The sequence below is a fragment of the Capsicum annuum genome, chromosome 1 (assembly GCF_002878395.1).
Source record: "Capsicum annuum cultivar UCD-10X-F1 chromosome 1, UCD10Xv1.1, whole genome shotgun sequence".
Classification (NCBI taxonomy): domain Eukaryota; kingdom Viridiplantae; phylum Streptophyta; class Magnoliopsida; order Solanales; family Solanaceae; genus Capsicum; species Capsicum annuum.
In genome coordinates, this window is record NC_061111.1 from 7425437 (window position 1) to 7497525 (window position 72089).

Sequence of the window (72089 nt, forward strand, 5' to 3'; positions counted from 1 at the left end):
AGCAGTATAGGGAAAGAAAGAGGGATTTGCACATGGTGTTCATCGATCTGGAGAAGGCGTACGACAAAGTCCCCAGGGAGGTCCTTTGGAGATGCTTACAGGTGAGAGGAGTTTCTTATAGCTTAAGCTTAAAGGTAAATTCTACAGAGTGGCAGTCCGTCCGGCCATGCTGTATGGTGAAGAGTGTTGGCCAGTCAAGAACTCTCATATTCAAAAATTGAAGGATGCGGAAATGAGAATGTTGTGTTGGATGTGTGGCCTTACTAGAGGGGATAAAGTTAGGAATGAGGTTATTCGAGAGAAGGTGAGAGTGGCCTCGGTGGAGGACAAGATGCTAGAAGGAAGATTGAAATGGTTTGGGCATGTGATGAGGAGGGGCACAAATGCCCTAGTTCGAAGGTGTGAGAGGCTACCTTTGGATGGCTTCAGGAGGAGTAGAGGTAGGACAAAGAAATATTGAAAGGAGGTGATTAGGCATGACATGGAGCTGCTTTAGATTACTGAGGACATGACCCTAGATAGGAAGGTGTGGAAGGCGCGGATTAGGGTAGACGGCTAGTGTGAGTGTGTAGGTTGTGGCTAGGCGTTAGGAGAGTTTGGATGTGGTGGGTGTATTAGGTTTGTGAGTGCATGTTACTATAACACGGGTATCCATTTTCTGTTCCCCTATTCCGTATTGTTCATATTCCTCTTATTTCCTATTTCTCTGATACTTAGGGTTATTATTTCTTATCTCTTATCTCTGTTATGCTATACATCATGTTTCATGTCTCATTATGACCTTGGAATATTCTTTTCTATCTTGAGCCGAGGTTCTATCGGAAACAACTTCTCTACTTCCTCAGAGGTAGTGGTATGGACTGCGTATATTTTACCCTCCTCAGACCTCACTTTGTGGGAATATACTGGGTGTGTTGTTGTTGTTGTTGTGGTGGTGGTGGTATAGATTATAGATTATAAATTATAGATTATAGATATAGTTTATAGATAAATAGCCCAAATTTTATAACTTTTCAAAAAGTGGCCAGTCGAATATACTATTTCCGCTTTATAGTCTTTTCCTAATTTGGGTTATTTTGGCCTACGTAGTCCATATACAGTCCATATATAATACTGATACAGTCTATATACAATAGTGATACAGTATTCAACTTGGGCAATTCGTCCATTTTAAAAATATTTCAATTTTTTTTTGTTATAAATTTTTAACTGATCAAATATTTTGCTTTTTTTTTATTGTTTAGAAATAATAATTAAATTATATAAAAATAATATAATTGTTAAATAGAACATGTATCTATATAAGATATATGTATAGAAATTGTATAGTTCTATCAAATATGTATAAAAAATATATAAAAAATATAGGGATAATACCCACGAAAATACCTGAACTATGATCCAATTTTCAGTTGAGCATACTCAACTTTACGGGGGTCCTATTACCCCCCTAGACTTTTTTTTTAATGGCATATGTCTGTCAAATTTTACACTTAGTCAGTCAACCCAATAGCAGAGGATAAACGCGCCGTTTAAAAAAAATAATTATCTCATATAATTTTTGTTTTAACTTTTAATTATCCACAAATGTAATAAAAGATAGATATTTAATGAACAAAAAGGTGACCTTTCCTCTTTTCTATACTCAAAACACTTCAACTTTTTCAATCATCAATCATATCTTTCAGTCTTCAATTTTATTTCTCACTTTGACTACTCTTTCAAAAAAAATTGCTTGCAAGGTTGACATTAACAACTGTTCTGGTGTTCCTCGAGGTGTGATTTCGTATTGGGGAGCTGTGAGAGTGCTGGTGTTGAACAAGTCTTTAAGGTTAGCTTTGTTTTTTGTGAAGGCTAAACTTCAAAATTGAAACTTTATGACAATTTCTTTAGGGTTATTGTTCAACAAGTCTGTAGTTGCATAATTTGTCAAAATTAGGATTTTTTGCTAGTCTAAATCATTCTTATTTTTATTAATAAGTTAGGGCTTTTTTGTAATCTAAATTGACTCTTCTTGTGTGACTGATTATTGCATGTTTGAATAATCAAATTTTCCCTAATTGTAACTCATTGTGAATGTGACTAAATTTCAGGAATGGGTGATTTTACATATATAACCTTGAAATAGTTTCATGGTGGTGTTTTAAATAGTAAAAGTCAAAAATCAGAATATGAGAATGGTGAAGTCATAGATATTTTTGATGTGGATGTGGATAAGTTATCTTATTTTGAGCTAACTAGCTTTTTAAAAGAGTTAGGGTATGCTACAACAAGGTGCACATTTTATCTAAGGCCACCTAAAAAGGACTTTCTATTATCTTTTCTATGTGATGAGGATATTTTTTAACTTTCACAATCCTTTAAAAATGGGGATATTGTTGAGGTGTACGTTTTACACATGGTTGATCAACTTGATCAAGTTGATGGTCCCATTGATTTGCTAGAATACACTACTACCAATGAGGAATCTTTTGTTGCTTTCAATAAAGAAGGGGACACGGAGGTCCATAAAGGGGATAAGGTTGCTGAAAAAGGGGTTGAGCTTGAAAATAAGGTTGCACCTGGTGAGGCCTCATCTGCTGGTGTTGTTGCAACTGGTGGTGAAGCTTCAGCTACTGATGAGGCTACAAATATTGATGTTTCTGACCTATCAACTAAAAACAACTCAGATTCAGACCATGAAGATCTATTTGTTGAATATGATGCTGAATTTGAAAGTGATGTGCATGAGGAGGACATAAACTTGAGGGTTGAAAAGAGGAAATACTAGATGGGGAAGAGAAGAGAAACAATACCTAATGACCCTACAGAAGTTTATGTTGGTGAAGTTGGTCCAGATCAGGGATTTGAAGAGACAGAAACTGCTGATAAAAGTTTAAAAAGTAAAGTTGTTGGGGATGAGCCTGTGTATTGTAGTTTTGATGAATATAGTGTAGAATCTGATTTACAAGATGGGTTAGGGAGAACAGATAGTAGAAAGGTAGTGTATGGTAATGCTACAAAACAGGTTGTGCGGCAATTGGGCATGATTTTTGAGGATGTGAATGAGTATAGAAATGTTGTTAAAAAATATGCACTTCAAAGAGGTGTTAAGTTAGAGAAGTATATTAATGAGTCTAAAAAGGTTAGGGTTAGATGTAGGGAAGGGTGTCCTTGGCTGTTATATGCAAGTATTAACAAGTCTACCAATGATTTTCAAATTAAAACCTACAATCCTAAGCATAGGTGTATCAAAACCACTAAAAATTTCATGTGTAATGCAAAATTCCTGCACAAGCATTTCAAAGATGGAATCAGTGAGCAGCCAAATATGAGAATATTTCAGTTCCAGCAGTTGATTAGAAAAGAATTGGATATACATGTTGGAAGACTACTGCCAGAAGAGCTAGAGGTAAAATCCTTCAAGATTCAATGGGTAATCATGTGAAAGAGTTTGGAAGAATATTTGACTATAGGGATGAAATGTTGAGGTCCAATCCGAATTCCAATTTTGTTGTGAAAGTTGATGATTCTGATAATAGTGGTAAGCTTGTTTTCAAAGTTTCTACATTTGTTTTGATGAATGCAGAAAAGCTTTTTTGGATGGTTGTAGAAGATGCATTGATTTAGATGGATGTTTCCTGAAGGGAGTAACCAAAGCACAATTGTTGATTGTTGTGGCTAAAGATGGCAATAATCAAATGTTGCCTATTGCTTGGGTTGTAGTACAATATGAGAATAAGAACACTTGAACATAGTTTGTAAAATCATTAATAGAGGATTTGGGATTAACAGATGGCAGAGATTACACAATCATTTTAGATATGCAAAAGGTATACTTTTTTGTTCATTTAGTTATGTTTAATGAATATTATGTGTAGTTATGAATATGTAATTTGTTATGATCTAATTTTCAGGATCTTAGAGCAACATTGATGAAACTTTTATCAGAGATGGAGCATAGGATATGCGCAAGACACATCCTTGTCAATTGAGGAAAAAAATGGAGAGGTCTTCAAAGAAGAAACAAGTTTTAAAAATGTGCAAGAAGTACCTTTGAAGCTGAAATAAAGAAAAATTTGAATCAATTGGCCATGCTAGGAGGTGAAGATATTGTTCCACATTTACTTCATTACAAGGTACAAAGTTGGTGTAAAATGTACTTTAGAACTGACATTAAGTGTGATAGCATAGATAATACATGACTGAGAGCTTTGATGATTGAATCTTAGGACCAAGGCGTAAAATAATTATTACTATGCTAGAAGAGATAAGAGTGAAAATAATGACTAGACTAGGTGAATTCACAAAGTTTTCAGAAACATGGGTGACTGAAATATCTCCAATGACTTTGAGAGTGTTAAAAAAAAAACTGAGAAGTCAATGACATGTAATTAGAGCTGTCAATATGGGACAATCCAGCCCAGCCCAGCCCCAATGGGCTAGAGAGATAAATAGGCTAGGACGGGCTGACCCTTTTTAATAAAGGGCCACTAGAAAGTCAGCGCAACCCAGCCCTAAGCAGGCCACGAGTTAGGACGGGTTAGCCTTTTAAAAAATAAAAATAACCTAAAACATAAGAAACGAAAATGTATAGCCCATTTAAAAATCACTTGGTAATTGGCATGTTCTAATAGTACAAAAATAATTATCAGAAAGATCAATTCAAAGACAATAGTAATTAAAGATTCAGTCATCTCATTCTCAAAAAGATGCCAACCACCAAAAAATGGACAAAAATTAAATTCACAAACTTACAAGTCTTAACGGGACTAAAATATTGCCCAGTTACAAAATAAGATGAGTTTTTAAATATTACAAAATCAATCAATTAAAGCTTATCAACTCCATTTGCACTTGCACTTGTATTGTATTCTGAACCATCAATCACATTTGAATCAACATTTGACTTAGTTTCCTTAAGAAGTTCATCTTCATCTACAAATAATTCACATCAAACAAGATATTAGTTATATAACCATAAATAATTCACATCAAACAAAATATTAGTTATATAACCATTAATAAATGCTTTAAAAAATAAAAAATATTACCTGTATTGGATTGGGTAAATCCATGCAACCAATTTCTTGTAGTAACAAGAGTTTGAACATTTTAATGATGGATACAACTTCTATACTTGGTAACAACATGACTACCAATACTAAATGCCGATCCCGATGCTACTGAAGTAATTGGAATACTTAGTACATTATGTGCCATTACTGAAAGATTAGGATATTTTTTTCATTATCCTTCCAATACTTGATAACATCCATCTCTTGAAAAGATTCATAATCAAACTTTTGTTCCTCCATATAAAGAGTCAATTCTGACTTTCCAGCATTGCAAATAGATGTACTCTCAAATCCTTTAAACTCCTATTAATTTAAAACATGAAATATAATAACAATAGAATTAGTAAAAGATTTGTAAGAGGAAAAAGAAAAAGAAAAATTGGAAAGGCAGAAAGGCTGGAACAAAAGTAAGAAAATGTAGATGATTAGATATCAACACTTTGGCAGACAAGACAAGTTTTACCTCTTTTCCTCCTTTTTCTCATTTCATTTCTTCTTTCTATCTTTTTTTACTACTCTATAATAATTATAATAAAAAGGGGGCAAAATAAAGGGTTAGTTCTATTATTTTTAATAACAAGTTAACAACAACAACAGCTACAACTTTATTGCGTTGCCCTGCAAACATTAACAAACTACCAATCAAACCACCACATAACTAATTATTAGTATGTGAATATATATAATAAACAAATTAGTACTTGCACCAAACTACCAATCAAAGCACCACATAAATAATTATTCTGTAAACTCTAATATGTCATATTACTATATAATTATTTTGTAAACTCTAATATGTCATATTACTATATAATTATTCTATAAACTCTAATATGTCATATTACTATATTAGAGTTAAAGACAAATTTGAAGAAAGGAAAGTAGAAAAAGAATTAATAAAAGAAAAAGAAATTGATACTTACAACAAATAAACTGGACTTTTTTTGTTTGGATTGGCTTCCTCTTCATCTGGTTTACATTGAAGAGTAGTAGTTGTCACTCTCCTAGCTTGATTATTTTCATATTGTTCATAGAGCTTGTGCAATTTTTTCTCAATAGTTGCAACACTTTCTTTTGCCGAAGAAGCAACCACATTTGAGAAACAAAATTCTAAAAGTTGTGTCTTAAAGCGAGGATCAAGAATGGCTCCAAATGAGAGTATTACACTAAATCTATTCCCATATTTCTGAAACTTTTTGAACATTCTTGCAACCATTTCCTTAATAACTTTATCAGAACTACTTAAATTCTCCTTCAACAAGCATTCAATTTTTCAAACTTGCATAAAGTACAAGTTGGATATCGGATAACTTGAACCAGAAATCAGATTAGTTATTTCAAAAAAAGGTTCCAAGAACCCAAATATTTTTTCTGCCCTTCTCCAATGATCAAATGTAAGACAAAGAGAGTAATTTCTGTCGACCAACTGTAGACTGAAAAAAGCTTTTTCATATTGTAGTCCACTCTAATCCCCACTTGCTTAACACATTTTTCATACTAATCCCCACTTGCTTAACACATTGTTCAAATTTTCTCATTCTACCATCGGATCCTTTTACGTACTTCACACTTTCTCTAATTCTAAACAAGGCATCAATAGCTACTTTTAAACCTTCTTGGACAATTAAATTAATAATATGGGCATAACAACGCACATGAAAAAAATTCACCATCACATAATAAACTCTTTTGCAAGCCAAGATGTCCCTTTAAAATAGTTTGCAGGCTATCATTATTAGTGGCGTTATCCAAAGTAATAGATAAAACCTTCCTATCAATGCCCCATTTCTTCAAACAATCATATATGGTTGCAGCCAATTCAACTTCAGTATGAGGAGGAACCATACGACAAAAGTTTAAAAGTTTAGCAACTAACTTCCAATTATCATCAACATATTGAGTAGTTAAACAAAGATAACCCTCAGACGTACCTGCTGTCCAGCAATCAGAAGTTAAGCAAACTCGATTAGGAATCTTGGCCAAGGCTCGTATTAACTTTTCTTTCTCTTTAAAATACACCTTTTGAACATCCACAACAGAAGTGTTTCTTGATGACATTATTACTTTTGGATTAATATAATCTAACCAAGCTCTAATTTTCTTATATTCAACAAAAGAATAAGGCAAATCATGCTCAATAATAGCTTCAGCAAGCTTTTCACGTGAAATCATTTGATCAATTTTTCTCGACTGTATGTTACCTTGCTGATCCATATACATCTGACCCAAATCATGGTATTTGAGCATTTTATATTTAGGTATGTGTCGTTTTAAATGTGATGTTTCATAGTTCTTACCATTTGGTCCTGGAGTAGAACCAACCTTGTATACTCCCTTACAGCCTCTGCATTCTGCCCTTTCCACGCCATCTTTGCCTTTACCAATCATTTTCATATATGTCCAAACCTATGATTTTAATTGCTTTATTTTCTTCTTCTCAAGTTCTTCATTCACCTCTATAGAATTCTCATCTACACTATGTCCATCAACATCCTCCATTGATTCTCCTGTAAAAAGATAAACTTTTTCAAAATATAATCTCAGACTTCAAGAAGAAGAACAAATAGCAGGGTTGTGGAAACCTAACATATGAAAGAGCAGGAGATTAATGTGACAAATATGTGGGTTAGGGAACAAGAAGAAGCAGGGGATCGTGGCTAGATCTCCCTATATTCCAGCAGAAGCTATATAGAAATAGCAGAAACAAAAGCAGGGCATTAAGTTTTTCAAATCGTTGGTACCCAAATCAATCAAATTTGGGTTCAGAGAAGACGACAGGCCCGTACATGGTACTGACACGATGAGTCAATAACCATCGCGAGTAGATCCTCGGAGAGACCAGTTCAGTGTCAAAATCAGATAAAAAAATATAATGAAACTCCCAAAATAAAAAATGGTGATTAAACATGAGAGAAGGAAGATAGTTTTTTCATATTGTTACCTATATAAGAACTCAATTTTGTGATGAAAATTGAAAATGGAAGGAAACTCAGGTAGCAGTTCAGGCTTTCAGCACAGCCGCAACAGCAAGTTCAAGTCTCAAAGAAAATAAATGAAAATGATAGGACTTGTAATTTCTAATTTGTAAACCCTAAAGATAGTAAGGCAGTAAATCAGTTTCTATTTCTATATGGGGTTGGGCCGCTTGGGATTGTTGAATGGGGTTGGGGCGTTGGGCTTAGTAGTGGGTATTTTAATTTTTTGTATTATGATTTATTAAAATTGATAAATAAAAGACTAATATAAAATATTATATAATTATTTTTTAATTGCTGGCCTCTGAGGCCGACGAGCTAGGCCTCTGGGGCTAAAGGGTCAGGTAAGGCTGGGCTTATAAGCCTCGTTTCTAAAAGGGCCAGAAAAAACGTAATCCAACCCCACTTAATTAAAGGGTTGGGCTGGGCTGGGCCGGCCTCACGGGCCAAGCCCATATTGACAGCTCTACATGTAATATTGACTTCAATGGAGAGAGAGGGTTTGAAATATTAGATGGACCATATATACATAGTGTGGATTTGAGGGATAACACATGCAACTGTAAATCTTGGATGCTCAAGGGAATACCATGTCCTCATGGGATTGCAGCCATACTCTACAAGAAACTGGACCCAATTGATTTTGTTGATAGCTGCTACAGTAAGGATACTTATCTCAAGACTTGCTATCACTACATTCAACTAGTGACCAACATGAACATGTGACTAGAGTTAACAAATCCTCATATGGAACCTCCAGATGCTGTTCCTATCCCTGGCAGGCCAAAGAAGAGAAGGAATAGACAGTTTTATGATACCAAAAAGTGTGGAAAGATGTCAAGCAAAGGGGTTTACATGACTTGTAGCATCTGTCATGGACAAAATCACAAAAAAAGAGGTTGTCCTTTTAAGGTGTGTAACTTTAAATGACTTGTATTATTTATTTCTAGCTTAATTATTTTTGAATATGTGACTGCTTACAACTATTTTTGTAGGATTCTGTTGAATCAAGTAATGTTAATGTTGGACCAAGTGATATACCAAGTACTTCAAGACCTAGGGGGAGGCCAAGAAACACTCTTCCTACTACTACTACTACTACTGATGCACCTCCTAGACCTAGGGGAAGGCTAAGAAAAACAAGTGATACTACTGATGCACCTTCTAGACCTAGGGGAAGGCCTAGAAATACAACACCTGCTGCACCAGCTGCAAATGTTGAACATATTGAAAATGTTGCAGCAACTGCAAGAAGAAAGGGAAGAGGTGTTGAACATGTTGCAGCAACTGCAAGAGGAAGGGGAAGGGGTGTTGAACATATTACAGCATCTGCAAGAGGAAGGGGAAGGGGTGTTGAACATGTTAAACATGTTGCAGCAGCTACAAGAGGAAGGTGAAGGGGTGTTGAACATGTTGCAGCAGCGGTAAGAAGCAGGGAAAGGCCAAGAAAAACACCTCTTGGTGACATAGGAGTGGCAAGGAGGACACTTTTGCATGAGTGGTTTGAAAATCCAACCAGTTATGCTCCACCAAATCGACCTGCTTCACTTGTTTATGCTCCACCAAATCCACCTGCTTCACCTGTTCATGCTCCACCAAATTCACATGCTTCAACAGGTAAAAGGCCAAAGACAACAGGGATAGATATTTTGATTGCTGAAAATGATTTCACAACATATAATGTAAGTGCTAGTTGATTTAATTTAAGTTTGATTTATCTTTAGACATTTATATGTGTATAATTTTCTTTCTTTCTTTGTCTGCAGCCCGGGTTGTCAAGTAGTAGTAGGATACTACATACTGGGTTTGCACATCCTATAAGATCTGCTGATATTACTGGGAACCTTGATTACAAACCAAAAACAGGAGTAAGGTGGAGGGGCAAGAAAGCAATGACTGGAAACCAGCTTGAAGTGATGAGAGATGAGATGAGAATGAACAAAAGACAGAAAATGGCTTCATCACAATCCAAGCAACAATGAAAGTAGTTTTAAAATGTTTATAGTTTTTGACACTAAAACTGATGTATTGTAAATTGGGGTAGGTTATTCTGACAAGGTTATTTTTTGTGAAGTTTCTATGATGCACTTGAATGTTGCATCTCAGACATTTGTGCAGTTATTTTGTATTATATGTTGCACTTAAAAGTTCAAGGTGCATCTCAAATAGTTATGCACTGATTTTGTTCTATTATATTGAATATTTCTATAAATTTGTATCTATCCTTTGTGGTGCTATCTGATGTTTCTATCACTTTTGGAATAATGAATTTAGCTCAACAAAATGAGTAAAAGAAACAAGTACTCAAAACCAACAATTAATTTGAAATAGGAGATTTCATTCAATAAAATCAAGTTCAAACCACCATACAAGAAACACTGCCATAGGAGATTTAATTCAACAAAATCAAGTTCAAACTGTCATACCATACAAGAAACACTACCAACGATAAATTCATATTACAACACTACATAAAATACTTCAATCGGCTATTTTGAATCATATAGCAATACATATTATGAAGATACACACCATGAAAATACTACTAAAGCTCTCTATCTTCTTCACTTCAATCGTCTTCTGTGGTGTATTTTTCACCTCATCTTTCATCTTAACAAATGAGCTACATTGTTATTCTATTTGAGTGAATGTAGATTCAGCTTCCATCTCCATTATTTCCCTATCACTGAAAGCACCAACCAATTCTTCCTTCGCCTTCATTATCTTCAATATTTCATTCATGTCCTTCACTTTCTTCACCAACTTTGAAATAATAAACTTAGATCGTTCATCAACCACACCATCCCTCCAAAGAAAAAAGTTATACTTGTTTGATCCATAATAAGGGCAAGACCAAAATCTTCTTTCCGGATTATAATCGAACCAAGAAGTCTTCAAATGGAGTAAGAGACCATGGTTGCATCGCACCTCTACATTCAACATTGGATATTCCTTGTCTAAACAAATTCTATTCAAATCCAATTTTACATCTTCCATAGCTAACTCTAATTTCAAAAATCACAAATTAAAAATTAGTGAAAATAGTGAGAAGAAGTTAGAAAATAGTCAGAAATTTACCAAAAAAAACAAAGAAAATCAATACAAAAATTTTATCTTCAAGAATTGAGAGGAAAACGGGAGGAGAGTGGAAGAAGGAGATTTACCTCTCCTTAAATTGGTTAAATTAAAAAAATAAAGAAATCTAACCCAAATATATAAAGTAACTTGTCAAAAATATAGGTTTATAACCTTTTTTTAATCACATTCATGCGCTCAAGGTCGGTGATTACACGCACTTGTAAAAGTTGGCAGATATATGTCATTAAAATACAAAAAGAAAAAGTTTAGGGGTAATAGGATCCCCGCAAAGTTGAGTATACTCAACTGAAAATTTAGTCATAGTTCAAGTATTTTCGTGGGTATTATCCCAAAAATATATAGAAAGTATATGAAAATTATATAATTGTTGTATAAAACGTATGAAAATTATATAATTGTTGTATAAAACGTGTAAAAAAAATGTACAGTTATTGTATAAATTATGTATCAAAACTGTATAATTTTCGTATAGAATATTTATATGTATAAGATATGTATAGAAACTGTTTAGAAGATGTGTAGAAACGGTATAGAACAAACCAGTAAATTGAAAAGGCTAGAAAGTGAAATTTAAATTCCATGATCATTTTCATGGAAATAGTTTAATTTGATGTGCTGTTTCTATCCATCCCCCTTAATTAAATGGCGTCAACTAGGTGGAAAACAAGTAAACATCAAATTGGGTTGATTTATGCAAGTATTCTTTTCAAGCCATTACATTTTGTTTATAGTTATAAATTTTTATGAAAAAATGGTCCTTGGTAACTATATTTTGGAACAACACCTGACTCCGGTATATATAATATTTTCTCATATATTACTTAATCTTTCAAATAAAATATCAGATCATCGTCTACGTTTGCAATATTCCAAACTCTTAAATCGTGCTACATAGTAGTATTTTCTCATAAAATTAGCATAGTAATATTTTCTCTTAAAATTTTTGATTTGATCAAAATAGATCTTCAAACTGTAACATAAACTTGCAAATGAAAAAAAAAACCGAATCATTTATTATATAGTCATCCCAGACCCTAGAAAATGACATTTGACGAAAATTTTACATCAATTTGATAGCAAATGTGGACATACAACATTATTTTTTACTCGTAATACATATAGACCAAATCTTCTAAAATAATATATATTTGTACTACGCTCATGATCATTCTCAGAAAAGAAATATATAAGTATAAATAATGGTACTATGCATCGATAAAATAAGGACCTCAATACAAATAGCCATGTTTGAATTTACTGGTTATTTTTCTAATCGATATACATACATATATTGTACATAGAATTATTTTTAGTATAAGCAGTTGAATAAAAATCTATCAACGTTAATTCTTTAATGAAATATCAATTCCAATAGTATCATATGATTATATAATCGTGGCACCACATGTAAAAAAACAATTCAAATAAAAATGGAGATAAACAGAAGAATTGTGTGACACACAAAGTGCGGTTGGTGTACACGTATATTTATACATAAAATAGTGCAACAGAACTATATTTCAAAATTCATTATTACTTGTATGGTATACACATATATAGTAATAATTTACATCTTGAATAGTTATCATACACAAGATACTGAATATCATCAATGTTGACATTATGAAAAGAGATAATTAGTGGGGAAGTGCCAGTACTTATGATGTTGATAATGAAGAACAAGAAGAAGAAGTAACCTAAAGAAGTAACCTAAGTGTGGATTGCAATCAATTGCTCTGCACCTATTTCATGCCATTTTCAGAGTTAGGTTTCTCCGATCGTCACTCAATTAATAAATATTATCTCCAAAAAAAAAAAAAAAATCTTCATTGAAAATATTGGATGCAATATCAAGAAATCACAAAACCTGAAAAATCACAAGTAAATTTCTTCAAGAAATAGGTAGTTAGAGGTGGTAAAATTAGCCATGAAAATATGATATACCAAATTCGTTCTAAGTAATAGTTCATTTAAAAGTTGAGTTGATTAAAGATAAATATGTAGTCCAAAATGTTGTTTAACAAATGATCCTTTTTATTTTCTTGGCAACTTGGGGATTCTTAGACCACGACCTAAAATATTGTAAACGTTAGACGACGATCTAATTTTTTTTGAGTCTCAAGGGATGTATTTGCACAACTTTTTTAAAAAGGGGAAAAATCTAAATAGCATCGTAAAAAAAAAGATACTTGTGTAAGTCAATCCCTTTTGACTCACTTAGTTCAACTTATCTAAAAGTCTGTTGATTTGAGCTAATTGTAGCTCAAATTGACGTACGAGAAATTTTATTAAAATTCTTTAGTTTTTATTTTGTTGATATGATATGTTATGTTACTCATAATAAATATCCATGTTATAATTGAACAAAAAATCTTTTTGATAAGATCGGTTTAGGCTGCTGCTATGACCCATTGTTTAACCTATTTTAGCCTAAGTAAATTTTCAGCCGCCACAATGACTCATAAATTCAGCCAATTTTAACTAATGTAAACTTAGTATGGGATTGGACAATGACAAGTTAACCGATTTAGTTTATTTTAATCTGTCCAAATTCAATTTAAACCGCCCATTTGTCACCCGAATAGCCCAGAGTGAAATGGACCTAGAATAAACCCTACTCAATAAATGCATGGTGTAACATGATTGTGGATGCATGTGAATGGGAGGCCATCATATAATTGATGTACAAAATTTGATCAACTTGCACATGACAGTACTTGAGAATGGAGAAGAACAATATGGCAAAGTAGGGAAGTTAATTTCCTTGTTGACTAGTACAACATATATATATATATATATACACTAAATAGAGATCTCAATTGATCTATAGACAAAAAATATATATATATACAATAGTCCAATTAGCTCTCACACATACATAGCGGTGTGTGATCAGGAGGTCACGAGTTCAGGTCATAGAAACAACTTCTGACAGAAATATAAGGTGAGACTACGTACAATAGACCCTTATAGTTCAGACCTTCCCAAGACCTCGCGTATAGCGAAAGATTTAATGCACCGGACTGCACTTTTTATATACATAGTCGTATGGCTTGTAGTTGTAGTAGTAAAACAATGAATAAGTGAAGGTTTTGAGTGGCTTTGTGCTACACTTCAAAATAGCATTATTTGCTTACATATGCACTTTGTCTACACGTTTTTGTGTAGTAATTATACTCTTCTATACTTCTGTTTAATCATGAGTTCTGATAGCAGGGGCGCACCTAAAGGGAGTTGCTATTTGCCCTTTGTTGTATCTCTATTAGTTTTAGTTGTTCAAGCCTTGGAAACAATCTCTGACAAAAATGCAAGATCATGCTGCATACAATAGATATTTGTTATCGGATCCTTCCCTGAACCTTGCGCATAGCAGAAGCTTTAGTACTCCGGAATGTCTTTTTTTTCTTTTAATAGTCATCTTCAATTTCTTTAATTGTTGAGTAAAGTATTGAAAACATACTTAAACCATCTCGTTTTTTGAGTTTCACACCTAACTAATGGAAGTGTGAGAAACACACCTAAACTATCACTTATAGTTTGAGAAACACATCTAAGCTATCACTTATTAGTTTGAAACACACACTTAAAAACATACTAGACCAAATATTTGCTTACGAACTCTTTAGGTGTGTTTAGCCATTAAAAATCAGCCACGTGACATTAGTGGCGGAGCCAGGATTGACACCAAGGGGGTTCACAAGTGAACATACGAACTAACCGGAGGGAGTTCGACATCTACTATATATACATAAAAAATAATTTTAATCATGTATATACAGTACAACTTTTTATCGAAGGGGGTTCAGATGAACCCCCTACCTTATATGTAGCTCCGCCCCTACATGACATTTTTTTTATTCTTTTTGCTAAAACATTATTTTTTAAAATATTTTAATTGATCGTTATTCATTTTGAGGTGTGTTCTTTGAACTAATTAGTGATAGTTTAGACGTGTTTCTCCCACCCTCAATAGCTTACATATGAAACTCAAAGAAAAAGGATAGTTTTGGTGTTTTTTAACACTTCACTCTTAATAGTATTGAATACCTCTAATTTCATGAGAAAAAATGAAAGAAATATAACAATACGATTGTCGTCGTCATATAAAGACGAAATTAATTCGCACTTTAGTGTAAACTAATGACATATTTAACATAAACTATGAGACACAAGTACTAAAAGATAAAACAATTGAAAAAAATTGAGCCAACTTATCCATTTCTTTGTGGCCCTAAGGCCATACTAAAAAGGGAGAATATAAGATATTTTTCCATTCCATGAATTTAGGCAAATTATAAACTACTACTACTACTAAAATATGTTTAAAAAATCTAGTGCATGTCATTGTTTTGTGTACACCATCATCTGCATATAGACTTGTAAACAAAGTGTCCCAAATATAGCTCTCTATAAACCTAATAATAGTACAAACTAATGTATTCTCTTTTTCATTTTTTTCACATTTTGAAATCATAACATTGCCATCAAATATAGATGAGAATTTCATTTTTTTCACATTTTGAAATCATAACATTGCCATCAAATATAGATGAGAAAAATATTGGTAGAGATCTACTAAGATGGGGTTCTTAAAAAAAACAAAGGTCCTCAAGATTGAATTTGACTCTTTGATATTTGTGTTCAAACAAATTATAATGAATTATGATGGAGACAAGTTGGAAAAATGTTATTTTCTTTGTAGTGTTGAATAAATGCCACCTTCTTCACCTCCAAGGGTCCAAAATAAAGCAAAAGTTTCAAATTATATTAATAGATTTATTGAAAACCCTAATAAAGTGGTCTAATAAAGCTTAAAGGGAGCTAAGACAAAGGTCCCTAGTGTTGAATAAATTGACATTTTTCAGTTAATCCTACTTTGTGACTTAAGACTCTATTGTTAATTATTAAGTAAATGCATGCACACGTGTATAATTATTAGTAATCTACTAAGATGCCCCATGCCCCTCGCGACTTATCCCAATATAATTAGTCCGCATTGCTGTCATCTGATCAGGAGTTCACAGTTAGAGCGTGAAAATAGACTATTGCAGAAATGAAGGATAAAACTGTGATGGCTGCTGATTACATTTATTCGTGTCACCTCTTAGAAACAGAACCTATCTGGCTTACAATAGATTCGCGTGGTCCGTTTCTTTGACCACGCGTATAACGAAAACTTTAGCGCACTGAACTATTAGTTTTTCCTTTTGACATTCGAAAAGACAATGTTGGAAGTACTTGGTGCATATAAATTTTTACAAACCTTTCGAAAGAATTCAATTATATACTATGCTCTATTATTATTATTATTATACTTTGTAGGAACAAGATTTCGATCGCAAAATAGATTTATTAATTCATTTTTAACTATAATCGACTGAAAAATTGTATCGTATGCATAAAATATACAAGTTATATTTATTAATTCAGTATAAATACGACTATTATTCGATGAACGTAAATAAAGGGTTGTGGACTTGTGGTATTCAAAAAAAGGTTGGAAATAGTTAAGAATCCAGCAAAGCTAAAAACCCCACCATCTGACTATAGCTACATGTAACAACTAATAATACTAGTTGTACTAGTAATATTAGTTATTATTACTATATACTACTTATAATTTATTTTTCCCTGCACAAGAGAAATTTGGAATAAATCCAAAAAGGGGTACTCAATTGCATGGAGGAGTAAAATATGAAATCCAACTGGCCCTTTTTAATTTCACAATTACTTTCCTTCAAATGCTAGACGTTTCAGATAACTTCTTCAACATAATAATTGAAAGTCGTAGCAAGAATGATCGATAATTTGAAATTTATAAATTTTTATATAATATTATTGGGCTTACGTGAACGTGCAACAGTGTATTTAATTATAAATACAGTAATTGAAATGAGATTTGATAGATAACAAGTTCAAAATCTATAAATTTAGAATTTTGACTGCAAACTCTTTTAATTAGTTACTGAAGATTAGAAGAACATAGTCTTTTCGAACCCAAATAGTGTAGGTGACATGACAGATAAAATATTAAAGACCTATTCACATCTTATTTAACCATGCTGACATGCATATATTAATGTTGTCAACAAGAGACAAAAAATTATCAATCTTTATTGTATTAAAATTGCTGTTTCAGTGGTTATATACACTTTAGCATTGGAGTAATTTACTTCATTGATAAAGACACAAAAATTGATAAGGTAGTTCGAGTGTCTAAATAAAATATAGTTGAGTTGGATGAGTGAGATATTTTAAATTTTTTAAATTTCTATATATAGACAATAATAACAACAATATATTTGGTATATTTTCATATAGTGAAGTCTGGGAAGGATAGAATGTACGCAGTTCATACCACAATCTCAGAGGCAGGGTATTTTTATATATAGATGCTAATTAAATTTAGATGGATGAGATATTTTCAGTTTTGCAAAATTCTATATGTAGATGCTAATTAAAATAAGCAAAAGATACATTGAGTGAAATGGGCCAATCACTTCACTCTTAATTAAAGATCTCGAATTCGATACGTGGGAATGGATAGAGCACTTCTCCTTTAAATCAACTTTAAGGATGCGAATTTAAATTAATCGAACTAATGACTTTTTGATTTTCATATGATTATATAAAAAGAAAATGCTAACCAAAGAAAGCAAAAGAAATATGTACAATCCAAGTTGATCCACATATATGGCATCTTAATTCCTATGCATTCATAGCATGGATATGTAGGTGAATAGTGAATAAGTAACAATAATAACAGTAGGTGAACATGACAAATACTGCTTGATTAAACCATAGTATTGAATAAATTTGTACGTATCTTGATTAATTTTATATGAGATATATCTTCTACGTTCTATCAATTATAATAAGATATTAAATGTATTTTTACAAAGTAAGATCTAAAAAGAATAAAGTATACACAGTTCATGCCTCGATAATTTTATCTCCTATCAATACAGCTTGATTAATTCTATGCGGGGTAAATATCTTTTACATTCTATCAACACAAATTGATATCGAGTAATATAATTTTGTATATCAAAAGCTTGGATTTGATTCATTTTGCATTTTTGCCGGGCCTCGAAATTCGGCTGAAATTATTCGATCTCACTTTATTGATCACTAAACCTTTGCGGAGTTATTAATAAGGCAGAAGAGAAACATATCCCTCTTCTAAGGCTTTTTCTTTATGGAAAATAGATGGGGTTGCTGCTATTTGTAATCATGAGTCCCCTAGTCATCATTACTATACTTGAAAATTTATATTATTAGCCCTTACATACACACACACACACTCTCTCTCCTCTTTTTCTTTCCCCTAATTACTTCTTTGGTTGATTTTTTTTTACATAATAGATGTCTAATAATTAATATTTATTTAGTTAGAAAATTAATAAATAATCTATTATTTTATATTTATTTTACGCTTACAATTAAGTATAACAAAATTTATTATCTAATGTATTTTTTAAAATATTAAATTTATTATATTCAAAGAATGATATACTAAAATTATTCTAATACTGTTTTTTTCACGTAGGGTATCAAGTCAAGAGTGGACAAGCAGTGGCAAAGCCACCTTTGCTTCAGGAAGTTCATTCGAACCTTATTCAATAAAAAATTATATTATTTTTATATGATTAAAAATATTTTTTATGTATATATCGTAGATATTAAACTACTTCGATTAGGTCATATATATACTTCTAAACCCCTCAATAAAAATTCTGGCTCCTCGAATGTGGACAAGTACTTGACGGGTGAGTAGTTACAAACAATAGGCAGGGCACCACATGGGGAAATAATGTTTATTACACATATTGAAAACTACAATTCCACCTATTTATAGGATCTCACCACCCTTCCTATACTTGCACTCAAAATCTTCATTCATTTTCATCATATTTCAAATTTCATCAATATTCTCCTTTGTTCAACCAAAAAAAAAAAAAAAAAAACTCAAAAAGTGAACAAAATGTGTATGAGTTCAACAGAATGGAGTAATTCATCACGTCCTCTTTATTTTTCTATGCAGAAAAAACAAAGATCAAAGATCTCTAGAGTTCAACTTCATAGGCTTGCAAGGTAATTAAATACAAAAAAGATTGGTGCTCTTTTTGTTATTCATTTTATTTTTCATAATATAAATGATCATCGCATTTATCTTGTTATTTTGCTGTCGTTATTTCTCTTTCAAACTTGTTTTAATTATACTTCTTTTGAGCTGAGAGTCTATTAAAAAACAAGCGCTTTACTCCACAAAGGTAACGGAAAGATTTATGTACATCCTACCTTCCCCGACCTTACTTGTGGGTTACACTGGACATACATGTTGTTGGTGTTGTAAGAGAAAGAGCATTTTTTTTTCATTTGCAGTTAATTACAATGGCTAAATACTCTTTGAGTTGTGCTAATATGAAATTTCTTGTCTGTTCTGATAACATGTTAAAATATGTAATGGGGGCTAACTCATCTAAAAACTCATGCCACTCGATAGAGTATATTATAAATTTACTTAATTATATTATGTCTCAACATCTTTAATGTATTTTTTTTTTTTCGTCTAGTTTAATTTTGTTATATTTTTATTTTTATTTTTACAGGAGGAAGAGAAGTGAGATAAAAGAAACTAAGAAGGATATGGAAATGAGAAACTTGAAGCTTTACATGGAAAATATGAGCATTTTAGAGGAAAATGAGAAATTGAGAAAGAAAGCAAGTCTACTCCATCAAGAAAATATTGCTTTAATGTCTGAATTTCAAAAGAAATTTTCCAAGTTTGATAGAGTCTCCACCAAAGAGACCCCTCATCCACCCACCCTCAAATTGACAAAATAACTGTTATATTTATTATGAGAGAAAAGTGTATGGATGACAAAAATAATATATTTTGTATTATGTACATGTGTCTTATTCAAGCTATAATTAATGCTACTTGTGTTCTTTATAAATTGCTTCATTTTACATTGTTTTAATATTTGAACATGCTTTGCTAAAAAAAGCACCGCACTAAAACTCCCGTATCACAGTCGGGAAAGAATCAGACTATAAGAATCTACTATAATCATTTTCTACAAAAGAATGGTTCGACAACATTAAACTTGTGACCTTCTGGTCAATAATTTGTCTCATTGAACATGCTTGCTAACTTATTTAATTTGTTTGAGTAGACTTTGTAGTTTGTAACATGAAAAAATAAAGCAAACAGGTTGCTAACTATAACAAGTTAAACAAAGCTAACATCATTAATTATAAGACTTGTTTAGGCTATTAGTGTATATATAAGTTCAGAGGTGGAGGTAGAGTATAATTTATGAGTTCGACCGATCTTATTATAGTAACTTTAGTTTAAACTCTATATATAAATATTAATTTAAACTCAACAACTTTAAAAAAAAAAAAAAAAAAACTAAAATTTTAAATACATAAGTTTCAAAATTTGACTCCACTTTTGTACAAAATTAAATTTTTAATGCATGATCTAGAATACATTATTCTTCTTGATTTGTATGTATTTTGTTGGGCTGTTTCCATGGCAAAAGTAACTGTTCTTTTTTTTTCTCCTTTTCAATATAGTAGTACAACAGGTCCAAAAAGCAGCAGATAAATATGTGAAACTTCTAAAATAATCTAGTTTGAGGAGTACAAATCTGACAAACTTTATAGTAGCAGGGTTTTGGTCCATTGGTGTTTGTACTATATGTTGATAAAAAAACTACAAGGATAAAAAGCAAAATTTATCAATAACTCAAGGATCAAAAAGTTAGTATGCGTACTAATTCGAATTCGCACGAAAATTTTGATGTAAAGATAAAACGTTTTTATTTACTGAAGGCTCGAACCACAATGAGGTATCATGAAGGAAATGCTTTTCTCTTATTCTTAGTTTGTTCCTCTTGTTTTGTATGTACTTTGTTGGTTTGTTTCTGTGGTGCAAATGCAACTGTTCTTTTTTCTCCTTTTCAATAGTGAATATGTGAAACTTCTAAAAGAGTCTAGTTTGAGGATACTAAATCTCACACACTTTATACTAGCATGCATGTTTGGTCTTTTAGATGCTAAAAATTAAATAGAGTTATGACAAACGTTTTCATCTCAAATGTTTTTGGGAATGAGTACATAAGTAATAAAGATGAGGAATAGTAACAAAAAAAAAAAAAAAAAAAAAGAAAGAAAGAAAGAAGTGAGGGTAGGATAATGGTGTCACTTCCAATGTTTGATGAGTTCAAGTCAGCAAAAGAAGTAGGAGAAAAAAAAAAGACTGCACGATATAAAGGAAAACAATGCAGATATTAATGTCTTCTTTAGACATTATTCGGATATATAGGCGAGAGGTGTAAGCATTACGAGATGAAAAACAATCTCATACTAAAAGGAAAGATAATAGAAACATCTCCACGTGGAATTCGCCTAATATGTCATATGTATCTCATTTTCAGAAGCTTGTCGACCTAAAAGTCTGTCAGTTCTGTTGAATCCGTCATCATTAGCCCGCCCTCTATTAGGAACGTCACAACTAGTGCGGAATAATTTTCTCAATTGAGTACATAAAAAGATGAGAAAGAAATGCTCTAACAAGCAAATTAAGTATACTAGTTAACAGTAAAATAGGAGATTAGGATAATGTACTTTAGGATAATGCATTATTACATAATTCCAAACAAAAACAACCTTTTTCTTTTTCCCAACAAAAGGAGTTGTGTGAAGCTTCTTCACACGTGGGGGTGGGGTGGAAGGGGGTGGGGGTGGGGGTGGGGGGGGGGGGGGGGGGCTAATTAACCAAAATCATAAGGAGAAAAAAACACTTTCTCAAAAGTCAGGGCTGTTGGCTCGAGATTGTCTGTTTCTCTATGGCAACATTGGGTTTGTTTAATTTAATCCTTCATTTACTACAAAACTCCACTTTTATGGAAGATACCAAAGAGACTAATTTATCAAATGCAAATGTAAATTACAGGGATAAATATTCAAATTTGCACTAAAAATAAAAACTGGGACTAGGTTGTTTTTTTTTCTTTTAGGTGATAATAACTAGCTTTTAACTGTGTTAAAAGGAGGAGTTCATGATATATATTTAATTCTGCTTGTGTGAGCTCACTCACATTGTCGGCTCCAAGCCCGAATAAAAAGGTTGGTACATTTTATCCTCCCCAAAGTCCAAACCCATTTGTGGGATTACATTGATTGTGGTGTTTGTTTGGTTCTTGATAGATCTTTATGTTGTAACTTTGCCTTTGTAAATCATGAAGAGTAAAATGAAGGAAAAGACCATTTATACAAAATAATTTAAGTTTACATACATCCAAACGTAGGCTCAAGCTATGATTCTGCTCATGAGCGTAATGGTATAAGCCTACTCGACCGTGAGACCATTGGCCAGACGGATACAAAAGTGGCCCTAGCTTTACAAGAGTCCTGTGTGGAAGCGCTTTAGTTCAATGGTCAAGGTAGTCACCATCGCCAGTATAATTTCACAAATTATAACATGTTACGTAGCATATAAAAGTTACCTGATTGTGTAAATATTTCTTATACTAAACGGTACGCACAACTTAAACTCTAGTAGAAAATTAGTAATACCATAGTGTTCAACATCAATTTTGTGTGTGCTCAAGGAAGTAACTAGTAGTCAAACTTCTAAGTGTGTACTTGTAGAGGTATCACTGGCCTCTAAAAAGTTAATGTACAAGGTCAATAAAATGGCCTGTAAAATCATAATACCATTTGAAATTATTCAATTAACTTTGGACCTCAAGGTATTTTTAAAGGTACAGCACATCCCTATGCATTGACCTAAACTTGTGCTTAGGATTCTATCTTACATAAAAGGTTTCTATATAATAATAAATCCCAACCATTTTAATATTCCACCTCTACTCCAAGCTTGCAAGATTTGAGAAATGCCAGTTTACTCTACAGCATAGGGTCACATATTCTATGAATTTGTATATTAGTAGGCAACATGCATAAAGCTCAAGGACTAAGGCAAATCAAAATTATTGTATTTTCTTATAACCATGGGTTTCCGACCACCTTCCATACACCTCGACTAAATCTGGAGGTGCCTGCCACTTCGAATCAGCACAGCTAGTCAACTACCAGGTGGTTATGTCCATCAAGGTTTTATACATTGGAAAGAAATCGACTAATGTTTCTCCCTCGACTGGGAATTGATCTTGAAACCTGATAGTTTTTAACTCATTTCATTGACCACTAGATCATACCCTTGAGTGCACATTCAATACTGCGTTGAGACAGACAGCCCCACCCCCCAACAGACACAGCCCGACACCGCCACAAGTTAAGACGCATTTACAAAAGTCAGCTTCACTTTGTCTTTCATATTTCTGCAGTCATATCTGCGATGCAAAAGGGGATAGGTACAGGGAATTCATACAACCAAACCCTACTAATCTGGGATTGACGTATAGCTGATTGGATGATATTCTTGCGATGGCATACACTCGAGGCTCGCGGCCAATAACAGAGACAAATGACAATTACTATGTTGTATTCATACAAGCAAACTGCAGCCCGCTTGCATTTTGCTATATCAGCAACAGAGCAATGATTAAGAAACTAGTCAAACAGGGAATTGGAGAAAATAATACGTACACAAACAAGAAGTGTGTTGAAGAATCCGGATATAATTTATGACAACTACAATTCATAGAAAGTCAATAATTGTCATCTTAAGATGTCAAAAAGAAGTTGTTTAAAGTATGTACAAAAATGCAAAAAAGCTAAAGTCAAGAAAGTTTCTTGACAAACTCACCAGCCATCAAAAAGGCAGAATAATTTTCTTCCAGGGACAGCTCGATCCACACTGGTTTTCTTGCTAAAAGTTCTTTACTTCCTACCATGGAATAGACACTTCATCTTTTATTCAACATGCTTTGTGTCAATTATGTACGAAGTGTTACAGTGTTCGGCAAACAATGTTTCTTCTTCTGCAAAATCAATTAGCATTTTTACTGAAAGTTTCTTTTTAATGCAAACACGAGAAGGGACTGCAAGAGATCAAATGAAGTACCACGTAGATAAGGAAACTGAAAGAGTGATGAAATTTGAGAAAGTAAACCAAACTCAATGCTCAATAGTTCCTTTATTGCTCCTGTGATCTGTATATACGGAATGCAGCAATGCACATTGTGGCATTACCAAGAACTGTCAAAGCTGCTTGTAGAGCCACCAATACCTGAAACTCATGCATCAAATGTATGTCATTTACAATAAGAAAACAAGATAAGAATTGTCTGAGAATACTGGAAAATCCTTCAAATGGGAAAAAATGAATATAAACAAGGACAAGCAGCATGTGTATTGCCTTATGGTTTGAACGCGTAACTCTCGTAGATATATCGTGATTTGTAGTCCAGTTAAATTATGAAAAGAAGTATTATATTCTACTATTTCCATCAAACAAGTGAAAGTGGAAGGCGAAATCAACAAAATCTTTGAAGCATTAAACTGTAGCTTCCACTGTTTGTTTGTTTTTTCATTCAATAATTTTCAGATTAGTTTGGTGGTTAGTTTGTGGGACTATATGGGTATGTTGTTGTTGTTGTAGTCTGGTGGTTAGTTTTCAAGTTTATCACAGCACTTTGTATTACATCAATAGTCAAAGGTGTGTAACTGTGTATAACCAATAGTTTAAATTCAGGTTCACTTAAAAAATGTCACTATACGAGGACAGGACCCCAGCTCTTTCAAATTCACAGATGAGTTAAGGCTAACGCAGGCAAATAGAAATGGAGAGCTGGCAAGTAGTTTTTTTAAAATTTTATTTTATGACAGAAAAATCTGTCTGGGGCCAAAACTTAGGAACAATCGCAGCCTTCGCAACTCGGGATCATGGGCCCGCCAGTCAATCCTTGTTTATGAGGTTATCATTGAATTTCTGGAAAGTTGCAGTAATTGATCATATATCAATTTTTCTTTCTCTTTACCTCATAAATTGTTTTTTTTCCTTACCTCATGATATTCATCGACTATGGTAGAAATTCCTACTTTTAAGGAAATATAAGAATTGATCTACTTACCTCAAGGGACTCGGAGTTGTAAAAGAAATGCCATGTGCAGGCACAAAATGCTCCGCCTAACAGGGGCACCTAGACCAAAAAGTGGTACACATAAGCTGCTAAAGAACCAATAAGATGGTACAAAAAGGAAGATAATACATGATAGAGAAGAACATAGGGAAAAAGAAGAGAAACTTATAACAATAGAATGTGGTAACCTTTAACTAAGACTCCGAAACTCCAGAGCCTAGATCTCACTTCATTTCTCCCGAACAAGGAGAAGGAATAAAAGTGTTGAATCGTGTGAGCACTACATCTAAAAACTTAAAATCTTAAACTGTTAGAGAAGGGATATGTTTGTTTAGGTAATTGACAAAGGGGATATGAGATGTATCATTTTTTGAACACTTCCCCATTAGCTTAGATAGCAGCAGTCACATGCCAATTATGACGATTAAGGAAGTTCATCGTAAGAGAGCCCAACTTCTTTTTGCTCACTGATGTAATTCCAGCATCCACTGGATGCAAACTTGATGAAACTTCCACTTTACCTAATAAAGAAAACATTAGTTATGATGATTAATTCCTCTAAAGTTTAGAATACAAACATGGAGTTGTTAGAAGCACCGGGAGGATCAGCAGTAATTATCACATCCTATCAGACAGTGTACTTGGGAAATTAAAATGAGCCATCCATAACTTAGTGTATCAAACTGCTCTATAGGTATGTTTTTCTTCTTTTATTCAATTTTTATTAGATATATGGGAATGTAAGCCTCGAGTTTTCACCTAATTTACACTTTTTCATGACATACAACATGATTGACCTGAGACTACCTCACTTGCACCTCCTAAACAACTGTAAGGACTTCATCTTTTAACAATTGGTCTGTGATGCGTCGGTTACCTAATTACTTTAAAGAAAACTCTAATTTTTTTCTGAAGAAACTGACATGCATCACGCAGAGTCTCAGGTTCCATGTAATCTCTTCACCATGTCCCCTGCTTGGAAATATATTTAACTTCCAATGTACTCTGTCAATGTTCGTAACCTATTATCGAAGTTGATTTCAACATCGACTTAGACGACGGTTCAAAAAATTTATAAAAAAGAAAGGATGAAGAGGCTAACTTCCTGGTCAAAAATATTGACTGCACGATTATCTAGTTCATCAAAAGTTGTTACTACTTGACAAATTTCATGTTGAACGGTATGGTTAAGCAAGTTCGAGAAAGTAGTTCTCCAAAAAAGGATAGAAGTTTGTGGAAAGAGAAGCTTAATTTCCTTCTTTCACTGGAGTATGATTTATAATATTAAACCTCTAACTTAGAAGGGGTAAGAGAAGCTTAATTTCCTGTTTTTGCCAGAGTATGATCGAACACATATTTTGTCTCGATAATATGGTAACATAAGTATGATCAAGCACATTCAACCTTTACCTTAGGACGGAAATATGACAGCCCGATCCAGTTTGAGAGTCTACCAAATTGTTAAGATGCAAACATTTATTATAACCTGATTTCTCAGTTCAAAACATACTACTCATGCTGAGACAGAAATTTAATCATCAAAAGACAGAAAATATGTGAAAAACTTTCGTGTCGCAACATCTTCACCATAGAAGAGCTTTTATATCCAGACTCTCTCTTAGCTGCTCAAACAGCTTACAGCTCCACAATGGCATTGCCTAGCCCTTTTAATTATGTTAAAATCTATAGGGAAATCGTAACAGTTATTTTGTTTTGACATACATAAAGAAGTTTCAGTAAGTATGGAGCAAAAAGTGCGAGCATCTCCAAAGCCACCCCTTCCGATGACTCTTTCTTCAACTCAATAGACCCAAATCCTTGCCAAACCCTTAAAGAACTACCTCTCTTAACCGACATATCTCTGCTCCCAGAGACTTTCTTTAGATCACATATTCACATTGTACCGGTATTTGTTTCCACTTGACCTTCAGGAAACAACATGAGCGATGGAACATTTATTTGCTGCTGATAAAAGTTTCCTTCCCCATAATACACCTTCCTCTTGTTTATATTACCTTTTTTCACAATGTTCAGATTTAGCCAATGCACATCATAGATTGAGATATTTTCTTTTTTACTATCCTAATGCTGCTTGCTAAGGAAATTTAAATGACTGAACAGTGTTCCACCTGTTACAGAGAAAGAACAAAGTGGATGCAGATAATTAAGAGAAAGAAGTCAAACATCCAAGGAGAAACGGCCAGTATCCACAGAGGATTGTGAAAGAGTTAAGGATGATCCGCGGTTAATATTATTAACCAAATAACATTCTCCGTACCACTTCCCAAGACATATCTGAAGGTATTCTAATTACAATATGAAAGTTCAGTTGTAGCTGAAAGTTCTTGAATATATTAGCCTCAAGATTTTCTGGTTCTATCTCAATAACAAATGATAAGGGAAGGGTTGAAGTTTGAGAGGCTAACTGAGTCAACCCGAACTGCCATGGCCAAGCGAGACGTAAGAGGAAGAACAAGTTGGGAGGCTGACTTTTATCAGAGTTATTTTCATGCAATGCTTGTACTTGATACTTCTTTTTCAACTCATCCCATTGTTATCACATGAAAATACACAAGGCCTCATATCTAACTTGCCATTTCATTCTACGCTAATGAGCATTTGAATTAAGATGATTTAATATAGCAAACATGAGTACCCTAAGATGATCTAATATAACAAACATGATCGTGTACCCACCAAAGATGATCTAATATAACAAACATGATCTTTTACCCACCAAAGATGATCTAATATAACAAAAATGATCGTTTACCCACCAAAGATGATCTAATATAACAAACATGATCGTTTACCCACCAAAGATGATCTAATATAACAAACATGATCGTTTACCCACCATCTGTCATATGCCTTTACAAATTATAGTTCTGTATATATGGAGACAAACACACGAATATCAACGAATACATGTATGCCATTGACAGTTATAACAATTACTCACAAATAGTATTTTTTTAGAGTTAATGGTTCAAAACACACTTAAAGTATCCTGATTTATTGAGTTTCATACCAAACTATCAAGTGTGTGAGTTTCCTACCTAAACTATCACCAACTAGTTAGCAAAACAAACCCAAACTAGGCTCAAACAACTGATTGTTTAGGTGTGTTTTGCTAACTAGTTGGTGATAGTTCAAATATGAAACTCAAAAAACTGGAATACTTTAGGTGTGTTTTTCACCTTCCACTCTTGTTTTAACAATTAAATTTCAAACAATCACACCTAGGGGGGAATAAGCAACACAAATTGGAGAAAAGCCAGAAAATTTGCTGGTGAGAGTTGAACATGCGACTCTATTGGTTACATCACCTTGGCCCAACCTATTGGGTAACCTCATTGGCCAATTGTAAATTTGCAATATTTCAGAGCAGAAAGCACAAAACTTAACAAAAATTTACGACTTTATGAATGCTAATGAATCAATGTGCACCAAATTACAAATCTAAGAAAATAACATTACTCACCATGCCCCAAGAGAGTCCCTTCCAAGAAGCATTTCCAGACTTCTCACCATATTGCCAAACCAGAGCCATTGCAGTAATCCTTTTAAACAAAGCATTAGTGAGTCATTTCGTTTTAGACCAAAAAACATATACTCTAGCCATAATTTATTTGGCAACCGTTTCCTTTTCTATCCATTCTAAGGGTGTGTCTGCTATGGAGAACACGTTTTTCAATTTTTTCCATGTTTGGTTGATCATTTTTTTTTATAACCGTGGTGTCCGGGCCATCTTGCGCGCACCTCGACTAATTCCACAGGATACCTGCCACCTCCCACCAGCAATTGGTACCAGATAACTCTATCCACCAAGGTTAGAACACACAAGAAGAAATCACTTAGTGTTTGTCTCTATTGGGAATTAAACCTGAGACCTATTGGTGCTCATCCCAACTTCATTGAACCACTAGGTCACACCCTTGGGTGCAAAATTTTTGGAAAGTATATATTCTCCAAGAAAATAAGTTTGGCATGCCAAATTGATTGTGTCCCCGACCTCCAAACACACCTCACCCCACCTCCACATCCACATAGCTCCCAAGTCCCACCTCTCCACCCCTACTCCCCACCCCCATAGTATTTGATTGTTTCCCTAGATTATATACAAAATAATTTTAGCCGATATTTTATGCTTACATAACAAACATCACAAAACAAGTTCCCCATTTCATATTGATTGTCTACTCCCCACCCCCGACCTCTAAACAGACGTCACCCCCACCTCCCCATTGCTCCCACTTCACTGCCCCACACTCCTACTTCCTACCCCGCCTCCATAATATTTGGTTGTTTGCTTAGAATATGTATAAAATAATTTTAGCCAATATTTTCTGCTTACATGCCAAACAACAAAAAAGAAGTTCTGCATTCCGTACTGATTGTCTCCTCCCCACCCCTGACCTACAAACACACCTCATCCTTACCTCTCCATCGCTCCCACCTCTCCATTTCCACTACTCCCCACCCCACCCCTAAGTGTTTGGTTGTTTGCCTAGACTATATAATAAGATCTTTTAAACAATATGTTTTGCTTAATGCTTACATACCCGACATTAGAAAATAAGTACTCACTCTATCCCAATTCAAGTATCTAACTTTCCTTTTTGTCTATCCCCAAAAAATGTCTCTTCTTATATTTAGTAAACTTTCCAATTCCAACATCCTGCGTGGCAAGTCTAATATAACAAGATTAATGGACTACACACATCTTTAATTTAATTTAAGAGTACAAGATTCAAAAGTCTCACTTTTTTATCTCTTAAACTCCATGCTCAAGCCACTTAAATTGAGATAGAGGGAGTAATAGAGCAATTTATATATATAACAAACATTTTCCTTTGCACCATACTGGCAAACACACCCTAAAAGTTGCAATCTTTCTATTACTCATGCTAAATAAATTTAAAAAACGATTAAAACTAGAAAATCAATTGTATATTGCAAAGTAAAATACCATTCAACAACACTGGAAACATGTATAGCCCAAGTAGGTAAGGAGAGAGCATTAGATGGTTCATTGAATTGTAAAGAAGAACCCATTACACCTATTTCTGAAGCACACGCTGCATCACTTCCCACCATTACTGTTGCCAAAGCGATTCCAGCGACACACAAAATAGTAGCCGCACTTTTCAAAGGTAACGCAGTGTATAATAAATTCTTGTGATTCCATCCATTCTTGAATCCCACGCATGGAGGAAGCTTTAGTGCATCAAGCTTGGAAAGGAGGGCAAATTTGTAATTTCTAGTTTGTGAGGTGAATTGGGTTTGTTTTGGTTGAGGGGAAAAGGGCAATTTGGGAATAGAGATTAAGGTAGAACTTGCCATAGCTGATTGTTTGGAGTAACATGTGAAGAAGAAATGAAGATGGTATAGATAGTCATAAATCAAGAAATTATTAATTTGTGAATTTATTTGATAGTGTTATTATTTGAAGTCAAATATTTATGTGTACATGTGTCTTATTCAAGCTATAATTAATGCTACTTGTGTTATTCATAAATTACTTCATTTTACATTGTTTTGATACATGAATATGCTTGCTACAAAAAGGCACCACACTAAAATCTCGCTTATAAGCGGTCTTATCTTATATTTTTGTAGAAGAATAGTTCAACAGCTTAAAATCGTGATCTTCTAATCAATAATGTGTCTCATTGAACATGCTTGCTAATTTGTTTGAGTAGACTTTGTAACATGAAAAGTAAAGCAAAAAGGTTGCTAAACAAAGCTAACATTATTAATTAAGTAAAAAGTCTAATATACCCTTCAACTATTTAAAATGATACACAAATACTTTTCTTCCATCTTTAGACTTAAAAATACACTTTCATCCATCTATTTAGCTCAAAAATATCCTTAATATATCATAAATGACTCAAAAATGTTGTTCTTCCTCTATTGGTTCAAAAATACCCCTCCATCCACCTATTTGGATCAAAAATGCCCTTAACATTAAATTTAAGTCCAAAAATGTCTCCTCCTTTGTATTATATTATTTTTTTGGGTTTCACCTAGGGGTAATTTTTTTTGTAATTACAATTTTTGAATTATGATATTATATATTTTTTGGTGGAATAGATATGCATTAATTAGTATATTATTTTTTTGGTTTCACGTTGTAGTGGGCTTTTTTTAGTTACAATTTATTTTATTATTATATTATTTTAGAGTTTTTTTAATTACAACTTTTTATTACTATATTATTTATGAGTTTTTTTAATTATAATTTTTTATTATTATATAGTTCTTGTGGGTTTTACGTCAGGGGCGTTTTTTTTTTCAATTATTATTTTTTTAGTTTTAGGTTGGTACCAAGTTATCAAGTAATTTATGGTACATCATAATAGCTATATTTATGGTAATTTTTGTTTTCTCAAGAAATATGTTTTAACTATTTTAGGACTCTTAATTTTCTTCCATATATTTTCGAACTCTTAATTTTTCTATATGTTTCGGGTTTCATATTTATATATTTTAGGACTCTTAGTTCCATTCTATATATTTATTTAATAAAATAAAAATTAAAGGAAAAAGATTAAATGATTTTATCTATTATAAAGTCTTCTAAGGGAGAATCTTTTTTTTTTAAAAAAGTTATTATTATTTTTTTTGGTTTCACGTAGGGGTGTTTTTTTTAATTATATTTTAATATATATATATATATATATATATATATATCATTACTATTTTTCCATGTATTATTACTATTTTTATGGTTTCATGTTGGAGAAGGATAGAAGTGTAAAATATTATACATTCTTACCTAAATTAAATAAAGACTTAAATTACTTTCAAGTTTTTTTTATATATATAAAAAGTTCAAAACCTAAAAAGAACTAAAAGTCTTCAAAATTTTACCTAAAATATGTTTTCTAATATTTGAGCACACATAGATAATCATTAACTATGAGAGTATTTGTCCTTTGCTAATTATCCTATTTAAGGAATTCTTTTCTAATTTTGCACTTAAACATTAATTAATTCTTTTTAAATTTTTATATATAACTAAAAAAATTAGTGAAAAGAGGACCATTAAATTGTGAATGAATTTGAGTCTAATTACATGTGGACCAATAAAAATAATGTCATGTATTTAATTTAAATAAAATTATATTTTACATTAGAATTTGTTGAAAGGAGGAGACATTTTTTGACTTAAATTTAATGTTAGGGGTATTTTTGATCCAAATAGGTGGATGAAAGGGTATTTTTGAACCATTAGAGGAAGAAAGGCATTTTTGAGCCATTTCTACTACATTAAAGGTATTTTTGAACCAAATAAATAGATGGAAGAGTATTTTTGAGCCTAAAGGTGGAAGAAGGGTAATTGTGTACCATTTTCAATAGTTGAAGGGTATATTAGACCCTTTTCCGTATTAATTATAAGAATTGGTAGGAAATTATTAATGTATATATAAGTTCAGAGGTAGAGTTAAGAGTATAATTTATGAGTTCGACCGCACTTATTTTAGTAATTACTCTAGTTTAAATTTTATATGTAAATATTAGTTTAAATTATGATGTAAATATAAATTATAAAATTCTAAAATTATATTTTAATCAAATTTATACGATATGCTAACCCTCCCCCCTCCCCCCTCCCCCCAAAAAAATTATATTTTTTAATAATTTATTTTTAAAAAATGTTTTAAAACCCTTTTCTTACTCTGCCTTTGTTACCCTATTCGTTCCCATTATTTTTTATTAAAAATATAAAAATACTTTTAAAAAATATTTTTTTACTTATATAGCGAACACAAGAATAGAAGTAAGAGATAATTTATTTTCCTAGAAAATATTTTCCTCCATACCGACCACACCCTAAAAAAAATATTTTTCGAAGTCAAAAATTATTTTTTTAAAATATATTTTCTAATTTTTAACTAAACACTAAAATATATTTCTAAAAAAAAATTCATTCACCAACCAAACACTAAAAAATATTTTTCAAAAATTACTTTGAAATTTACTGTTTTTACATATCACTTAAATTTGTTCATTCTCTTTGGCAAGTTATACATAAAAAATTATAGCTTTTGTTCATAATAATCCACGTGCATGCATGCCCTTGACACTCTGATATAAATCAAAATTGTTATTTTGAATTGGTGATTTAAACGTAAAGAGCAATGAGCCAAGCCATTCACCATATATATATATATATATTGAAAACTTACTTAAATTTGACAAGTGATTAGAAATGGGCATGAAAAGAAAGAACTCCTCGAAATTAAATACATCCTCATTTATTAATCATCATGATGATGGAGAAATTAAACAAAGTTGAATCCAAGCCATTAATTAGTTTGTTGTTCTAAGGGCTCATAGGGCTATGTGGATCATTTAGAGAAGCTATAGCATTTTCAATCCTCAACTTCAAAATATCTCTCTCTTCCTCCTCAGCCTGAAAAATAGAAATCAAAGTAATTGCAGATATTAAGTACTCTACTTAGCTAATATAAATTATTGAACTTTTCACATTAATAGAAAGGTATAATAAGAAATTATTATATATTTTACAAGTACACATCAACAACTTTAGGAATCCATCTAATTTTATTGGAAGGTCTCTATGGTAAGTAAATCAAGGCAATGTTTCAAAATGATAATTAATACCCATAAACGAATTAGAAACCAGCTTTACGCATATTGTACCACATGCTCCATTGGTTATACCTAGCTTTGGAACAATAAAGGCAAATAGACAATCTTGGTATCTCAAGTTAAAGATTTTCAATCATGTTACTTGTTAGGCAATCTTTATGATTAGACTTGAAAGATCATATGAAAAACAAAATTAATCTACTCTAAAAATGATATTGAAACTTGCACGCGATCTAATACTATATGATTAGACTTAAAAGACTGTTTGTTCGAAATAATTATAAGAAATAATAGAATAAATATATATATATATATATATGTTATGATTAGACTTAAAAGATCATTTGTTCGAAATAATTGTAAAAAATAATAGAATAAATATATGTATGTGTTAACATCATCTGATCAGACAGCTCATCTAATTTCTTCTGCAATAATTTGAACTATTAACGTTGAATAAATATAATTATAAAAGGAACCGTAAAATAATTCAAAATTCTGTAGAAAAATTATAAAAGGATATTGTATGATATTAGTACTCAAAAGGTCATCATATCTTTTTAATCTTGTTGACCATCATACAATTATTGTATGATAATTGCGTAAAAAGTCATACGAGTAAAGAAATTTCCGGTGGATTTTACTGCTACTCATTGACAATAAAATAATGCCACCTTACCCCATATTAATGTACTGCACTGCCCACATAATCCAATTTTATGTATTTTATTTCAAGTGGACCATAAAATATTATTTTCTTAATATGGCCCTAAATTATCAGAGGCCCCACATTCTTGACAAAAAAATAAATAAAATACTCCATCTCATTTTTTGTATTGTTATTTTCCTTTTTCATTTTTTGTATTGTTATTTTCTTTTTGATTTAAAAAGGAAGGATTTATGGTGTAATAATAATAAAATGCAAGGAAAAAAATGGAGTTTGAAAGTTGACTGAGGAAAACGAGTTATTCTACTTGGACTGGTCTTTGGTCATAATATGAAGAAAGTCCTAATGTGTTTGAGTGCTGACCAATTCAAAACTTCAATAGTCTTCACTCATCTACAAATCTACTCCATCTCGGGTTCGAATTCTGAATATAAAGTCATCTTTGTTAGAAGAAATTTGATCGAAGCCTTGAGTATAAAATTCTCTTTGTCAGAAGGTCTTGGATTCGAGTCTTGAGTATAGTATCGTCTTTGTCAAGAGATTTTGAGTTTGAGTATATAAAATCATCTTTGTCAAGAGGTTTTCAATATAGAATCATCTTTGTCAAAATATTTCTAGTTCGAGTCTTGAGTATAGAATAGTCTTTGTCAGGAGGTCTCGAATTTGAGTCTTGAGTATAGAATCATCTTTGTCAGGAGTGTTTTGATTTTTGATGTGGGATTTAGCTCTCCTAGGGATCGTTTGATAAAGTGTATAAGATCAATGCAAAATATAATGTATTGGTAATGTTTGTATTACTTAATTAGTTATGCATGTATTATTTCTTATATATTGTTTGGTTTGATGTATAAGAAATAATACATCTTAAAAGGAAATATTTGTTTACAAAAATACCCTTCTTTGATTTTGTACATTTTTTTGCAACAAATTTTTTTTGTCATCTCAAATATAATTAGTATTGTTAAACTAGTATATAGAGGTTTCAAATTAATTGCAAGAACTTCGTCTTTGCACATGAAACGGATTAATATAGTCGAAACAAAAATAAAATATATACGTAAAATTAAGAAATAGTCTCAATTTTTTTTTAATCTTTTTAAAGACCCTCGAAGCAGAGCAAAAATATGTTACAATTATTTAAATCAATTATTCATTGTTGTAGATTAAAATTGTGGGAAAAAAATTGTAAAATATTTTGAAAAAATTCACTATTGCAAATTAAAATGATGGGAAAAGGAATGGTGAGATATTTTGAGAGGAAAATTGAGGGGTATTAATATCATTTAATAAGTTAATGCATGTATTAAAGACTTTGTATTACTAATACATAAAAAATAGATGATATTAATAATGCACACCTTAATACACAATAGAGTGTATAACTAATGATTGACTAAAAATTGTATCAAATAAGGTATTCATAATGCACATTAATTAATACATGTATTATTTTTGTCAATACACTCTACCAAACAACCCCTAACGATGCTTATCTAGAGGTTTTAGGTTCTAATTTGGAGTAAGGAGTTGCCTTTGTTAGAGAGTGTCTTGCTTTTTGATATCCAGTAGTTACATTTCACTTTTTTCACTTTTATTTCTCTCACAAAATTTCAAAAACAAATTCAATTTATCAAATAAAACAGTCAAAAAAAAAAAAAAAAAAAGGAGAAAGAGATTTTGTTACCTCAATGAAAGCTATCTTGAGAATCCTCCCAGAGAAAGCAGTGATATTTGCACTAATTATTTTGGCATTCAAAGATTCAAAGACCTCACAAACTTTTATCATTGTGTCTCTTCTTTTGCTGCATGTGAGGCTCACCACCATTGTTTTCTCTCTCATCGAAGATACCTTCAACTGCAATCCCTCCCACCCACCCATTAAAAAAAAAAAAAAAGGAAGATAAGTAACATTTCTTTTTGAGATATTATTAAAAGGAAAATGAGTAAAAATATTCTTTAGTTGGAGTATTAGTTACCTCAAGTACATCAACAGGGGAAGAGGATGGTGATGATCTTGTAGTTGATCCTGAAGAATCATAGTCAAACTGCTGCTCAAGTCTTTTTGATCTTTTTGGCTTTAAATCAAAGCTCCCATCTTGATCAAATTCAACATCGTTATTCTTCTTTGACCTTCCAGATTCAAGCACTGATATCTCTGCTCGAATTCTCCTCTCTTGCTCGTGCAAATCTTGAATATGATCAATTGCATCTTTGATTATTGAGGCTTTATCCATCTGGAAAGTCGCAATAATTGATTTAAAATGACAATAATGAAAGCAAATTATTTTTCCGTTTATATCTAAAATGAGTATTTGTGGTTGAATGGGTGACCTTGCTTATGTTTGGGACCACAGCTCTAAGTGCAAAGAGCCTCTCATTGAGCTTCCTCCTCCTGTTCCTTTCTGACACAATGTTCTTCGATGACTGTGCCCCATCCGGCGAGCTTGAGTCATAGTATGACGAGATTGCCTCATCGAAGCAGCTGCAACCAATAAATAAATAGAGAAAAATACGAACAATTCATACTTATATACTCCATGCTAAACTAAAAAGAGCATCAGTTAAAGTTTACCTATCGAATTCTTCCGATGGTAAGAACATGGCTGTTTCCCAATAATTGTTGTAGTCTTCACTGATGTTCTCCATCTTCTTTGGAAGAGCACAAGGAGACAAGTTATGCTTTAAAAAAAGGGCACTGGGGAGAGTAGGTAACTAGGTATACATATATAGAGAGAGAGATGAGAAAGAAAAAAGAGCACGTGTGCTTTTCTATTCATCGTTGATGGAAAGCTCTTATTTATTCCTGGCGTTCACATAGTGAGAGAGAGAGAGAGAGAGACAAGTTAAAGAGAGTGGTGGGTCGCATGGTGGACCATCGTAGAGACGGTGACAGTTTAACAAACATGGGTGGCGCGTAATTAACAGTTTTCTTTTGACCTACCTAGTTGCAGAGTGAATGATATATGTGTGTAGGACTGACATAAAATATCAAAATCGAATGGAGAAATTTGGTATTTGGTACAGAGTTGCAAACCCCATGCTGTCTACCCAGATGACAACTGATTCCATTTAAGAAAATTTAGCAGCAAAGAGCCAAGATCGCCATGGAGCTTGTTGATCATCATAACCATGTATGAATTGAATAAATACAAGGAACTTACTTTAAGGAAGTAGCTAAACTTTACTCCTTCCATTCACTTCTACTTGTCACATTTCACTTCTCAAAACTCAATTTGACTAATGTTCGTTGCTAAATTGAATTAGATTAATCCAATACTTCAAAATGAAAATTTAAATACGTTGCAATTCTTCTCATTGTTATGTGTGTTAGTAGCTATAGTCCTAGCTTTATTTCAATGTGTTAGTATCATTGTTGTACTCCCTCCGTTTCATAATAAATGCATTGTTGGACTTTGGCACACATTTTAAGAAAAAGAATCAAAGACATAAATTTAACATAATTTTCCATTTTTACCCTTGTTCAAAGTAAAGAATCATATATATTTTATTCTTTTTCAATTGATGGTCTCTTGGTTGTCAAATCCTCAAGGGTAAATTTGAAAAAAAAATTCAATGATTCACTTATTTTGGAACACCAAAAATACTCCAACAATTCATTTATTATGAAACGGAGGGAGTATTACTTGGTGAGATTGTTTATGATATTGTTGGTGTGGTAATTTCTATTGTATCTTGTCCTTTTACTAGTCAGTCCTTGAGTCTTTTTAGCTTCCTTATCTATACTCAGAAGGTTTAAGCCATTGTATTAACGTACATTTGGATGTTCTGTTTGGGCCAGAGACAAGTAGTGGAGGTAAATGGTGATGGATTTTCTGTAACTTAGAGTTAAACGTTAATAAATGGCTCTGATAAAAGCTGCAGCCAATCTCACTTTCTTTGTATTCCGCTTCCTTTTTTGTTTTCCCTAATTTGTTTTTAGATATCTTATTTTGTTTAAATACCATATAGTTTATGTGGTTGAATCATATTTTTAATCATCATTCTGTTAAAGCAATAGAAGCAGAGGTAAAACTCTTACCACATTGTCCTGGTCTCTTGGGTTGGTTTTTCTATGTATCCAGTGACTCTGGATGGTTGTTAAGTCTTTTGTTTTGTTACTGAATTGAAAATGTTGTTGCTTATGCATTTTCTTTTGTAAACTACTTGTAAAGCTTTCAGATGTTGACGATACAGATACCTTTTTAATATACTTGGTATCAATTCTTTCTTCTTAATGTTCCGAGTTATATGTGGTACGTTTGTTTACCTTGCAAAAGTTTTACTATTCATTTCCGCTTTTAATGTTCTCTTTTTTCAGCATTTTCCTTCCAATTGATCTCATGAACTAGTTAGTGTTGCATTTTCTTCTTCTTCTGATTGTTGAGATTCATTCAGAAAAATATGTGATTGTTGTTACAAACGACAGCTGTAGCAGCTATAATCGTAGAACATTTATTATACCAAGCTTGCGTACTAGGAACTCTTAGGTAGCCGCTTTGTCAATTTATCTGCCAGCTGGTTGTTGGTGATCAAGCCATCTTGAATCTTCTGTCTAATAAAGTGATGTGCAACTGGAAGTGCAGCTTTGAATCTCACTGTATACAAATCACTGGATTAATCATTTCATGCAGTCTGCATCACACAACACTATTAATGTATTTGACACTGCAATACTTAGTAAAATCCTAGTGCTGCTTCTCTATTTACATATCTCATCACCCTTGTGTTGCATTCCAGTGGGATCTCTTGGATTGCTGCAAAAATTGACCAGTCTACATACAAGACCAGGATTTTGTTATGACATTTGTGGCTAATATAGTGACATCTGGTCACTTCATACCTTTACATTTTTTAATAGTTTGCAAATGTTTCTTCTTCTTTCCTTCTGGTTTCTTATGTTAGTTAGTGCTTCATTGCCTTTTCAGGTATCTGATTCGTAAACCTTGTACTCCAAGACTATAGATAGATTGCCCTATCCGCATAAAAGGAAGTGAGGAATTGTTGTACAAGCTGTTTTCAGTTAAGGTATACCTTCTTATTTTGTAAGTTTTACGTCTTAAAGAACTGGGAGTTAGTGCGTTTCCTGCTGTTTTTTACTGTGAATGAGATGATAGAAGTTAAGAGCCAATTAGAGAGATGAGCTTTAATGTTGGCTTTCATCTTAGCACAATTGAATTGTATTTAAGGACAATTTAAGTTCAATTTAGAATTACCTCTGCAACCCGTGAAATGTGCTGTATTTGCTGGAAGTGACACATTCATTTGACATGCTTTGGATGTCCCGTGTACGGGAACTGCTATCTGAATCACCTTTTGCTGTTTCAAATGTCTATCAACTTTGTGTCTTCATGCTGTTAGGGTTCTTATTATTTCAAAGGGTAGCTTTGTATGATGTGATTATTCACTTGTGCTGAATTGTCATTTGCTGCCTCAAATCTTCAGAAATAGAATGGGTTCACTTTATAATCTAACATATGGGAGCTTGTTCAGGCTTGGGCTGAAAGAGTAAGGAAATGTGTGTCTGAGACTTCTGCTAGAGTTGAGGCAGATATTCTCAAGGAGGTGATCTGTTTGTCTTTGCTTAATTGCTTTCAATGATGCTGGCTACCGTTTTGGTATTATTTGTTTTGTGCTTATTCTATTGCTTTTTTGGGTTTACAGAGTTTAAGTCTTCAAGTGAAACTTCCTATATTTAATTAGACAAGTTGAATGGTGTCAATCTCAGTGGTAGGAGATGTTGAAAGGGTCTCTCAGTGTCAAGGTTGTTCCTACCTTGTCATGAATTGGAAAGTGTTGATGGAAGTAGAACATTGCATAAATGATACACTTTATGTTGTACAGGAACTTGAATCGATTCTCAACAGATGAGATGGTTTTGCAGTTAATATTTCAGAGTTTGAATTTCTGAGACTATCATAAAGATACTCTATCTTGGATAGGACGTGCTAATAATATTCTATTGTGCATCAGCGAAAGGGGGGATCAAGAAACTGTAGCTCATGAGTTAACTTGCATTCAAAAGGATGCATCATTGCTTAGAGTTAAAGGTTTGGAAATCTCAGTCGATCTTTTGTATACCAGTTGTGATCTAATGCAAACATTTATAAAATTATCATGTTTCTGACATAGTTGAGGAGCTTCCTTGTGCGGATATTGAGCTAAAGAAGACTCGCTGTAGGGTAAAAGCTCTGAAGGTAACTAGAGTGATCATTCTTTTCCTATCACTTCCTATGGATCATTGAGTTACATTTTTGACATTCTTATCTTCTCCTATTCCTCTTTTCCCTTTTTCTTTCTTGGCTATTCGATTCTTTATGGTTCATGACAGTTTTGACATCTAATCGCTTACACTATCATTCACTGCGATATTTTGGTCTTGTAAATCTCTAGTTCCATCCTCTATCTGAATTTTCTGAAATTCTCCTTTCATGCAGCTTTGACTCACAATCTCTAGTTCCACACAAAATTCTTCTCTCGAAGCCCCGGAGTAATTGGTTTTGCTGGATTCATGTGGCCAGCACCAATAGCAAACACATCAGCACAAAGTTCCTTTTCATCGAGGATGGGCCGACCCTCACGGTTGGATTGATCAGCTATAGTCATAATGACAGTGATTGTTGTTATCTATCATTCTGCCATAATCTCGTATATTATTAATGTGTGCCACTATAAATATGCTCCAACACAAAACACTGAAAAACTTATGCATTCTCATTGTTTATGTTGCAGATCATTATGCCAAGATTGGGTTGGAAGTGATTACTGGCTTTATCATCCATACCATCATTCGCAACACTTTTTTTTGTTTGTATTTACAGTTGAATCTCCAAGATATCTGTGTGCCATAGTTGTGATGAATAAGACACCTTCCTCCTGGAAGTTTCTCTTCTCATCTTTACTGTTGATTTTCTGTATACTTCAACATAGGTGGCCGATAGTTTAGATGATGTGAGAGGTGGTTACAAGGCTGGGGTTGTCCAGCACTTGTTTTTCTTTCTTGCTATGTACATTAGCCCTTGGTAAGTAAATCTGTTTTGTTACCAGTAAACCAATTCCTTACCAGTAACAAAATTCCTTGTTTCGTTAATGGCATTGTCTGGAATGCCAGGAGGAAATGTGGACACGGGTGAGAAGTGGCTTGGCAATGCTAGTATGCTGCAGAGTACAGATGTTAAAGGAGTTACCCGTGCCAAAGGGCGATGTCTTAGAAAGAGCCATGGAGTCAACATAATCCAGCAACTTCAAGAGAAGAATTTTGTGCAGAGACCTTCAGTCCAACAAGATGTGGACACTGTTAGAGATAGAGCACAACCACAATCAATGGGTGGGAACACACATAATTCCTCCCTGGAGCAAGAGGTGCAAGTTCCGATAACTGGGTACTTCAAAAACTTTTCAAGGCTAAAACTATCTCGTGGAAGCTGGTTACTCCTTCCAAGATATGCAACAGCTTAAATAGAAGAGTGAAGCAGAACGTTGTTGTATGCAGTGAAGCAAATGCTATGATATGGATGAACTCCTCAGAGGAAGTGAGATGGGTTGTAGCAAATTGTCCAAGTCCAAAAGCTAAGTTGCTTCGAATGAGTTTAGCTGCTACCGTATACTTTACATGCAGGAACTAAACTTCAGAATTTTTCAATTTAAAACTAGAAGACCTGAAGATATCGCTACACAAATTGTTCAGGAAGTGCATTGTAGAGTATAGATGCCCAAGCTAGCTAACAGGTTGATGCAGTTGAATTTTTATCCTTAGTACTGCAACATTTCTGTATACTGCAGCATGGGTGAGGTAATAGGTGGCTACAAGGCTGGGATTGTCCAACACTTGTTTTTTCTTTTTTGCTCTGTACATTGGCCCTTGGTAAATGAATCTGTTTTGTTACCAAAAAATCAATTCCTTTTCTGGTGATATGCTTTTTTTTTTTGCTTGGGCTGCAACTACTCGAATGGTAATGGATAGTGCTTGTTTACAGAAAAAAGAAGAATTATTTCAAACAGAGCTATTAAAGCTTAGTAACATTGATAAACAACAATTTCAAACTGTTACATAAGTAAGATAATTCAAAGTACAATGAAATAAAACAAGCAGCGTGCGAGGAAAGTACAAAGTGAACTTCAAACGACTCTCCTTGGAAAATTATTATTCTTGGTGTTAGAGGGCAATACTTTGGTAGATATCAGACTCCTAACAACATGATTTTTGGAAATACATGATATATATATATATATATATATATATATCTTTCAACAAAAAGTTCAAAAACTTCATCCGTTCAGGTGAAGTATATCATGTATCTGGCTTGTTGGTTTACCTTGGCGCTTAATGAATTTGGTAGTCTAATGCCAAATCTTAATACAAGGTTTCAAGTATATTCAATAAAATTGATTTTTGTGTGCATTATGTGTATCTTGTGTGTCACACGTGCATCTCGTGTGACGTATGTGCATTTTGTGCAACTTACATGCATCTTATGTGCACTTCGTGCGTGATACGTGCGTTCCGTTGTTAACTAGTAAAATAATATAGAAAAAATGAGGCCCCCAAAAAGTTGGGGATTGTATGATTGAATTAATTATGCTTATACATAATATAATATCAAATAAAGTGTAAAACTAGTGCTACATAAGCTGAAAATATATCAAACAAGATATTGATAATATGCAAAATTAATGCATGTTTTATTTTTTTCTAATACATTATATTCTACACCAAACAACCCCTAAATATATGAGAAAAGGAACGAAAAATTCAATAGGACTATTTACTTGGTTGGTGCTATGCTAAATCCGTGGATGAAATATAATACTATGTGCCACTTTAGTACTATTATTTATGCTAACTTAGAAATAAATACTAACAATGATTCTGAATAAGTACAAGCTGATTTGTGGACGGCTATGGGTGATGCGAATGAATACATAGAAAAATTATATAATCACTATGCTGATTTAGTTTATTTTGTCGTACCTACAAATATCACTCCAACTGTCGCTCCTCATCCTCCCGAGGAGCCATCATCTTCTAAAAGGCAGTCACATAATCGTTTTCCTGATTCCTTTTATGATTTACCTTGTTGGAACAGTGTTGATGAGAGAGCTTACACATCAACTTATCGGGAAGAGCTTAAATATTATCTTTGGTCGCCGCCAGAGGATCACAAACGACGGATCAACACGTTGAATTGGTGGAGGAGTAATGAAACACAATATCCTGTGCTTTCAAGATTAGCTAGAGATATCTTGAATGTTCCAATGTCAACCATTGCATCAGAGAGTGCTTTTAGTCAGGGACGACAGCAACTTGAAGACAGCCGACACTCATTAGGAAACAATGCAATGAATGTTCTAGTTTGCCTCAGAGATTGGATTAGAGTGGAAATAAGAAATCAAGGAATGGAATCGGAGCCGAACGACGAGCAGAAACTTGAAGAAATTATGTCTTCACGGGAGAACTCAGCAGAATCAAGTCCAATGCATGGTTTTTCTCCCGTTGGCTTTGACTATCCTATGCAAGTTTCCGTTAATATTAACATGAATGAGTTGGAAAAAATGATGCATAATTTGTAGATTTTTCATTCATGTAAATTATAAATTTTTGATCATTTCGCAATCAAAAAAATTTAACATTCATTCACTCCTTAGTCCTTACTTTGTAATTTTTTTCATTTAATGATTTAAATTGAATTTCTAGTTTAAATTAATAACTTGATTTTAATATATTATTAATTTACTATCAAGTATTATTAATTTATTATATTAAGTAGCATATGTTTTGTATATTTGTGTATATATTTTCTATAGATGTGTATATTTAATGTATACATGTGTATATGATTTATAAATTGTATATCTATTGTAGTATATATATATATACATATATGTTTTATTTAAAGTAGTACATATATATTGAATGGTGCGTATATATGTGTATATATCATCTATAGACATATATATTTAACGTATGCATGTGTATATGTTTAATAAATTAGTATATAACTATATATATATATATATATATATATATATATATATATATATATATATATATATATATATATATTGTACTATATGTTTTTGTCACGCCTCAAATCCTATTGGGGCGGACTGGCACCCGTAACCGAGGAGGCCCGGGAGAACCAGCTCATAACCTTATACTTCCCATGCATACCTCTATTACAACCCGAAATTCGAACAACATCATGTCGCATATAGAAGGAAATAATCACCTGTATAAGCTCGAGCACACATATATATGTATATACAATACTTGGCCGTTGGAGTCATCACGTCTATTAACAAAACATCACCTTGACTGTACATTAGGTCTACAAAGCCTCTAGACAATACACAGAGTTTAACTAAGGTCGGGACACACCCCGCCATATAACTAACTTCTATACAATACCAAAAGTGACTGGATATGACACGAAAAACCACGAAGCAAACTGGAGCTCACCAAAAGCAGCTGGATATCCTGGCTCCTACTTGTGCGGTGTATGAGCTGAGGTACCTGTGCCTGCAGCATGAAATGCAGGTCCCCCGTGAGGGACGTCAGTACGAAATATGTACTGAGTATGTAAAGCTGTAGATAATCACATATGATATAGGAGCTCAATAGAAATCAGAAACAAGTGAATAAATCGTAATAGGAGTGGACCACACTTACTAGAACTTGTGACAACCTGTACATTGTATTTATTCAATCACTTTACCTTCGTTCTTATCATCTTTGTAATCATTACTGTATTGTACTGTGACCATTAGGCTGCCTTCAGTACATATCAACTGGGATCGACCCATGATAGGCTTATGCCCCTGGGATACCACCCATAAACACATAAATAGGGATCGATCCATGATAGGCTTATGCCCCTGGGATACCACCCGATAAGAGAGAACTTCCATCACTTAGTTCAATTAATCTTTGAGATTGTTATTTCGGTCGCCACCGCTTTTTTGATACTTTGAAATAATGATACATCAATAAGAGACATATAAATAGACCATCAATGCAAACAATGAAGTAAGAACTCATTGGCATATCAATGAAGTGTTTTGGAGTCATCAATGCCATAACAATGAAGTAGGAACTTATTGGTATATCAATGAAACGTTTTGGAGTCATTAATAGCACATGGATCTTGTTTGAGTAACCGGATACCTTCTGACATTCATTAGTGCAATAAACATGTAAGATTTGGAAAACAAGTAAGTATTGGAATGTCTTGACATCTTGTAAGGTGGAAACAAGTTCATTGGTAATGTAGGACATCATACAAAACCATTATGGACCACATGTTACTGAATAACTTTGGAAACTTTCTTAATAGAACAATTGTTCACTTTCATGCCAAAGATATGGTATAGAGTATGCTTTACATACCTGACTGTCAACCTTCAATACTAGTCCCAAATGGACTTCCCATCTTTTCGGATTACTTATCTACAATGAACATATATAGCAATCTAGTATTAGCGACCAAACGTCACAATTCAATTATTTGAATTCATCAAACTAGTGGTTAAGTAGTAAGCCTTAATTACACCATAAAGGGTGTCACTTTAACCCTCTTATACTCCAATTACATTCACATGTCATGCATATTCATACAACATCCTCCAATATCAAGTTTGAATTCATTTATCCTTCCAACCAATCCATTAAACCAAATTGAGCCATAGACATAAATAATCATCAATTCAATAGTATATCACCATATCCACCTTCCATAACTCAATTACCATATCCACCTTCCACAATTCAATACAACCAAACCATGCAAAATAGCCCATAACCCTATTTTCATCACCTTTCAATAACAACCAATACATATAATCCTCTATCACACATATACATATTGAAAAGAACAAAGGCAAACAATATTCATACCTTGGAATTCACCTCTTGATTATGCAATCCTATTTGCACAAATAATAGGTGCCGTTCGAAGCTCTCGAGATGACAAACCCAGTTATCGGATTACTTTGGAATTTCTACGGTTGAATCAAAAGTAATTTAAAGGTCAAATTTGGCTAGGGTTTGTTCTTTCTCAATGATTGATAATGAAAATGAATTTTTGAACTCATATACATGTATATATACACATATTCCCGTCCATAATATAATAGGAAATGACCAAAATGCCTTTAAAATTTAAATAATGTCAAATCTGTCCTTTAGTGGACTGTTTTGATAAGTTAAAGTAGATCGACCATAACTCTTTGCTCCGATATCGGATTTGGGTGAAATTGGTATCGTTGGAAGGATAATTCAAAGGGCTTTCATTTCATATAAATTAGGCCACCCAATTCGTCATGTACAAGGAGTTATGGTCATTTGAAGTTGACCCTAAAAATCTGTTTTGATAGGCTGAAGTAAAACGAGTATAACTCCTTACTCAGACGTTGGATTTGGATGAAACCAATTGCATTGGAAAGAAGACTCAAAGATATTTCTTTTTATAGGTCGCATCTCTCCCAGTTCATTATATTAAGGGAGTTATGATCGTTTGAAGTTAATCCAAAAATTCGGCTGGCCTCAGTAGTTTGTGTGCAGGAAATTTTCCTGCACATTTACTATTCCCAAATATCCCGACCACCATTTTATAGTTTCGAACGTGCTCGATTATATCCGAAACCTATCCGTTTTTTGAAATCTTTATATCGTTGGAAAGCTTATTCAATAACCTTCGCATGGAACCATCGACGGGTAAATTTGGTATAAATAAAATAAAAAAATTAATTCCATATAAATAAGATCAATACACGTACTTGAATACGCCAATACACGTACTTGAATACGGGGTGTTACAGTTTTATTTAAAGTAGTACATATATATTGAATGGTGTGTATATATGTGTATATATCTTTTATAGACGTGTATATTTAACGTATACATGTGTATATGTTTTATAAATTAGTATATAACTATATATATATATATATATATATATATATATATATTATAATGTATATATATTGTAGTATATGTTTTATTTAAAGTAGTACATATATATTGAATGGTGCGTATATATGTGTATATATCTTCTATAAACGTGTATATTTAACGTATACATGTGTATATGTTTTATAAATTAGTAATTAGTATATAACTATATATATAATTATATATATTGTAGTATATGTGTTATTTAAAGTAGTTGTATAGTTGTATATATTGAATGTTACGTATATATGTGTAATTGTGTATATGTGTATATATTTTTTAAATTCTAATGTAGTATATACTATATATACAGTGTATATATATTGTTTATCGTATTTAAAACGTATATAGGTGGGTATATATAGTGTATATTGAAAAAAAATTAATTTTATTTTTGATCGGATTTGACCGAATTTTTAATTGGGTTTGATCGGATTTTCAATCGGATTTGACCGAGTTTAGGTGGGTTTGACCGGGTTGGGTTAAGTGGACCGGGTTAGGGTTATTTTTAAAAATTTTACTGTTGAACCCGGACCCGATCCGGCCCACTTAACCACAACCCCGCTAAATTCAATGGACCGGTTTCGGGTTAACCCGGCCCGACCCACTTAACACCCTTAACCCTCATCAAGCAACCCCAGAAGTGCAGGCAATACCACTAAGTTATCTAACATCCTTGGTTTAGGTGGTTCAAATTTAATATGTGGGCATAAAAATAGATTTTATACCTTATATATACAACGTAATTTTTTATCGAGGGGGTTCGAGTGAACCCCCTGACAATCATGTGGGTCCGCCCCTGATTACAAGTTTCGTAATGACATAATGTAGTAGTAATTTAAGAGATGTGCTAAATCAACAAGGGTCAAGTAATATAAAATGAAAGAATAGTATACATGCATATTTCATTAATGAAGAAGCAAAAAATATTGTCATGAATGTATAGTCGTCCAAAAATCCAACTCCACAATTATAGCTGTCAAAATGGGCTGGCCCAATCCAACCCAGCCCAAGTCTCACGGGCCAAAGAATTTGATGGGCTAGGATGGGTCGGTCCTTCACTTTAAAGGGCCTTAAAATGTATAGCCCAAGCCAACCCTAATAGGGTAGCGGGTTGGGGCGTGCTAGCCCTTTATTTTATCAAATTTTGTTAGATTTTTTTTTTCAATTTGAACTAATAGATATGACAATCCATTCATACTTCTAACATATTATTATATAAAGTACATAATTCTACGATGATTTATAATATTTCGACACCAATACATTGTCAAACATATTTGAATTCATTGATTACATTATCTTAATTAACATCAACATTCATCTAAATTCATATGCTAATTTAATAAGCTGAACAATATCAAAAAGTTATGTATCAAAAATTAATAATATTTAAAATTCACTTAAAAATATTATCGCTTTGAATGTGGGTAAAGTTGTGCAATTGGTTTCGAGTAGCTGCAACAAGTGTTTGAACGTTTCATGAAGGATGCAATTTTTATATTTATGATTAGAAATTTTAATATTTGTCATTTAATGCTAAAAGAGTAAAATATTGTGTAAGATACTAGGTAAAATTTATTGAGTAATCACTATTTATATTTTTAATTCTTTTTGCTTACAATTTTCTTTTATTCTAAGTTTAAACTGAATAACAATAACAAATGAAACATCAATACTTGATGATTAAGATTTATCACTTAATAAGTTAAATATTATGTAGGATATTAAACTTATTCAATAACTACTATTCTTAATTTTTACTTTTTCTTTTTACAATATTCATATATTTTTAATTTAAATTAAATAATATTTTGACCCACGGGCTGGTCCAGCCTAGCCTCAAGGGCCGGCGGACTGACTTGGGTTGGGCTTATAAGCCCCGGTTTTAAATGGGCTAAAAAATCACAACCCAACCCAACCCTTATAGCGGGCTGGGTTGGGTCAGGCCAAGCCCATTTTAACGACTCTATCCACAATCCAAGCAAACCTGAAAAGAGAAAAAAATGGTTTCATACTCCCTCCGTTCATTTTTAGTTAATGTTTCGCTTTTCGAGGTCAACTTGACTAACTTTCAAAGCTAAATTGAAGTAAATTAATTTAATATTTTAAACTTGGACCAAGGTGTCAAGGTGCCTCGTAAAACAACATACCACTGCCTGGACCCTTGTTACCAGCAGAAGTGACCACAATGATCTCGTTTGGCATAGCAGCGAAAGAACTAACAGTGATGTAGTCATCATACAAGTTTCAGTGAAGTCCACCAATTGATATTGATATCACGTCTACACCATCATAAATGGCAGCTTCAATTGCAGCCAGCATGTCAGCTTCTTCACATGACCCGCCTTTGGAACGCACCTTATACATGGCTATATGTATATGGGCAAGAAGAGGGAAAGCAAAAATGAATACTGACCATGTGGGTGTTTTCAATTTTTATTCTCTGATGAAAAAATAGTAATGTATATACTTTTTGTTGTTGCTTGCAAAGGTTCTAAAAGGAGACTTGTTGTCGATTGCAGAGGTTCTAAAGTAGAGCAATGTAAAGAGTTCCTTATGATCTATCTTGAGAATGATTAAAAAAAAGAGATAATGCATCAAAATCCTCCTAAACTTGTCCTCCCAACTTACTTTAGCACTTAAACTAAGTTTCTATTTATTTACCCCCTTAACATCTTTAAACTGAATTAGTTTTCTCCCTTAATATCTAACACCACTCTCATGAGGGAGAGTGCATCACACTCGCTGCCACATCAGCGCCACATCACAGTCACGTCATAGCCACGTAAATAAAATATTTTTTTAATATTTATATATAAAAATATATATAAATATATATATTATATATACACACATATTTTAAAATATATAAAATATTTTAAAGAGAAAATGGCTAAAAGACCGTCCAAGCTTTACCTCAAATCCCAACTACACACTTAATTTTCACGGGAGTCCGTCCTATCACCCCCTGATCTATTTTTTCATGTATTTATTACCCCCCTAAATGCTGAGCTGGCAACATAAACCAATTCATAATCCCTTCGTATTTGCATGCGCGGGTCCCACGTCTTCCAGGTCATTTCCCTCCTAAAACCTAAATGGACCCATTATCACCCTTTCAACTTTCTCTCTCTTCTTTCCTCTCTCTTCCTTTCTTCCCTTGACAAATTTTCTCCCACCTTTACATACGAATTTAGCCTTTTTAGTTTGTGAATCTTATATTATGATAAAGTTTTGTGGATTTTTGAAGATCAAGTCATCGATTGCAGCATTAACTTAGTAGAGGTAGTCGTTTTCCCCCTAAACTATTGTCATTGTTAATTATGGTTTGGCCTAAGCATATGGTGACTGCTTAGGATGTGCAAAATAAATTGTGTTTCTTGCTAAAAAAGTTATCTAAGTTTTCAATTAACAACATATTAAGTTCTTAAGGACATCTCTACTTAGGGTTTTTGTTAATGTTTTAGTGAGTTCATTAAAAATTAGGGTTTTTTTAGGATTTACTGTTAATCTGAAAAATAAAGCAATAAATTGTGTGTGATATTATGTGCATGTAACTATTTTATTGTTTAGGTGTTCAATTTGTACCGAAGTAGAACAATTTTCATGTAATCAATTTTTATCTTTCTCATCTTAGTCGCATAATGTGATAGAGACTAATGTGATATAAATTTATGTTTTTTCTTCATTGTTTAAGCATGATGTAGTTATATTAAAGTTTGTTGATGCTTGATTTTCGATAATATATCTTCTATGTTTCTTTGTCTTATTTGAGTGTTTATTGTCATCGGATCAAACATGAGTGATTTTACTTTGATTATTCTAAGATGGTACCATGGTGGAGTGTTAGATTTAAGTAGTGGAGAACCGGTTTACAAAGGTGAAAAAATTACAGAATTCTTAGATGTTGATGTTGACAAGATGTCATATTTTGAATTGAGAGACTATATAAGAACATTAGGATATAGCACAACATACACCTTTAGTATTAAACCACCAAATAGTGGCATTTTGGTAGATGTGGACAATGATACGGATATTTTTGAAATGATGTGTTCCTTGAAAATGGAGATGAAGTAGATGTATTTGTCAAGCATTTTGTGGATGAACCAATTGTTGTGGACCTCTCAAAATTCTTAGAAAATAGAAGTCTTGAGAATATGGAGGAATCTGGTACATTTTTTGATAATAGGCCTAACTTTATGGTAGGTGAGAACCATATAAATGAGGAGAACCTTTTTACTTCATTTTCAACTTTATCCCCTTACACTACCATACCTCATTTCACTACTGCAGATAGTGCTACTGCATATAGTGCTTCAGCACCTACTGCTGCACCTAGTGTGCCTACATCTACTGCTGCACCTAGTATTGCTACATCTACTACTGCTCTACCTAGTGCTACTGCAGCTAGTGTTGCTTCACCTAGTGTTATTGCAGGTAGTGCTGCTGCAGTTGATGATATAGATGTTGGTCCTGCTGGAAGTGATTTCTCAGGAGAAGAAGTAGAGGATTCTGATTACTCTACTGAGGATGGTGTTGAATCAGAAAGAGAATTAGTTGGAGATGATGATGATGAAAAGTATGGTAGTGATGTACATGAGGAGGTTAGGGAGTTGAGAGATGAAAACAGGAAGTTTCAAAGGAGAAAAAGAAAAGAGAGAGTACCAGCTGACAATGCAGAGGTACCAGTAGGTGAAGTAAGACCAGATTTAGGGTTTCATGACACTGAAACAGGTAAAGTAACTTGAATTCATTATGTAATACCAGTATTCTAATTGTTAACATTCTTTTTTAATATGTAGAAAACTCCAACAGAAGCAACTAATGCTGCTCCTCAAGGAAAAAAGGATGGTTCGGGCAGGGGAAGAGGAAGACCAAAGGTAATTTTTTCACATGAATTCATTATGTTATAACACTACTCTAATTGTTAACATTTTTTTTATATGTAGAAAACTCCACCAGAAGCACCTAATACTGCTCCTCAAGGAAAAAGTAATGGTTCAGGTAAGGGAAGAGGCAGACCAAAGGTATATTATGCTTGAATAGTTCTAATTTTATCAATTCATAACATTCATTTTATATTTATAGAAAACTTCATCAGAAGCCATTACTGAACCTCCACAAGCAAAAAAAGAAAGAGGGAGACCCAAAAGAACAATTTCAGTAGGTGCTACTGCAACTCCTCTACCTACAGCACCTCCAGTACCTACTATTTTTCCAACATCCTTTTTTTCACCTCCTGATTTTTGTACATCATCTTCAATAGCTGAAACTATAAAAAGAGGAACGGGAAGTGGTAGGGGAAACACTGCTCCATTCAAAAGGCAAAGAGTAGTAGGAATGAATGTGTTTCAAGCTGAAAATGGCTTTAAAGTCTTAAATATAAGTCTCTTACTTTGTTATATCATTTGTAAATTATACGTCATTGATATATTTGATTCTTAAACTTTTTTATCCTTTCCTGTAGCCTGGTATGCCTAGCACTAAGATATACTCTACTGGTCAAGCAAAGGTGGCAAGATCAGCTGATGTAACTGGTGACATTGGTTATACACCAAGTAGTACCAGTAAATTAAAATGGAATGGTAAATCAACAATCTCAACAAGAAAACTACAAGAACTTAAAGAGAATAGAAGAAAGAAGAAAGTGGGAAGTAGTTCAAACCATCCAAGTCAAAATACCGCTTCTTCACAGTCCAACATGCCATGGAAATTGTAGTGTTGTTGATGTATTTTAATCACTGTTTTTAGTTAGTTCAGTTGACATGAAAACAATTTTATTTTAGTGTTGAAAAACAATTTAAGCACTGTATTTTGTTGACTAATGTTGCCTAATGGTTATGCATTATGAATGTGAATATATTTTGGTATGAATGATGATGTGTGAAGTTGGAATGTTTTGTTGATGAATGTTGTCATTAGGCATTATTGTTGTGTTGTTTAAATGGTGGTGATGTTGCTATAATGTTAACACAACATTACCATTGCACTATCTAAGCGTAAAGAAAAACATAGCATTAGAACAGTGCTTTGCCTAAACAACATTATCATTACACCAGTTTGTATGTTTAAATGAAAGCAACACAATACACAACTTTGCAAGTGTAAATAATAACATTGCAACAACACAAGACACAACAAGTGTAAACAATAACATAGCAGCAATACAGGACACAATTTTGTAACCGTAAACCACAACATAACGACACAAGACATGATTTTGTAAGTGCAAACAATAACATAGCAGCAACACAACAAACATCAGAAGTACAGCTACGCAAAAACAAACATATGGAGTACGACTAGGTAAAAGACAACATAACATAATATAATCTGATATATTTAGAGAGAGGTATACAAAATTTACAACATATTAGACCAGATCTAGCAATTACTTTCAGTTCATTTGCTGCTGATGAACATAACAACAACAAAAATCAAAATACAAAAAAAAATCTTCCTATTGAACCTACACCATCTCCATCTTTCCTTGCGTCTCTTCTCCCACGTCAAGTTATCAATTTGAACCTGTTTAAGCCATAAGTCTTCTTCCAACTCATTGATTTTGTTCACCAATCTTGGAATAATAAAATTTGATCGTGGATCCACTTTTTCTTTGTCCCTCCATAGAAAAAAATTACATTTTTGAGACTGAAATTTTTTGTAGAAATCAGTACATTAATATAATTTGAATATAAAGTAACAGCAAAATACAATGCAAAATACATACACCATAGTAGGGGTAATACCAAAATCTTCTTCCCGGATTAGACTTCGACCATGAAGTTTGCAAGTCAAGCAAAATACCATGTTTGTATCTCACAACAGCATTGAGCATTGGGTCTGATTCGTCCATACAAAGCTTATTCAATTTCGAATTTGTCATTTCATGAATTCCGATAAAATCTATCATCAAATTACAAACCCTAAATTAAGAATTGAACAAAATTACAAAACAAAACTCCAAGAATTCAAGTGGAAAATGGGATTAAAATCTAAAACGTAGGTTAAAAAAATAAAATAAAAAAAAAAGCAAGATGAAGGCAGATGGTGGACAAGGAGAAGAGTGTTATAAAGAAGAGGAAGAAGACCGTTGGAAGAGAGAGAGAGAGCCATTTTTCATGATTTATTTCATCAAAAAATCAATTAATGATGTGTATTATACATTTGGAAGGGTAAACTCTTACTTTTGGAGTTGTTGGGACTGAACCAACGCACCTAGAGGGGGTGTTCTTATCTTCCGTGCCAGCTCAGCATTTGGGGGGTAATAAATATATGAAAAAATATATCAGGGGGTGATAGGACTCCCGTGAAGATTAAGTGTGTAGTTAGGATTTGAGGTAAAGCTTGGACGATCTTTTGGTCATTATCTCTATTTTAAATTAAAAAAATACCCTACCCCCATTTTCCATCTTCTTCATAACCACCCACCCCTCCTTCCCCTCCCCCCTCCCGTCCACCCCCAACCTGCACACACACTCTGTCCACCCCCTACACTGTCACACCTGCACACACACACCCATCCACCTCCATCCATCCCACACAATAACATCTGCACACACACATCAAATTTTTCGACGAATTTTCGTCGAAAAACATCATTATCGGCCACCTTTGAAAAACACAGTACCGATTTTATTTTACCAAATTATCCTAAAAAAAAAAAAAACAATCAAAGATGACTATCAATGGGGTTTTTGATACACGTGTGTTGAATCTACAACAATTACAAATCAAGAAATCAACAATTACTTTAGAACTTAAGAAATTTTGTTGTAGATTCAATAACAAATCAAGAAATCTCATTTTTTTGTTGTCAAATTCAAGAAATGAGTGGTGGTGGATGGGGGCAGTTGAAGGGAGGAGTGAGGTGGGGGTGTTCGCGGGTGGAATGGATGAAGAAGGAGGGAATTTTGTTTTTTTTATTATATATATATATAATAGAATGTATAACTAATACTTGCATTAGTTATACATAAAGTGAAAAATTGTACCAAACAAGGTACTATTAATACATCAAACTAATATATGCATTAATTTTTTCAATACGCTCTACCAAACGACCCATTAGTTGTAATTCAAGGTCAAAGGTTGTCAAGTTATGGCTTTACCGATAATGTCGCCGGAAAATATAAAATAAGAAATACTTTCTTGGTTATGTCATTATATTACTTTGCAAATTTACTGTTTTTACATATCACTTAAATTCGTTCATTCTCTTTGGCAAGTTAACAACATACATCAAAATTATAATATAGCTTTTGTTCATAATAATTAATCCACGTGCATGCATGCCATTGATTCTCTAATATAAATTCAAAATTGTTATCGCGAATTACTGATTTAAACGTAAAGACTAAGGAGTCAAGTCATTCACCGTATATATGTTGGAACAATGGCGGATCCAGGATTTTAAGGTTGTGGGTGCTTTAATCAGGGGTGGGCTACAGTACCCTACGAGGGTTCGGGCGAATCCAGTAACTTTTACGTAAACTCTATATTTATAGTAAAATTTTGAATATATGTATATGATTACATAGTGTGAATCCATTGACAAACATAATCGCTTGGCCTAATGGTAGACGGACCAACATTAAGGGTCTCTCTTCTGCCACGGACGTGTGTTCGAACCCCATTACAACATATTTATTTCTTTGATTTTTTATATTTCTAAAAAATACAAAAAGTACTTTTAGTTTAATAAATTAAGAAGTAAAAAAAAAAGTAATACAAAAAAGTCAAAAAAAATGTAGCGTAGCTAAGAGGAATTGATCTCAAGCACCTGAACATGAAAGATCCACCTAAAGCTAGAGCACCCACGCAAGTTTTAGTTCTGTAGGTGCTTTTTTATTTTTTATACCATTTTTTCAGTGTTTTTTATATTATAATACCTATTCTACGTCGAATTTAGTGGGTGCCGGAGCACCCAAAATAATACGTGGGTCCCCCGTGTTGAAAACTTATTTAAATTTGACAAGTGATTAGAAATGGACATGAAAGATAGACCAACTTTGAATATTGACTTGGATTTCATTGTGAAAAACACCAACTACAAACTACACAAACAGAAACTTTAAGAAGAAGGACGACGTAGAAATTATTAATAGGGTGGGAAAAGAAAAGAATTTCTCGAAACTAAATACATCCTAATTAATTAATCATCATGATGATGGAGAAATTAAACAAAGTTGAATCCAAGCCATTAATTAGTTTGTTGTTCTAAGAGCTCATAGGGCTATGTGGATCATTTAGAGAAGCTATAGCACTTTCAATCCTCAACTTCAAAATCTCTCTCTCTTCTTCATCAGCCTGAAAAATAGAAATCAAAGTAATTGCAGATATTAGGTAGAGTAAAGCATCTAGTATGCCTCTGAACTATGGCCAAATTTGTTACGACACGCTCCAACTTTACGATGGTCCTATTACCTCCAATAACTCAATTTTAGCGTATTTTGTCGCCCTTTTCTGCTGACGTGACACACTTTGTCAACTTTTTGGCTGACAAGACACTTTTGATGCGGACTTCATTTTATGTAAAAAAAAATTGTCATGTCAACATAAAATGGTGACAAAAACATGCTAAAATTGAATTCGTGGAGGTAATAAGATCTCTGTAAAATTGAAGTGTGTTGTAGCAACTTTGGTCATAAGCATTTTGGATGTCTATTAGGTACTCTATTTAGCTAATATAAATTATTGAACTTTTCACATTGGAGAGGCATAGTAAGAAATTATTATACATTTTATTGGAAGGTCTATGGTAAGTAAATCAAGACAATGCTTCAAAATGATAATTAATACCTATAAACGAATTAGAAATCAGCTTTACACATATTGTACCACATGCTCCATCGGTTATACCTAGCTCTCGATATGATTAGTTTAAGGAAATATGATTAGTTTTGGATACGCCCCTTGTATTTTAGAATCAAAGATCTTATATCTGATAAACTAAAACTCAGAAGTAAGAATTAAAAATAAGAAGTTTTTATGTATTTAATTTTTATGTTTTTTCTTGAAAATAGGATAAATACTTCTGTTGAAAAAAAATTTCATGTGTTTTAGTAAAAAAATAGTTTTTAAAAAATATCAATTGAAACTCTTAACTAGGAAATGAAGACAAATTATAATAAGATCACTAAATTTTATAATTTGGCAAACATTTTTGTCTTTCAAAACTCTAAACCATAATGATGTTATTTTCATTTCTCAAAACACATTAAACATCTTATACGGCGGAATTCCTACACAAATATGACTTCATATAATAAGTAAATTTAACATAATTCTGAAACATAAGAACAAATAAACAAACTAAAATAAAAGTAAAAAAATTCTATATAATAGAATATAATTAAATAATTTGCATATTTAAAGTGCAAGAAATTAGGTTACAAATCATTGATATATATTACTCCCTCCGTCCCAAATTTTCTAATTTGATTTCTCATTTTAATTGTCTTTTTTCATTAATCAAGAAGAGATAAAAAAAAATTCATGTTTTACCATTTGCATTAATTATTTTTTCTTCAAATCAAAATGTAAACATCATGTACTATGATAAACTAGCCAAGTTATTAATTATTTTTCTTAATCAATGTGTCATCTCAATTTGGGACAGAAGAAGTATTAAGTAATTTGTGTTCATTTTTTATTTATAATTTCAAAAAATTCATGCTTCAAATCATTTTTTTTTAAATCAAAATCGTGGATAAATTTTGTTGCCAAAAATGTTTATCTTCTCCTATAAATTCCATAAATTATAAATATGTAAACATATATTTTTTGTAATATAGTTTTACACCAGCAACATATTAGGTGAAACCCTGCAAGTAAGGTCGGGGAATATTTTTATCTAAATATATTTATTTATGTATATACATAGGGGGTGAACGTAGCATTTCCATAGTATAGAAGATATAAATTTAATAGTATTAAAATATAGAAAACATATACGAAGGTGAGTCACATTAATCATTGACAATAAAATAATGCCTCCTTACCCCATACTAATGTACTGCACTGCACATAATCGAACTTCATATTTTATATCAGGTGGACCATAAAATATTATTTTCTTAATATGGCCCTAAATTATCAGAGGACCCCACATTCTTGAAAAAAAATACATACTACCTCCGTTTCATTTCATGAGTCTTAGTTTTTTTAATTCGTTCCCAAAAAAATATCATTTTTTTTTTTGACAACTATTCTAAAATATAATTTCACTTTTACCTTTATTGATCCTATAAATTCCACTCAATTAAAAAAATAATAATACTATATTTTTTAATAAAAAATAATTTAATAAATATTATCAAATCTTAATTTATTTTTTAAGTTTCGTGTCCAATTAAATTACTCCACATTAAATAGGGAGTATTAGTTTGTCAAAATATTGGACCATGGATTATTTTTGGCCTAACTATCAATATAATACATATTATAAGTTTGCTTGGAGATCTGATCCACATATTTTCGCCAACTCTCAACCGTGCAATTAAATAATTTATCAAATTTATTAAAGAAAGTATCATGATTTAAATATTTAAGTGCTTGTCTTTGTTAATTCCTTTTTAAAGGGGATAAAATATTTGATTTAATATTATGTATGATTTGTGCTTGTCATGATTTTCAGAAGCTAAAGATTTATGCTATACTTTATTCACTGAAGTTTAAGAGCGTGGACATGACGTTCAACAAGATATTTTATATTTAAATAGTCTCATCACCCATGAGTTGTTTATTGTGTTTTTTTTAATCTGTCATTTTTTCCAATTAATAAAAAAGTCTTTGCTACCAAGACCAAACAGTGAACTAATAATAATATTTTTCTTTCTTAAGAATTTTATTGACACACTGTAAAGTATCACTATGACCTTATTAGTTATACATTTTTGTCTATATCAGCTAAAAATAAGTAACTAGCAAAAGTGCAGATAACATATCTATTTAAGTTAAATTGTCAATATATACATAAAATAAATCTTTCTTAAATCATGAAAAAATTATGTAACTGTTACTTCAAAACATCAACGACAAGCTTCCGCAATAAAAATGCATGTATATTTTCATTTATTTTGTTATTCAATCTTTTAGCATGTTTGTTTTAAAAAAGTAGTACCATAGTGTTGACTTTTGAACCTTAATTTATTTGACATGGATGCACATGTAAATTTTTAAATGCTTGAAGAAATTTTCATAATCAGTTAAAATCATCTCGAAAGCAAAATATCTTAGGAGGGAATAACTCAAAAAGAAAATTAGACAAAGGGCAGAAAAAGAATAAATCTGAGTCGCAAAAAAGGAAAAAAAAAAAGAAAAAAAAGATTCTGTTACCTCGATGAAAGCTGTTTTGAGAAGTCTCCCAGAGAAAGCAGTGATATTTGCACTAATTATTTTGGCATTCAAAGATTCAAAGACCTCACAAACTTTTATCATTGTGTCTCTTCTTTTGCTGCATGTGAGGCTCACCACCATTGTTTTTTCTCCCATTGAAGATACCCTCAACTGCAATCCCACCCACCCACCCATTAAAAAAAAAAGGAAGATAGAATGAAAAAGAGTAAAAAGTTAATAATTTTGGTAAGATCTGTTTTTGTTTGAAATATTGTTTAGTTGGGGTATTAATTACCTCAAGAACATCAATAGGGGAAGAGGATGGTGATGATCTTGTAGTTGATCCTGAAGAATCATATCCATACTGCTGCTCAAGTCTTTTTGATCTTTTTGGCTTTAAATCAAAGCTCCCATCTTGATCAAATTCAACATCGTTATTCTTCTTTGATCTTCCAGATTCAAGCACTGCTATCTCTGCTCGAATTCTCCTCTCTTGCTCGTGCAAATCTTGAATATACTCAATTGCATCTTTGATTATTGAGGCTTTATCCATCTGGTAGGTCGCAATAATTGATTTAAAATTGACAATAATGAAAGCAAATTATTTTTCCGTTTATATCTAAAATGAGTATTTGTGGTTGAATGGGTGACCTTGCTTATGTTTGGGACCACAGCTCTAAGTGCAAAGAGCCTCTCATTGAGCTTCCTCCTCCTGTTCCTTTCTGACACAATGTTCTTCGATGACTGTGCCCCATCCGGCGAGCTTGAGTCATAGTATGACGAGATTGCCTCATCGAAGCAGCTGCAACCAATAAATAAATAGAGAAAAATACGAACAATTCATACTTATATACTCCATGCTAAACTAAAAAGAGCATCAGTTAAAGTTTACCTATCGAATTCTTCCGATGGTAAGAACATGGCTGTTTCCCAATAATTGTTGTAGTCTTCACTGATGTTCTCCATCTTCTTTGGAAGAGCACAAGGAGACAAGTTATGCTTTAAAAAAAGGGCACTGGGGAGAGTAGGTAACTAGGTATACATATATAGAGAGAGAGATGAGAAAGAAAAAAGAGCACGTGTGCTTTTCTATTCATCGTTGATGGAAAGCTCTTATTTATTCCTGGCGTTCACATAGTGAGTGAGTGAGAGACATGTTAAAGAGAGTGGTGGGCCGCATGGTGACAGCTACAGTTTAACAAACATGGGTGGCGCGTAATTGATAGTTTCCTTTTGACCTACCAAGTTAGCAGAGTGAAAGATCTAAACTCAATTTGACTAATGTTCGTAGCTAAATTGAATTACTTCAAAATGAAAATTTAAGTACGTGGCAATTCTTCTCAGTGTTATGTGTGTTAGTAGCTATAGTCCTAGCTTTATTTCAGTATGCTGTAGTGTTCTTGTATTACTTGGTGAGTTTGTTTATGGTGTTGCTGGGTGTGGTAATTTCTATTATATCTTGTCCTTTTACTATTCGGTCAATCAGGCTTCACAACTGAGCGTGCTGCTCATGATATTTTTGTTGGTCAGCTTGCCACTCTAGTTGCAACCACCATTGAACACGTCATAGCTCCGTATGTTCGGTAAAGTCTTTTATTTCCTCACACAATGTAAGACACTTTGGTTACTGAAAGCATTTCTGTCAGAATGGTTATTAGGAGTTCCTTACAACATAATTCACTGTATAATTGACAAATGCAGGAGATGGAACGGTCTGCAGATCTGCAGAATGGTATACTTGCAGTTTGCTATATCAGCAACTGAGCAGTGATTAAGAAACTAGTCAAGCAGGGAATTGGAGAAAATAACATGTGCATAAACAATAAGTGTGTTGAAGAATCCGGATATGATTTATGACAACTGCAATACATAGAAAGTCAATAATTGCCATCTTAAGATGTCTAAAAGAAGTTGTTAAAGTATGTACAAAAATGCAAAAAAGCTAAAGTCAAGAAAGTTTCTTGACAAACTCACCAGCCATCAAAAAGGCAGAATAATTTTCTTCCGGGGACAGCTCGATCCACACTGGTTTTCTTGCTAAAAGTTCTTTACTTCCTAGTTCCTACCATGGAATAGACATTAGCAATCTTATTCTACATGCTTTGTGTCAACTATGTACGAAATGTTAGAGTGTTCGGCAAATAATGTTTCTTCTTCTGCAAAATCAATAAGCATTTTTACTGAAATTTTCTGTATAACGCAAATATGAGAAGGGACTGCAAGAGATCAAATGAATTACCACGTAGATAAGGAAACTGAACGAGTGATGAAATTTGAGGAAGTAAACCAAACTCATAATTTCTTTATTGCTCCTGTGATCTGTATATACGGAATGCGGCGATGCACATTGTGGCATTATTAAGAACTGTCAAAGCTGCTTGTAGAGCCACCAATACCTGAAACTCATGCATCAAATGTATGTCATTTACAATAAGAAAACAAGATAAGAATTGTCTAAGAATACTGGAAAATCCTTCAAATGGGGAAAAAATGAATATAAACAAGGCCAAGCAGCATGTGCATTGCCTTATGGTGTGAACGCATAACTCTTGTAGATATATCGTGATTCGTAGTCCAGTAAAATTATGAAAGAAGTATTATATTCTACTATTTCCATCAAACGAGTGAAGGTGGAAGGTGGAAGGTGAAATCAACAAAATCTTTGAAGCATTAAACTGTAGGTTCCACAGTTTTTTTTTTCAGTCAATAATTTTAAGATTAGTTTGGCGGTTAGTTTGTGGGACTATATGGGTATGTTGTTCTTGTTGTAGTCTGGTAGTTAGTTTTTGTCATTAACCATGCACTGCTATACTACTTGATAGCAGTAACTTTAGATGTCATCTTTCAATGTACATAGGCATCTACATTTATAGGCTAGTGAATGGACTAACTAACTAACTAACTAACCATTAGTACTTGTGTAACTAACTGTAAAAACAGTTATAACAGAAAAGTAACTAGCCTATTATTGCTTCTTCTTGGTTCTGCTCCACTCTCCTCTTCATACTTCAACACTCCCCTCAAGCTAGGAAGGTGTGAAGATGTCACAGATTCCTAGCTTGGCATTAAGATGAACTTGTTGTGCTCTTGTCAATCCCTTAGTTAGCATGTCTGTAGGCTGATCATGGGTTTCAATGTAATGAGTTCTGATCATCCCTTGAACAATTTTTTCCCTGATAAAGAAGTAAGCAGTTAATGTCAATGTGTTTTGTTCTCTCATGGTATATTGGATGTGCTGCTATTTGCTGAGTAGATTTGCTATCACTGAACACATCCACTGATAGAACTACTTCATTCCCAACTTCCTTCATCAAGCCTACAATCTATACCAACTCTGTTGTTGCAGCAAGACTTCTAAACTCTGCTTCAGTTGAACTCTTGGAAACAGTAGTTTGCTTCTTTGCTTCTTTGATTTCCAGGAAACTATTGATTCTCCAACCTTCACAAAGTAGCTTGTTACAGACCTTCTAGTCTGAGGGCACGCTGTCTGTATCACAGTAGGCACTTACTCTGTCATCTGCATTACTAGACAATAGCACACCTTGACCTGATTGGTTTTAACATACTTCACAACTCTTAAGTGTTGCTTCCATGTGAGACTTCTTAGGATCCTGAAGGAACTGACTTAATGTTTGAACACAGAAGGCTATGTCTGGCCATTTCATAGTTAGGTACAACAGCTAGTTTTTGATAAGCAACTTGATCTGCGGGAGGATCCTCAGTAGACTGCCCATGCTTGACATGTTCATCAAACTGTTTGGATGTCAATTTGATGTTGTAGTCCATAGGAGTAGCTGCAGATTTGGCTGCTGTTAAGCCTAACTCAGATAGTAGTTCCAAGGCATACTTCCTTTGATGCATCAATAACCCTTTGTCAGACCTTGCAAATTCTATTCCAAGGAAAATTCTCAACTCACCTAGATCCTTAATCTTGAAGTTCTAATGTAGGATTGCCTTGGTTTCTTCTATCAACTTTAAGCTATCTCTAGTGATCAGCATGTCAGCAACATATACTAACACCAATATGACTCCTTCTCATATCTTCCTGATGTATAATGATGGATCAAATTGACTCTGAGTGAATTGAGACCTTAGCAATACTTCTGATAGCTTTGTATTCCACTGCCTTGGTGCTTGCTTTAGTCAATATAGGGATTTGAGTAGTCTGCATACTACATTCTCCCCCTGACTAGCAAATCACTGAGGTAGGTCCATGTACACATCATCATTTAGATCACCATTTGAGAATGCATTATAAACATCCATTTGGTGTATAAACCATTGCTTCCTAGCTGCAGTAGCAAGTACAGTTCTTACTGTTTTCATTTTCACAACAGGTGAGAATGTTTCTTTGTAGTCAATTCCTTCTCTTTGTCCTTACCCCTTAGCTATAAGTCTAGCTTTAAACCTTTCAACATCACCTGAAGCCTTATACTTCACTTTGTATATCCATCTGCAACCAATAGCTTTCTTCCCTTTACGCAAGGTAACCAGCTCTCAAATATGATTGGAATTCAATGCATCTCTCTCATTTTTCATTGCTTCCACCTATCTAGGATCTCTACAAGCCTCAGAGTAACTTGTAGGTTCAGTGACACAAGAAGTTTTCAGCACATAATCCTTGTATGATGTAGAGAGTTTATCATATGACACATGATTAATTAGCAAAAGCATAAGGTACTTTTTTTGTACTCTTAGAGAAAAAGTCATTCATCCAAGCTGGAGGCTTTCTGTCTCTAGTTGACTTCCTTTGGTCCTGAGGTGCAGAAGGTTGAGGTGCAAGAGTAGGAATCAGTTGCATTTGCCGCTCTTGTTCACCAACTGAATTAGTGACCCCTTGACCTCTAGTTAACCTTCTTTGATACACTTAGAGTTACAGGTTGTGATTGTGCAGGAATAGAGAAACCTCTAGTTGACCTTCTTTGATTTACCTTAGTTATGGATTGCATAGACGTAGGAGTAGTCTGTAGTTGTTGTTCTTGCTGACCCTCTTGACCAGGAACTCCTTGAGGTGTCATAGTTACTGGAACTGTAGACATGTCTCACCACCACTTAGTGCTTGATATTGATCTTCCAAGGGAAAGATATGACGAGGTGACTGAGTTTGGAGTTTGAGCAGCTTAAATGAAAATACATCTTCTCTGAATGATACATCTCTACTCACAGAGAAGATGTTAGTTGACATGTCATATACCAAGTATCCCTTCTAAGTGCTAGAGTATCCCATCATGACACTTGTACTTGCTCTAGTCATGAGTTTACCATGCTCAATTAACACCTTGACATAGCACAGACACCCCATTACCCTTAGATGATCACAGTTTAGCCTTGTACCATACAACTTCTCATAAGGGGACAGGAACTAAATGACTGAACTAGGCAGTCTATTAATGATATACACTGCAGTTAGTTCACAATAACCCCAGAACCTTATTGGGGTTTCAGCCTGAAACCTGATAGCTCTTGTTACCTCTAGGATGTGTCTATGTTTTCTCTCAGCAACACCATTTTGCTGAGGAGAATATGGACATGTTGTTTGATGAATTATACCATTATCTTGAAACAACTTTTGGCACAATGAGTTGACAAACTCAGTACCATTGTCAGTTCTGATCACCTTGACTATTTTTTCAAATTGTGTCTTGACATATATATATAAGAAATTGTTGTACTTGATAGAAGACATCTGACTTAAGCTTTAATAGAAACACCCAAGTAAACCTTGAAAAATCATCATCAACTATAAGAAAATATTTGTTACCATTCATGGTTGGCACTTTGTATGGTCCCCACAAATCCATGTGCACAAGATCAAAATAACAAGTACTTTGAATATTAGTTGACAAAAATGGTAATCTAGTCTGTTTAGCTCTAGGACAAATGCTACATTGCTTTATTCTATCTTCTATGACTTGTACTCCTTGATCTACAATCCTTTTCAACACACCAGTTGAAGCATGTCCCAACCTTTGGTGCCACAAATCCACTTCAGCTTATGTCTTTTCCATAGTTACTTCAGTAGTTGCTTTAGTTGCTACTGCAACTTTATTCTTTGACTGATCTTCTAGTATATATAAGCCTCCATCAAGCTTCCCAATCCCCTTCACCTTTCCAGTATAAAGATCCTGGAACACACATAAATCAGAAATCAGAGAAGAAGTTTACGGAGCAATGCCACTCCTTAGCCACTTGTGACACTGACAGGAGACCACATGAAAACTATGGGATATGATAGACATTTATAATGTTATTTCCTTCTTATAAACAGCTAGTTCCCACATGAGTGACCATTGTAGTATCACCATTTAGTAGATACACTTTTTTTGGATTTTCTAACACTGTAACAATCATGTTAAGTAGCAGTTCTGAATTACCAACCATATGATTGGTAGCACAAGTATCTATAATCCATTTCTGTGAACCAAAAGAAGCTAAACAATCAGAAATACCTGCACTTGTTACATTGGCAGACTCAATGGATGTGTTGACAGTTGACAGAGTTATTCTTGTTTATCAGTTGCAAGATTTGCTCATATTGCTCCTTTGTAAAGGCTGCATTTCCAAGATGACTTAGTTGAGTCATCTGACTACTTACAGTTACTGATTGTCCTGCATCTTTAGTGTCGTAACCATTTTGATCCACTGGATAGTCATGAGAACTCAAAGACACATTATAGGTTGTGTTTGACCCTTCATGCCTGAGCTTCTTCTTAGCCTTATAGTCTTGAGGATAACCAACCAATTTCCGGCAGTTCTCTTTAGTATGCCCTTTTAAGTTTACAGAAATCACATTGCACAGTGGCATTTCTTTTGTACTTTTGGCCTTGGCTTCCACCTGCTCCATTTCTTGCATACATGGCTAGATTAAGATTCTTCCCATTAGTTGCAGGATTCATACCCAGAATCCCTACCTGACTTGCAATAGATTTGTGACTTTCATCACTTACTATCATTGCATAAGCTTGGTTAACATTTGGGAGAGGGGTCATAAGCAAGATTTGACTCCTTGCTTGTGTGTAGGACTCATTTAGACCCATAAGAAACTGTAACAGCTTCAGTTTTTGCAAATGTAGTACTCCTTTGATTTATTACATTCACATTCAGGTAAGTCTTGAGAAATACACAGATACTGAGGCTGTACCTTGAGACAATATAGCAATCTCCTTGTGCAGGTTGAATCATCTGGCCCCATACACTTAGTTAAACCTTTCAAACAGTTCATTCCAGACAGCACTAGCCATAGATGCATACATAATTCCTCCAACTCTTTAGAAACAGAATTCATGATCCATGAAAGTACAATTGCATTCACTCTCTCCCAATGACTGCTTAATTCAATAGAGAACTTGTCTTTAGAGCATGTTGCATCAACCATGCCCAGCTTATTTCTCCCTAGTAAAGCAATGCACATGAATCTAAACAAGATTGAGAAGTTCTCAACTCCTGTTAACTGAAAAGAAATGATTTGTATGCCACTCACATCAGAAGGACAAGAGAGGATGATTGTAATCCAAGGTACTTGGAGTAACTCTGGAACCCACAGCAGGATCAACAAAAGCATTTTGATTCACCATTGTTGCAAACCTTCAATTCTTGATTCAAGATTCTTTGATTTTTCCGTGAAGAAACTAATACACCAGAATCGATCTTGCTCTACTAGTTTGCTAGTGAGTAAAGCTCTGACACCATGTCATTAGCCATGCACTGCTATACTACTTGATAGCAGTAACTTTAGATGAATAACAGATGAAGAACAGATTGAGAGGAAGAAGAAGAAGAAGAAGTATGAGGTAAGGAGAGAGATTATTAGAGAGTGAGTAGTTTCTGTTGTATTCATCATCTTTCAATGTACATAGGCATCTACATTTATAGGCTAGTGAATGGACTAACTAACTAGCCGTTAGTACTTGTGCAACTGAGTGTATACAACAGAAAAGTAACTAGTCTATTATTCCTTCTTCTTGGTTCTGCTCCACTCTCCTCTTCATACTTCAACAGTTTTCAAGTTTATCACAGCACTTCGTATTAGATCAATAGTCGAAGGTGTGTAACTATGTATAACCAATAGTTAAATTTCCGTTTCACTTAAAATATGTCACTATACGAGGACAGGACCCCCAGCTCTTCCAAATTCACAGATAAGTTAAGGCTAAAGCAGGCAAATAGAAATCGAGAGCTGGCAAGTAGTTTTTTTTTTTTAATTTTGTTTTATGACAGAGAAATCTGTCTGGGGCCAAAGCTTAGGACCAATCGCAGCCTTCAAAACTCGGGGATAATGGGCCCGCCAGTCAATCCTTTTCCACATAAATACGAGGCTTAGTCTTGTGACCTAGTCACAAGTCCCTTGACACTTGAACTAAGCCCTGGGGGTGGAGCAGTTTATGAGGTTATCATTGAATTTCTGGAAAGTTTCTGTAATTGATCATATATCAATTTTTCTTTCTTTTTATCTCATAAATTGTTTTTGTTTTTTCATACCTCCTGATATTCATCAAACATGGTAGAAATTCCTACTTTAAAGGAACAATAAGAATTCATCTACTTATCTCAAGGGACTCGGAGTTGTAAAAGAAGTGCCACGTGCAGGCACAAAATGCTCCGCCTAACAGGGGCACCTAGACCAAAAAGTGGTACACATAAGCTGCTAAAGAACCAATAAGATGGTACAAAAAGGAAGATGATATATGATCGAGAAGAACATAGGGAAAAAGAAGAGAAACCTATAACAATAGCATGTGGTAACCTTTTAACCAAGACTCCGAAGCTCAAGAGCCTTTTCTCATTTCATTTCTCCCAAACGAGGAGAAGGCATAAAAGTGTTGAATCATGTGACCACTACGTCTAAGAGCTTAAAATCTTAAACTGTTAGAGAAGGGATATATTTGTTTAGGTAATTGACAAAGGGCATAGGAGATGTATCATTTCTAGAGCACTTCGCCATTAGCTTAAATAGCAGCAGTCACATGTCAATCGTGACGATTAAGGAAGTTCATCGTAAACGAGCCCAACTTCTTTATGCTCACTGATGTAATTCCAGCATCCACTGAATGCAAACTTAATGAAACTTCTACTTTACCTAATAAAGAAAATGTCAGTTATGAGGATTAATTCCTCTAAAGTTTAGAATACAAACATGGAGCTGTTGGAAGCACCGGGAGGATCACCAGTAATTATCAAATCCCATCAGACTGTGTGCTTTGGGAAATTAAAATAAGCCATCCATAACTTAGTGTATCAAACTGCTCTATAGGTATGTTTTTCACCTTTTATTCAATTCAATTTTTATTAGATACATGGGAATGTAAGCTTCAAGAGTTTTCACCTAATTGACACTTATTCACGACATATAACATGATTGACCTGGTACCTCCTATACAACTGTAAGGACTTCATCTTTTAACAACTGGTCTGTGATGCATTGGATACCTAATTACTTTAAAGAAAGCTCTAATTTTTTCTGAAGGAACTGACATGCATCAAGCACAGTCTCAGGTTTGATGTAACCAAATGATACAAGACAAACAAGGAAGTATCAAAAACACACTCCAAATCAGACCACTAATCTTAAGGATCCGAGGACCTTTTTGGAGACCACTCTCGGATTCAACAAATAAGAGCAAGAATGACGAGATTACAAGGTGTTTAACACACTAAGGCAACCAACAACCAAATTAAGTTACACAACAAGAAGAATATCACAACAATAATGTAACAACAACTCACGGCTTCCCTTAAATCAAGAACAAACTAGTACAAACGATTACAAGAATAAAATGAACAAAGGATAGATAGTTAGACCTTGATTGGTATAATCTTAAGAACCCAAGAACATGTGATACTCTTGGACCCTTAACACTACACACAACGGTTAACCTAACTCCTACGTTGACACGAGGGACTTTACCTCCTCTAAACACCAACGTCTCAAGCCATGAATGCAACACTAGTGATTCCACACTAGTATCACCCTAGTTTCGGATTGCCTCCTAAAGAGAAGAGAGGACTTGTCTTTCAAAGTGTTATACAACTTACAAATATCATCCAAGTCTCCCTAGTAAATGACCTAACATATTCTATTTATAGTAGGTTACAAAAATAGTGTGAAATGTCCAAAAGATCCCTTAGTCAAATGCTTCACTTTAGGTGCCCTTGGAGTGTAGTTTGTGGATTGTTTTGGAGCCTATTTAGGCCCTCCTTTGCACTTCACTTGCACGCTCAAAGTCTCGGGTTCAATACATCTCACATATGTCCATCTCCGTGGTCATTCTCGTATCATCCTCCCCTTCTTGAAAAAAGAGGATTCGACCTCGAATCCGCTCCTTGCAAAATCAAAGAAGGACAAACAAGCAAAATATCCTCATGACATGAGGGCTAGGATTAGCAAAATACACACATCACATGCCATGCCGAGGTGGGACAAACTTGGAGTATACCCACGGGTCCTTTGTGTTGAACATGAAAACCTTAGTACAAATGGCACAAAGGAAGAGGTCATCATCAACAAAAAGAGGTAAGGAAGAACCTTGCCTTCCTTTGTTAGCACCCACAATCAAACATTGCTTGTCGTCTTGACCAAGCATCAAGTGGGAATTGTAGAAATTCCCACATTCCGAGAGGGTGCCGGGGTCAAATGGGAGAAGTAGCCAAGGGTCTAAGCCGAGGCTAACCCTTCCTTCCCCTAGAATGTCACTCCCACAATCACGCATGACATTTACCTTTAAGAGAAAACTAATATTCAAGAATAGAGAGATACGGCCTAGAAGTCCTACCTCAAAAAGACATATGCCATCATTTACAACATTTCCATACACATGATCTCTATGAACAAAACTACTAGCAAGGCTTTTACCATACAAGATGTTCAAAGAGTCACATGCACCATCAAGATCAACCCTATAAACACCATCACTAACTTGAGATTTCTCAAGCACACCACACATATGCTCAAGTAGTGGAATACATTCATGAGTAAGTTGATCTTCATTCATATCCTCACTAGTTGTTGGCAACTCACATACCAACATAGACTCACCTTGGCTTGCACAAGGGTCAACTAGTGTGTGAATACTCTCGTCAATTGGTAATGGAGTCTTACTCAAGTTATAAGGGCTAGCACTAGATGGACACAAATTATTCTTGCGAGAAGAATCAATTTCGTCATCTAAAGGATCAACTAATGCTTGCGTACTTACAACAAGAGTTTGATCCTCCCGCGACCTAACATCACTAAAAGTATCACAAAAGGACGACTCGAGCACCTCTACCCTAGGCAAAACCGCAACTACACCTACTTGGCTCCTACTAGCCACAACACAACATACTAAGTTCATAGGAGTGTAGGGGATGGCGTTTTTACCTCGTGAGCTACGGCCTTCCTCTTGATGTGTGTCCGGGCATCCCACTTGCTCCCTTTGACCTACGATACGATCCAACCTTTCATTTGCCATAGCTAGGTCTCGGGAGATAGTGTCAAGGTAGGCCAAAATGACATTGGTGGCATTGTTGTCCATGGGTTGAGAGGTTGAAGTCGCGGGTTCCCTTGTAATTGTACCTAAAAAAAAAGAAAAAAAAAGAACAAGCCTACAAAGCAAAACACAAGTTAGTTCAGAACAACCTCACCACACTCTCACACACTTGATCGTATCACACTTGGATTCACAAGTATTGCAAGTCGGCTTGTAGTTCGTGATGAGTTGGGGGGTGAGTCTACTCCTTGGTCGGAATGGATACTTTGTTTGAAAACTCAAGGAATGATGTCCAAACTTGAACCAAGAAATTCTACGATTCAACTACAAGAAAAGCACAAAATAATGTAGACACGAACAATGGATGCAAAGGACTAATTGACAATCTAGTAGGAGTTTACTAGTTTGTTAATTAGTTCTAGGATCAACTAACGAAACCAAGAATCAACAATTAAAAACTAGAAAAATCCAAATTTGAGCTTAATTATTGATGTGAACAGTAGCAAGTGGTGACGTGGCAGCACGCAATTTGTCTCAGGCCCACACAACTTAGTCACAAATTTGAAATTTTCAACCTTCACACAATTTCACAATTTAGAATGAAAGACAATTGGTTTTGGAGGGAAAGTATAAGTCTTGAGTCTTTTGTAAGTTTATTCTCAAAAAGATGATCTTGACTTGTACTAGTTCCACCAAATAAGGCTCCTTGATTTAGGGATAGTAGTTGAAAAGTGGATGTCAAGTCTAGGAAGTGATGGTTCAAGTCTTCTCACAAACAACTTTACAACTTTTATCTTCACCCTTCTTGAATCTATTTGCACTTTTTGTTGGTTATATTATAAGACTAGG

General features: G+C 33.6%; 4 protein-coding genes and 2 long non-coding RNA genes across 16 annotated transcripts; 2 read left to right on the forward strand and 4 right to left on the reverse strand.

Annotated features, from left to right (window-relative positions):
* Positions 1–19006: 19006 nt before the first annotated feature.
* LOC107852486 (protein LITTLE ZIPPER 1) lies at positions 19007–20091 on the forward strand. The gene is made up of 2 exons (XM_016697517.2): positions 19007–19225; positions 19744–20091. The coding sequence occupies exons 1-2, from the start codon at positions 19116–19118 to the stop codon at positions 19976–19978; spliced, it is 345 nt and encodes a 114-aa protein (XP_016553003.1). The 5' UTR covers positions 19007–19115; the 3' UTR covers positions 19979–20091.
* A 3644-nt stretch (positions 20092–23735) lies between these two features.
* Positions 23736–30702, reverse strand: LOC107866791. Of its 3 annotated transcripts, none has more exons than XM_016712782.2 (5): positions 30164–30702; positions 28676–28754; positions 25183–25251; positions 24174–24338; positions 23736–24090 (listed from the first exon to the last, which is right to left on the reverse strand). In XM_016712782.2, the coding sequence occupies exons 1-4, from the start codon at positions 30535–30537 to the stop codon at positions 24246–24248; spliced, it is 615 nt and encodes a 204-aa protein (XP_016568268.1). In that variant the 5' UTR covers positions 30538–30702; the 3' UTR covers positions 23736–24090; positions 24174–24245. The 3 variants fall into 3 exon arrangements, with proteins under 3 accessions (XP_016568268.1, XP_016568277.1, XP_047271275.1); XM_047415319.1 differs by lacking the exon at positions 23736–24090 and adding an exon at positions 25380–25712 and having other exon boundaries at positions 30164–30626; XM_016712791.2 differs by lacking the exon at positions 25183–25251 and having other exon boundaries at positions 30164–30623.
* Positions 30703–33438: 2736 nt separating this feature from the next.
* Positions 33439–37192, reverse strand: LOC107866711 (transcription factor bHLH35-like). The gene is made up of 5 exons (XM_047415327.1): positions 37056–37192; positions 36815–36965; positions 36460–36717; positions 36168–36338; positions 33439–33616 (listed from the first exon to the last, which is right to left on the reverse strand). The coding sequence occupies exons 1-5, from the start codon at positions 37127–37129 to the stop codon at positions 33527–33529; spliced, it is 744 nt and encodes a 247-aa protein (XP_047271283.1). The 5' UTR covers positions 37130–37192; the 3' UTR covers positions 33439–33526.
* A 264-nt stretch (positions 37193–37456) lies between these two features.
* On the forward strand, positions 37457–42392 carry LOC107866768. 9 transcript variants are annotated; one of them, XR_007057708.1, is made up of 7 exons: positions 37492–39508; positions 39974–40244; positions 40325–40363; positions 40454–40530; positions 40613–40677; positions 40918–41502; positions 41592–42392. It is a non-coding gene; the product is annotated as an uncharacterized LOC107866768 (long non-coding RNA). The 9 variants fall into 9 exon arrangements; XR_001673017.2 differs by having other exon boundaries at positions 39974–40045; positions 40145–40244; positions 40325–40530; XR_001673016.2 differs by lacking the exon at positions 40325–40363 and having other exon boundaries at positions 37457–39508; positions 39974–40045.
* A 14045-nt stretch (positions 42393–56437) lies between these two features.
* On the reverse strand, positions 56438–60906 carry LOC107866727 (transcription factor bHLH35). Its single transcript, XM_047415332.1, has 5 exons — positions 60668–60906; positions 60427–60577; positions 60071–60328; positions 59776–59946; positions 56438–56745 (listed from the first exon to the last, which is right to left on the reverse strand). The coding sequence occupies exons 1-5, from the start codon at positions 60739–60741 to the stop codon at positions 56656–56658; spliced, it is 744 nt and encodes a 247-aa protein (XP_047271288.1). The 5' UTR covers positions 60742–60906; the 3' UTR covers positions 56438–56655.
* Positions 60907–65491: 4585 nt separating this feature from the next.
* LOC107866751 lies at positions 65492–68390 on the reverse strand. Its single transcript, XR_007057709.1, has 2 exons — positions 66225–68390; positions 65492–65900 (listed from the first exon to the last, which is right to left on the reverse strand). It is a non-coding gene; the product is annotated as an uncharacterized LOC107866751 (long non-coding RNA).
* Between the last annotated feature and the right edge of the window lie 3699 nt (positions 68391–72089).

Bases quoted from the DNA above. Each gene is read 5' to 3' on its own strand.
- LOC107852486 (XM_016697517.2), top strand. From the start codon at position 19,116: ATGTGTATGAGTTCAACAGAATGGAGTAATTCATCACGTCCTCTTTAT. The intron at 19,226-19,743 runs GTAATTAAATAC...TTATTTTTACAG, and splicing joins CAACTTCATAGGCTTGCAAG to GAGGAAGAGAAGTGAGATAA.
- LOC107866791 (XM_016712782.2), bottom strand. From the start codon at position 30,537: ATGGCAAGTTCTACCTTAATCTCTATTCCCAAATTGCCCTTTTCCCCT. The intron at 28,755-30,163 runs GTATTTTACTTT...TTTGTTTAAAAG, and splicing joins GTTTCCAGTGTTGTTGAATG to GATTACTGCAATGGCTCTGG. The intron at 24,339-25,182 runs GTAAGTAGATCA...CATGAGTTTCAG, and splicing joins ACAACTCCGAGTCCCTTGAG to GTATTGGTGGCTCTACAAGC.
- LOC107866711 (XM_047415327.1), bottom strand. From the start codon at position 37,129: ATGGAGAACATCAGTGAAGACTACAACAATTATTGGGAAACAGCCATG. The intron at 36,339-36,459 runs GTAACTAATACT...GAGGGATTGCAG, and splicing joins CCCCTGTTGATGTACTTGAG to TTGAAGGTATCTTCGATGAG. The intron at 33,617-36,167 runs GTAACAAAATCT...TCTATTTTTCAG, and splicing joins TCAAGATAGCTTTCATTGAG to GCTGAGGAGGAAGAGAGAGA.
- LOC107866727 (XM_047415332.1), bottom strand. From the start codon at position 60,741: ATGGAGAACATCAGTGAAGACTACAACAATTATTGGGAAACAGCCATG. The intron at 59,947-60,070 runs GTAATTAATACC...GTGGGATTGCAG, and splicing joins CCCCTATTGATGTTCTTGAG to TTGAGGGTATCTTCAATGGG. The intron at 56,746-59,775 runs GTAACAGAATCT...TCTATTTTTCAG, and splicing joins TCAAAACAGCTTTCATCGAG to GCTGATGAAGAAGAGAGAGA.